The sequence below is a fragment of the Oreochromis niloticus genome, linkage group LG19, assembly GCF_001858045.2.
Source record: "Oreochromis niloticus isolate F11D_XX linkage group LG19, O_niloticus_UMD_NMBU, whole genome shotgun sequence".
Classification (NCBI taxonomy): domain Eukaryota; kingdom Metazoa; phylum Chordata; class Actinopteri; order Cichliformes; family Cichlidae; genus Oreochromis; species Oreochromis niloticus.
Window position 1 is genome coordinate 3,221,094 of NC_031983.2, and position 72,029 is coordinate 3,293,122.

The 72,029-nt window shown below is 41.6% G+C and overlaps 3 protein-coding genes across 5 annotated transcripts in view; 1 reads left to right on the forward strand and 2 right to left on the reverse strand.

The window, feature by feature from the left end:
- osr1 (odd-skipped related transcription factor 1) overlaps positions 1-4,115 on the reverse strand; it is a 6,152-nt gene extending 2,037 nt beyond the window's left edge. The window contains exons 1-2 of the mRNA XM_003458163.3: positions 3,920-4,115; positions 1-563 (exon numbers count right to left, since the gene is read on the reverse strand). The exon at positions 1-563 is cut by the window's left edge and continues 142 nt beyond it. Coding sequence (XP_003458211.1) covers positions 1-535 — 535 coding nt within the window. The 5' untranslated portion in view covers positions 536-563; positions 3,920-4,115. The remainder of the gene's footprint in view (positions 564-3,919) is intronic.
- Positions 4,116-21,905: 17,790 nt separating this feature from the next.
- Positions 21,906-36,391, reverse strand: hhipl1 (HHIP-like 1). Of its 2 annotated transcripts, XM_005477706.4 has the most exons (9): positions 36,035-36,390; positions 34,414-35,060; positions 34,072-34,215; positions 33,317-33,645; positions 32,165-32,291; positions 30,104-30,249; positions 29,907-29,988; positions 23,071-23,153; positions 21,906-22,965 (listed from the first exon to the last, which is right to left on the reverse strand). In XM_005477706.4, exons 1-9 carry the CDS (start codon positions 36,320-36,322, stop codon positions 22,397-22,399), a joined length of 2,415 nt encoding a protein of 804 aa, XP_005477763.1. In that variant the 5' UTR covers positions 36,323-36,390; the 3' UTR covers positions 21,906-22,396. The 2 variants fall into 2 exon arrangements, with proteins under 2 accessions (XP_005477763.1, XP_005477764.1); XM_005477707.4 differs by lacking the exons at positions 21,906-22,965; positions 23,071-23,153 and adding an exon at positions 23,414-24,379 and having other exon boundaries at positions 36,035-36,391.
- Positions 36,392-45,976: 9,585 nt separating this feature from the next.
- On the forward strand, positions 45,977-58,793 carry gpr135 (G protein-coupled receptor 135). Of its 2 annotated transcripts, none has more exons than XR_001223280.3 (2): positions 45,977-46,766; positions 56,761-56,895. XR_001223280.3 is itself a non-coding variant. In XM_005477708.3 (2 exons), exons 1-2 carry the CDS (start codon positions 46,508-46,510, stop codon positions 58,103-58,105), a joined length of 1,458 nt encoding a protein of 485 aa, XP_005477765.1. In that variant the 5' UTR covers positions 46,001-46,507; the 3' UTR covers positions 58,106-58,793. The 2 variants fall into 2 exon arrangements, 1 of the variants encoding a protein (XP_005477765.1); XM_005477708.3 differs by having other exon boundaries at positions 46,001-46,620; positions 56,761-58,793.
- Positions 58,794-72,029: the final 13,236 nt, after the last annotated feature.

Below are 72,029 nucleotides of genomic sequence, written 5' to 3' on the forward strand. Positions count from 1 at the left end.
ATTCTTTCTTGGTCTTTGAAGGCAGTCGGCCTCGACTAGACTTGCGCTCTGGTGAAGTAAGTTTGTTAACATCAAGCATGCATCCCAGGCTGGCTGCGGTCAGGTGTGGAGATGATGCCTGCGCTGCAGAAGCACTAGCACTCACTGTCATGCTCAGGTCCTCCACCTCTAACTGATCCTCTTTGGTTGCTGCTGCTGCCAGGTTGGCAAAGTCAAAGCGAGGCTTGTTTTTGAAGGTCTGTAGCAACCCTGCTGAGTCTTGCTTAGGTGGCAGAAGGTGAGGGAAAATGGGGATGGATGCCATACAGGAAATCTGGGAAGGCAGCTTAGAGATGGTGCAGCGGGGCAGGGCAAAAGCGGGGTACCCCAGGGTCCACTGGTGAAGGTGGACGGCATGCAGGGCGCTAAAGCTGTAGATGCTGTGAAAATGATCTGCAGGCAGCTGAAGACCTGTTGAACTCTGGATGAAGGAACAGTTGGCCAACTGAAGTGATGGGTGGAGAGGAACTGGTGCTGGCAGAGTCTTGCTCCCCATGTCTGCTAAATCAAATCCAGCAGGCTTTCTAATTGAGACAAAAAATATTAGCTGATGAAAATATCAAACTTCAACTGAGCTACAATTGTTTCTTTATAAACATTTATTTATTAAATTCATTTAAAAAATCTATTAATAATAAGAAATGATTAAAACAAATATTGTACTTGAATGTAATGCAAAGAGCATAAATTACTGGCCCAAATGTTGTTGGCTGAAGTACATCATAGTTTCCAAAATACATTTAACCAAAAACATCACAGAAAAAAAGTAAAATAATAACAAAAGTTGATTATAAAACCACAGACACACACACACACACACACACACACACACACACACACACACACACACACACACACACAAGCTCTGTGCACATGTGGTTGGGTGTTTCTTGTTACCTTCCCAGGTACATGCCCGGGGCTGTTGAGGGCAAGGAAACAGAATGACAGCATTCAACCAGAGAAATACCTGTGAGCTATTAAATCAGGTTTGATCAGCTGGAATAACAATAGACAATAATGCATCTTTGTCTGAGGCAGACGCTGATGGACACAAGCCATTGGAACTTCACGTCCCATTGTCTGAATGAACAAAGCCCACAAACTACTCCTCACCTCTTTGTCTCAAACTGCTTGTTTAAATAAGGCTCTTTTACTCAAGTGCCTTTCACTTAGATTTGAATTTTTACAAATATGTATAGTTTGTATATTTTTTCCTTTACTATAAGTTTTGTCTAGCTACAGTAACTGTAGTAGTTACAATTACAGTTACTACCATAAATATACAATGTTTCAAACAAAATATTTAATTCCGAAAATGAAACATGCCAAAACATATTATTTTGATACATACAAAGTTAATCAGCTGTTATTAGTGGTTAAAAATCATTAACACATTGGTCAACAACATCAAAATGCTGCTTACTTCATTTGTAACAATACCCATGAACATTTTTGATGTTTAACCATTCAGGCTTTTCATTCAACAACAACATTTACATTGTACAATATACTATATCATCCAAAATTAATGTTTAAAATCTTGAAAATTTTAAAGTCAAGAGATTTAAAGTTAATATTTCTATTTTCCTTGTGTTGTCGTCTCGACTGTGTGCATCACAATTGAGTCATTTCTCACTTGTTGCTTGACAAAAGCAGGTTAAGGAATAAGAAAACTTAAATCTGAATGAACTCAAGAAACTTTTCAGTCCACATCCCTAATATATTTTATGAATCAGAGGTCTACACTGATGTACTTTTTGTTTGTTTGTTATTTTTCCCAGGAAGCATATAATAGGCAGTATTTTATTATTATTATTATTATTATTATTATTCGTATTAGTTTTATTCAGTTCAACATTAACAGTTATCATTATGTTCTTTGAATGCTTATTTCTCACATATTAATGCTAGAGCAATGTATCACAAATGAGGACAATCAAGGGTTTGTGGGAAATATATTTGATCTCTTGTTATTTGGAGAAAAATAGAATCTGACTGTAATAAGGACAACACATTTGTTTTAGAAATATGCATGAAGGATCATTTGTAAGAAGCCAAACAACTTTCTCATTTCATTATATATCTAGAATGAACTTTTTGAATCTGCATAGTTAGTTTTATAGTTTAGAATTACAGGCCCTTCAGTTCAGTTGTTGGAAATAGCAGTTGTGCAAATTATATTAAAGAAGCTAAATGCAAACTTGACAGATAAATATGTTTAAATAAAAATATAGAAACCCTTACTGCAAACCTGAAGCTACTCATCCAGGTAGTTGCAGTGAGGACCAGTGAAGCTCAAACAGCCCCCTGGGGTCTGCTCCTTTCTGATCATGTAGCAGAAGTAATTGATTTTTACATAGGAGGTAATTAGAGAAGATACATGCTATGCTGCTAAGCCTTTCCACACCTTTAACCCTTGCTGTCTGCATATCACAAGATTCCAATCTAAACACCCGCAAGCCTGATTCAGCTCCTCAGGGGTCTCTGTTGTGAACATTGGATTTTCACATTTACCTTCTTTAAGAAGAATAACTAGTTAGTAGTATTACACACGTCAAAGAAAAGAGACAGAATAACTAATAGAATAAAGAAACATACATATATTGTGAAAAACTTACAAAAAATGATGATTATTTCACAAACTAATACTAATACTAACTGCTGTGAAACTTCCTCGTTGTTTTACTAATAGTAATGTTATGAAGCTCATTGATTTTAAATCCGGCAGCGTAAAATGTATAAAGTATATTTCTTACAAACTATGCAAAATATTAAACTTTCTATTCCAAATGTGAGTGACATCGTCCAAAACTGAAGCACTGAAGCTATAAAAACGTGTTAATTTAAGTAAAGAAACTGGTTTATTTTTACAATGCAGTGTAGACTACAAACCCAATATTTTTACTTTTACCTCAGTGAAATATCTGAGACCTGTTATCCTTGGTCTGGAAACTAATATGTAACCTAGATTTTCAGGCCCTCTCTGCTTGTACTGTGTTTGCACAGCGTATGTAGACCTCAGAACAGTCATTTCTCACAGTGATGCTGTATTTGCTCCATTATTTAGACAATGTTTAGGCTCTAAAGTCAATTTGTGGATAATCTTCAGGACCAAAACTGTCGATGAAAAAAACCCATACTGTTTTGGCTATCACTCTTTGCACAGACCAATTATGCAACGCATATACTGTACATTTCCTGACCCAGGTGAGCAGTATCACTTATTAGTTAGTTGCCATCATAGCCCTGAGAATGTACCCATTTCAGGTTCAGTTTGTTTCCTTTTTCTTTGTGTAATTCTGTGCTAATGTTTACTGAAATTTTATCTGTGCACTTCCTTCATTACTTCTTTATCTACAGGCAAAGATAATCAATAAAAACAAACTGCACTAATTACAGAATTAAAAATAAACTTGGGAGTCTCAATGTATATATGTACATATTTTATTCAAATTAAGATTTATTTAATTGGGCTAGGCAAAGGTATAACAAATTGCATGACTGAAGTTTCACGCAAGGGGAAACAACTGTTTTTAGGGCACCACAACAACTGTAAGTTTTTAAGAGCAAACTGTCTCTTTATCTATTTCGTATTAATTTAAAATATTTAAATATTTGTTATAAATTAGGCTATATTTAATGCAAAAATAAGTTTTTTTTTAAATGGGGAATAATGACAATGGCAACTTAGATGACTCGAAATAATTATTGAAAAACAAAATTTTAACTTTTAAATTTTAAACAATGTTTGCAATAACTGTAGCCTAATTTAATCTTTAATTTAAAAAACTGAATTTAAAACTTTTTTTCCATTCATTATCTGGATCGGCATTACCGTTTTTATGTTTAATTAAAACAACAACATGAAACAAAGACTTACCAATAAAATAAAAAGTTGTAAAAAGCTGTCCTTGCGTCACAACCTTATGCAGCCTTCTTTTATCGGTGTGGATGCGTCACTGGTATGGTCGCATGTGCCTCCGTGCTCCTGTTTTCCTCCAGTGTGACTTCAGTGACGAGGCTGAGCTGAACAGGGGGCGCGCTGTGGTGGTGTAGTTGTTATGTTGAGACGCTTATTCCAACTGCCTCTTTATTGCAGCGCAGCCTCCGACACCTAGGCACGTCACACAAGCATGCCCATATACAACACAGCAGGTAAAGAACATTGATAGTATATATCGATCATTGAACAGTTCCTGTAAGTGTGTTTTACGTTAGTATCTGGGTGCACCATCGGCACAACTATGTGGAGTGTGCATAACACATTTCATAGATAATTAAATTAAAAGTATAGTCAAACTTCCAGTGAACAAAATCTGCCACCTGGTGGCAAATGCTTTTACAAAAGAAACCATAAATGTGGATTTATGACAAAGGAAAAACTGAAATTTGCATGAAGGTGAATATCTTGGCATAGTATTTTATAAGAAATGGTTATATGTCATGAAATAACAAACTTCCTATTTTCAGAAATAAAGTAGATTAACCACTGTATGAGTATGTAAAACCAATCTGCGGTGTCCTTTTAGAGCTGGAAAGACTTTGTTTTTGAAAAGAGATTTTCAAAAATTTAGCTGGCTTAATGAAGCCATTGGCATCAATAACGTTTTATTAATTCAGGCTTTTGTGTTGTTTGGGGTCCTAGTTGGTGTTGGGCTCAAACAAAAGGAGATGGTTGGAGAAAAGTAGAAAGACACAACACAATGAAATTAGAGCTATCTTTCTCTTGTTGTCATGGTCTGTCATCTTGATCGTTCCTTTTATTTTTTAAATGGATGTAATGGTCTTATGGCACTATATTTCATGTATTTTAACACTTGTGTTGAGTCATAGCCAGGGGGTCTATACAAATGTGTAATTTCATGATTATATGAAACAATACAGGGAGGTTGTTTACGGGGACCAAAACACTGTTGACTCATTGTGGAAGTATTTGTGGTTAAAGCTGCTTTTGATTTGTGGAGAATTACCACTGCATGCAGGTGCCCTGGTGTGCATTCCCAAACACATGTACATTTTCAGGCTGGCTGTAGCTCAAGAGGTAGAGCTACAGCCACTAATTGGAAGGCTGCTGGCTGCTCTAATCTGCAAAGTATCGGGCAACTACCATAAGTTGCTCACCGATGTAATATGAATGTGTGTGAATGATAGAAAAAGGCTGTTTGTATGAGTGGGTGAATGAGATATATGAAGTGCTTTGAGTGCTGCAGTAGGGTAGAAAAGTCCTATTAATGTCAGCATTAACTGTGGGGTTTTTCACTGTTAAAGTAACTTGCTCCAGAGCAAGTTAAGTTCTAGATTAGAAATGAATAGCTATGAAGTCGGCACCTATTGACCAATCAGTTCCCAGGCTCACAGTTCCTGGAAGATCCCTCAGACCTCAGTGCACACATATCAAAAGGGTTTGTCAGTGATTTCTAATGCTTTTGTGTTTCTGTGATAACCATCACTAACAAATATAAAATATTTTCCTTGATTTTTTTCCTTTTCAGGTGCACACAATGTTATTTTTCTATAAGCATGGTGACTTTACATCAGCTTTGCACACAGTCTAAGCCTAGATTTAAATTCTGTTTTTACACTTATTCTTTTCTTGCTTTGAGACCGTTAGACACTGATTGCAGATGGGTTAGAGTTTATTAATCTTTTCAAGAAAACAAAGATATCCATCTTATTTTGAACTCACTTTGTAGCATATGGACAAGGTGTAATGGAGAACAACAGTAAGACAACCTCAAAAAGAGCATAGATTTGTACATGGAGGCCACAGACCACAGACTCTTTCCTTATTGCTTCTGATCTGACTTGATTTTTCTCTAGTTTTACTTTTTGCTAGCGCCTTTGTCCCTAGCGTGTGTGGTATGTTCTCCCTATTCAGGTTGCACAAATAGTCTATTTCTGTGGTTGCAAGAAAATTTGCTATCTCTCCCAGCACAGATTTGAGTGTAAAGACGATTCCAGGAAATAGGCAGTTATGTGAGGAGAGTTAGACAGAGCTCCACAGCAGGACCAGTATCTGCTCCTTTGTGTGAGAAGGAACAGGAGGAACAATACAAGAGCCCTACAAAATGACTTCAACCAGTCTACTCACGTGCCTGCGTCAGACCAAACTGCCAGAAACAGATTTCATGACAGTTGCATTAGGACTTGACATCCTGTAGTGGTACATTTGCACATTTGTCATTCTTTGTTTAATTAGTTTATTTGTTGAATAGGGACAATGTACATGAAAAAACATTGCTGTAAATGCACCAGAGAGTGCAACAGGAAATTTAGTCCCTTATTAGATCTTAAAAGAAACCTAAAAACAATATACAATATCAACATTTTAAAAACAAAGGTAGAAAGAAGAGAAAAGGAAAAACAGACATCAGTAAACCCATTCCAAAGGAAAACAGTATGGTACTAAGAGAATAAAACCAAATCAGTGCTGACAAAATTATCATACAAACATCTTTTTAACAAACATTTGAAAATATTATATACAGTGGTGTTCCGTCAGGACAAGCAAGGCTCTGTCAAATCTAGAAATAGACATAAGTTAAAATGTACCAAAGAAAGGTCATCTCCTTTCATCTCAGACAGCGCTGTCAAAAAGCTCCTCACCTGTCAATTAATATGTACATTAAGTCTTTACATTACTGCCATCTTGTGGCCACTGTCGCTGAAAGCGGTGCTTCATAGAAAATTGTAGTCGTCTCTGTCTCTGATGGGGTGTCCATCTCCCGTCTATCCCGAGAGGGCCCAGCGGCTTGCTTCTGTTGGTTTGCGCATGCACGATTGTTAACCCGCTGGTCTGTAACTGGAAACATATGCTTTATAGCATTAGCTTCAGTTAATGTATAACTTTTCGACATAGATTCTTTGTTTTAAATAAAACAAAATAATTGCAATGGCACATATTGCTCCAATAAGCTGAGAGGCTAAAAAGTAGAACTGAAGATTTAAACAAGTATTATCATGTATTATCTGTAAACAGTCCAGTTGTGACACTTAAGTTTAAGTAAGTTGTCAAAAGTAATCTGGTAATCTGTCAGAGATCATAAATCAGCAGTGCGCTGCAAGAAGAAAACGGACAAATTATACAGATGTGCAGTACTGCTTCAGTTCGGTTGATTTTAGTTTTATTTATACAATTCCAAATCACAACAACAGTCAAAGAAACAGAAAAACTCCCTTTTAACAAGAAGAAACCTCCAGCAGAACCTCAGGGAGGGGCGGCTATCTGGTTGGGGTGAGAGAAGGAAGACAGGATAAAGACATGCTGTGGAAGAGAGCCAGAGATTAATAACAGGTATGATTCAATGCAGAGAGGTCTATTAACACATAGTGAGTGAGAAAGGTGACTGAAGAAGAAATACTCAGTGCATCATGGGAATCCCCGGCAGCCTACGTCTATTGCAGCATAACTAAAATGGTAAATGGCCTGTATTTGTATAGCGCTTTACTAGTCCCTAAGGACCCCAAAGCGCTTTACATATCCAGTCATTCACCCATTCACACACAGGTGATGGCAAGCTACGTTGTAGCCACAGCCACCCTGGGGCGCACTGACAGAGGCGAGGCTGCCGGACACTGGCGCCACCGGGCCCTCTGACCACCACCAGTAGGCAACGGGTGAAGTGTCTTGCCCAAGGACACAACGACCGAGACTGTCCGAGCCGGGGCTCGAACCGGTAACCTTCCGATTACAAGGTGAACTCCCAACTATTGGGCCACGATCGCCCCAACTAAGGGAGGATTCAGGGTCACATGGTCCAGCCCTAACTATATGCTTTAGCAAAAAGGAAAGTTTGAAGCCTAATCTTGAAAGTAGAGATAGTGTCTGTCTCCTGAATCCAAACTGGAAGCTGGTTCCACAGAAGAGGGGCCTGAAAACTGAAGGCTCTGCCTCCCATTCTACTTTTAAATACTCTAGGAACAGCAAGTAGGCCTGCAGTGCGAGAGCGAAGTGCTCTAATAGGGTGATATGGTACTACAAGGTCATTAAGATAAGATGGGGCCTGATTATTTAAGACCTTGTATGTGAGGAGCAGGATTTTGAATTCTGGATTTAACAGGAAGCCAATGAAGGGAAGCCAAAACAGGAGAAATCTGCTCTCTCTTTCTAGTCCCTGTCAGGACTCTTGCTGCAGCATTTTGGATTAACTGAAGGCTTTTCAAGCAATTTTTAGGACATCCTGATAATAATGAATTACAGTAGTCCAGCCTGGAAGTAATAAATGCATGAACTAGTTTTTCAGCATCACTCTGAGGCAGGATATTTCTGCACAAATGGAAGAAAGCAGTCCTACATATTTATTTAATATGTGCATTGAAGGACATGTCCTGGTCAAAAATGACTCCAAGGTTCCTCACAGCGTTACTGGAGGCCAAGGTAATGCCATCCAGAGTAAGAATCTGGTTAGATACCATATTTCTAAGATTTTCAGGGCCGAGTACAATAACCTCAGTTTGATCTGAATTAAGAAGCAGAAAGTTAGCGGCCATCCAGGTCTTTATGTCTTTAAGACATTCCTGCAGTTTAACTAATTGGTGTGTGTTACCTGGCTTCATGGATAGATAGAGCTGCATGTCATCTGCATAGCAGTGAAAATTTATGCTATGTCTTCTAATGATGCTGCCTAGGGGAAGCATGTATAATGTAAACAGAATTGGTCCTAGCACCGAACCCTGTGGAACTCCATAATTAATGTCAGCGTGTGAAGAGGACTCTCCATTTACATGAACAAATTGGAGTGGATAGATATGATACAAACCACTGCAGCGCAGTACCTGTAATACCTACAGCGTACTCTAATCACGCTAATAGTAAATATTAAAAAATAAATATTATGGTCAACAGTGGCAGCACGGTGGCACGGTGGTTAGCACTGTTGCCGCACAGCAAGAAGGTCCTGAGTTCAATTCCACCATCAGGCCGGGGTCTTTCTGTGTGGAGTTTGCATGTTCTCCCCGTGTTTGCGTGGGTTCCCTCCGGGTACTCCGGCTTCCTCCCACCGTCCAAAGACATGCAGCTTGTGGGGATAGGTTAATTGGATAATCGAAATTGTCACTAGGTGTGAATGTGAGTGTGAATGGTTGTCTGTCCCTGTGTGTTGGCCCTGCGACAGACTGGCGACCTGTCCAGGGTGTACCCCGCCTCTTGCCCTATGACAGCTGGGATAGGCTCCAGCGACCCTGAAAAGGATAAGCGGAAGCGAATGGATGGATGGTCAACAGTATCGAACGCTGCACTGAGGTCTAGCAGGACAAGCACAGAGATGAGTCCACTGTCAGAGGCCATAAGAAGATCATTTGTAACCTTCACTAAAGCTGTGTCTGTGCTGTGATGAGCTCTGAAACCTGACTGAAACTCTTCAAATAAGCCATTCCTCTGCAGATGATCTGTTAGCTGTTTGACAACTACTCTTTCAAGGATTTTTGATATGAAAGGAAGGTTGGAGATTGGCCTATAATTAGCTAAGACAGCTGGGTCGAGAGATGGGTTTTAAGTAAAGGTTTAACTACCAGCTTGAAGGCCTGTGGTACATAGCCAATTATTAGAGATAGGTTGATCATATTTAAGATTGAAGAATTAATTAATGGCAGGACTTGCTTATTATTGACATCATTTTAGCATAAGACTGCAACTGATCGTCCAGTTATATACATTAGCCAGATACATAGGCTGAGCTGGATGGCTCCCTGGCCTAAGCTGGGTGATGGGTGTAGGTGGTGCGGTGTGGTGAGTGGCTTGGCTGCAGGGTGGTTTGTGCAGTGAGTTCAGGGGGCAGTTCCAGGGGAGGTTGCTTAATGTGGCTGGTGGTTGTTGTCTAATCATGCCATTCCTTATTTCAGTAGTGCGCCAGGACCTCGAGGTGTGTGGAGTTGGTCAGACAACGGCAAGCTGGCTGGACATAGAGGAGTCAGCCTGAGGGATCTTGACAATGTAAATAAAGCAAATTCCCATCATGAACACAAACTGTGTGTGGCGTGTGGGGTCCCCAAGAGCACTTGGGATGCCTGTAGCTCAGTGATTAGAGCATTGCATCCACAGTTCAGAAGGTTGGTGGTTTGAATGCTGGCTGCTCCCAGTCTGCATGCCAAATATCCTTGGGCAACCCAAAGTTGCTTTCTGATGCATTTATCCAACTACAGTGGTGTGTGACTGGTAGACAGAAAACACTTAAGCATAGAAGAAACAGGTTTTGTGAATCAGGCATGTTGTACTTTGAGTCCTCCATGAGAGTAGAAAAGTGTTAAGACTCAGTCCATTTTCCATTACTCATCGTGTTACATGACTATTTAGTTTTGTACAGTTTTCTCTTGTGGTTTTACTGAGCTAAGGAGTTAGTGATAGCACTCGTCTGTAATCTCAAAGTTGGTGGTTCGATCCCTGGCTGCTCTCTGATACATCCATCGGAGTGTGAGTGTGAGAATGTTAGAAAGCACTTAGTTAGAGCATGGGAAAAAAGCACTTGTGTGAATGAGGTACACTGTGATTTGAGTGCTTAAGTAGAGTAAAAAAGTGCATTACAAAAACACCTAACCCAGCTTTTCCAAAAACTGCAGATCTTTTGTTGTTCAGTTTGAACATTCCTCCTTATTATTTGTTGTATGAGGTCACCAGACATTAGTTTTTAGTAGCCATAGACACCTATTGCTACCCCATGAATTAACTTAAAAAAAATTAAAGTGAAGTAATGTTTGATGAAAAATGCTTCTGGTTTTCAAGTATACGAAGAAAAACACCAGTTTACTGCATTTTATTCCACTGTTTACTCCTCGTGATGAGAGTGGGAACAATGTGGAGAAACATGGTAGGGGGCTGAAACCAGATCCCCTTTTACAACCACTTGCAAAACAACTTCTCTCTATAATGTAGTGTTGATCAGAGCCCTGCTGAGCCAGCAAGCTGCAGAGGCATCTTTAATTGTTGCAGGTGGTCTGGTTCAGGGAACACAGCTGTGACGCTTAGGGATCTTCAAATAAAACTCCAAAGCATGCATATGTGAATGGGTACATAAACAACAGAACTGGGTCCAACACAGCTGTGTGTGAGATTGCTGTGCCAGGGTTCACAGTCTGAGTTAACAGCATGGCTTCCTTTTGCCTTGTGTCAGTGATTATGAGTGTGGCAAAAGCCACCGCGGATTCAAAAGCACACTTATCAGTTCTCTGCAAGTGTTTTTTATTTAAAACAACTCAGAATCTGGACTGGAATTGCTAGTTGAAAAAAGTCCTACAAAACCACAAAGTAAGAAGATTACAATTGAAATATTGATATGTGGATTGGAAGTGCTTTCAGTGGTAACTAAGGCAGTCCTAAGAACACTGCAAATCACAGCCTTTGTATGTAAGAACGAGTGAATCAGCTGCAGGTGTAGGTTGATAGGCTGGGAAATAGGGAACTTCATGCTGGAAGCCTTGAGAGTAGCAGCGTTCCTGGCCAGAAGGAACAGAAAGAAAGTGCTTTCTGAGATACTCGACTTTTACTGTAATTAACTGGATAAAAACTAATTATCAGATATTCTTTATAAATGAGCTTCAGATTTTATTCTAAAGGTAAATAGATTATCAAATCCCAATGAACTAGGTTTCATTAAATATGTCCATTAATGTATACACTACAGGTCAAAAGTTTGGGCAGACTTCTCATTTAATGGTTTTCCTTAATTTTACTGCTTTCTATATTGTAGGTACATACTGAAGATATTAAATATATGATGCAAAATATATGGAATTATGTAACATAGAAAAACTGATAAATATGTTTTATATTTGAGATTCCTGTAAGTAGCCACCCTTTGCTTTGTTGACAGAGCTGCAACCCTCGGCCTTCTCCAGTGAGCTTCATGATGTAGTCACCTGACATGGTTTCTACTCCACAGGTGTGCCTGTCAGGGTTCATTTGTTGCCTTCTTAATGGGGTTGGGACCATCAGTTGTGTTGTGCAGGTTGGTACACATCTGACAGTCCTATGTCACAACTGTTAGAATTTATATTATGGTAAGAACCAATCAGCTAAGTAAAGAGAGACAACAGTCCATCATTACTTTAAAAACTGAAGGTCAGTCAGTCTGAAAATTGCTAAAACTCTGAATGTGTCCCCCAAGTGCAGTCGCAAAAACCATCAAGAGCTACAACAAAACTGGCTCACATGAGGACGCCCCAGGAAAGGAAGACCAAGAGTCACCTCTGCTGCTGAGGATAAATTCATCCGAGTCACCAGCCTCAGAAATCACAAGTTAACAGCAGCTCAGATTGGAGCCCACACAGAGTTCTAGTAGCAGACACATCTCTACATCATTAGAGGAGACTGTGTGAATCAGGTCTTTATGGTTAAATACCTGCTACGACTAAGGGAAATCAACAAGCAGAAGAGATTTGTTTGGGCCAAGAAACCCAAGGAGTGGACATTAGACCAGAGGAAATCTGTGCTTTGAGATCTTTGATTTCACCTGCCGTGTCTTTGTGCGACACAGAAAAGGTATCTACATGAATGGTTCCCACCATGAAGTATGAAGGAGGAGGTGTGATGGTGCTTTGCCGGTGACACTATTGGGGATTTTGAAAAATTGAAGGCACACTCAACCAGCATGGCATGCCACGGCAGCCTGCAGCAGCATGCCATCCAATCCAGTTTGTGTTTAGTTGGACCATCATTTATTTTTCAACAGGACAATGACCCCAAACACACCCCTAGGCTGTGTAAAGGCTATTTTACCACGAAGGAGAGTGATGGAGTGCTGCACCAGATGTCCTGGCCTCCACAGTCACCTGACTTAAACCCAATGGAGATGGTTTTGGATGAGATGGACCACAGAGTGAAGTAAGTAAGTAAGTAAGTAAGTAAAGTTTATTTATATAGCACCTTTCACAGACATATGTCACAAAGTGCTTTACAAGGTAAAAACATAATACAGTCATAAAATACATCATAAAAACCCTGGCCTAATTAAAAGCTTTTTGAAATAAAAATGTCTTTAGCTGCTTTTTGAAGGTCTCCACTGAGTCCAAACCCTGTAGAAATAGGGGAAGTGCATTCCACAGTCTGGGTGCAACAGCTTGGAAAGATCGGTCCCCTCGGGTTTTAAAACGAGTGTGGGGGACCACTAAAAGGTTTTGGTTTGATGACCTCAGGTTACGAGTGGAGGTATGTGTACAAATCAAATCGCCAATGTAAAGGGTGCCTGTCTCTGTAATGCTCTAAAAGTTAAAACTAGAATTTTAAAATGGAACCTGAATCTGATTGGTAGCCAGTGCAGCTACTTTAAAACAGGGGTCATATGAGCACCCTTGTTCGAGCGGGTCAGTAGCCTCGCTGCAGAGTTTTGAACAACCTGTAGGCGGGCTAGCCCTTTCATGTTTAGACAAGTAAACAGGCTGTTACAGTAGTCAAGTCTTGTAGAGATAAAAGCATGAATTATCATCTCGAGTTCACTTGTTGACACGATGGATCTAAGTTTAGAAATGTTCCTCAAGTGAAAAAAGCAGGTTCTTACTATCTGATTTAAATGTCCCTCCAAAGAAAAAGCTTCATCAAAAATAACACCCAGGTTTCTAAGGTTATGTTTCTGTGAGGAACCTAAGTCACCCAGTCGCCGTTTAATATCAGGTATTGCACTGCCTGGTGCAATAATCAAAGTTTCTGTTTTGGCCGGGTTTAGCTGTAAGCAATTATTGTTCAACCATTGTTTAATGTTGATTAAACAGTCAATCAGATTGGAGAGCTTATGAGCTTCAGCAGGCTTAAAAGAATAATATAGCTGAATATCGTCAGCAAAAAGATGATAAGATACTTCAGGAAACTGCTGTATTATCTGGCTTAAAGGAAGAATGTATATTAAAATCAGAATAGGTCCCAGCACAGAGCCCTGAGGAACTCCACACAACAACTCTGTAGATTCCGACATGAGCTGGTTTGCAGACACACTAAAACTCCTTTCAGATATATAAGATGAAAACCAGTCTAGAACAGAGCCAGACATCCCAACCAGGTCTCTCAGACATCATAATATCATTAGTAACTTTCAGTAGTGCTGTCTCAGTGGAATGCAATTTGCGGAACCCAGATTGAAAACGGTCATAGATGTTATATTTCTCCAAGTATGCCGTAAGGTGGACAGGCACATGGGCCAACAAGTGCTTAGCATCTCTGGGCTTTACAAGAGATACTGAGCATCTCTTGTAAAGCCCCAACAGCAGTAATCAAAGCAAAGGGGGGATATTAAGAAGAATCTAAAAAACAAAACATGTTTGGAGTTATTTCACACTTTTTTGTTTACAACATAATTCCATATGTCATCATTCATAGTTTTGATGCCTTCAGTGAGAATCTACACTGTAAATAATCATGAAAATAAAGAACAACCATTAAATGAGAAGGTGTGTCCAAACTTTGGACTGGTAGTGTACGTCTTGTGGTAGCAGGTAAAGTCAGTAAGAAGTATTTGCCATATTTTTCAGTCACTGTTCAAGACAGCAATGACTGTCATAACAATCATAATAACAAACATAGATATTTAAATCCACAAAAGCATTTGAATAGATGATAGTTTGCATTTCATAAGTTTAAATGAATGAAACAGTTCTACAGTTCTGATTTACAGACAAAAATTTTTTTTTTTCAGATTCTTATGTCAAAAAACAAATAGTCTAAACTAGTTAATTTATAAGGTAAAATTAATTAACTAATTTGAGTATTTTACTGTTTTTTGGGATTTTTTTGATGAGTGACTTGTACTTAACTAGCACTCTATTTTTAAACATTTAGTTTATTGCTATCCAGTGTGTAAAGCAATTTTTTAGTTTATTTGCAATGCTTTGACAGGTACAATGTCAGACCTGTAATTAGCTATTAAGGAGCTGAACATTCAAATTTTCAAGTCAAGTCAAGTCAAGTCAAGTTGGTTTTATTGTCACTTCAACCATATACAGTTAGTACACAGTGAAACGAAACAACGTTCCTCCAGGGCCAAGGTGCTACATGCAACATAAATTTAAAACATAACATAAATTTACAACATAAATTAACAGAAAACACTAAACTAGCTAACTAAGAGGCCAGCCTGACCTAACATAAATTACAACATAAATTAACAAAAACTAACTATCTAACTATCTAAGGAAAACTTGGTAGGTAGGTAGTGCAGGAACAGTAAACATTCCTTAATGTAGCAGCAAAAATTAGGAAGTAAAGAAGTTAGTGCAAAAAAGTCCAGTTATCATATTGTGCAAAAGAGCATTTACAGGTTGGTGTGTACGGTAGTTAGTCTCAATGCTTTGAGGTAGTTGAGTTAAGCTGAGTGATAGTGTTTGTGTGTGTGTGTTTGTGTATGTATGTGTGTGTGTGTGTGCGCGCGCGCACGCGTGGGTGTGTGTGTGCGTGTGTGTGTTTATCAGTCCAGTCCCTTTTTGCTGAGGAGACGGATGGCTTGTGGAAAAAAGCTGTTGCACAGTCTGGATGTGTGTGCCCGAATGCTTCGGTACCTTTTTCCAGATGGCAGGAGTGTGAAGAGTGTGCAAGAGGGGTGTGTCCGATCAGCCACAATGCTGGTGGCTTTGCGAATGCAGCGTGTGGTGTAGATGTCCTCAATAGAGGGGAGAGAGACCCTCTCTAAAAGCAATTCAGAAAACGATGAGTGCGATGAGAAAGACTTTGTGTGTTTTAAATAACATTACTAACACAAAACAATATATTCACTTAAACAGTTCTATGTGTACATGGTGTAACTTAATTACTTAGCTTAGGTATTTCATATCTTTTTCTGAACTATATTTTGAGCTCTAGTTTCAGAGTGTATCTGGATAAAAGGACCCACCAAAGTCCAGGAATCCGCTATGTAATAAGCTACTGTACTAATAAATGGAACAAACAAACATACTTGCTGATGTAAATACAATGAAAAGAACAACTAACAGATGCTATGGTGCTGCAGAGGTCACCACAGTTCACAGCAAGAAGCTTCCTGTTTCAAACCCAGAGTCCTCTCTGTGAGGGGTTTGCATGTTCTTCTTGTGCCTGTGCAGCGTTTCATGTGACAAAAAGTGAATTATAGTTATTAATGTGAATTGTGGTTCACAAGTGCTTTGTGGGGAGTGATACTAGAAATGTGTTATAAAATGCCTAGTTCCTATTTTTTGTGTATACTATCTTAGCAAATTTAAGACCGTCCCTACCATACTACTATATATGATGATAGTATTATAACCCTGGATAGGAAAAGCCTGTAGTTGAAAAAAATAAATATCTTGCATACAACACTGTGCTCTTGTGCAGATTTATAAGTGAGGTACCAATGTGTTTACTGTGCTTGGCTTGCTTGTTGCCATATTTAGTAAAGCCATTTATAAATGAACAAAAAAACAGCTTAAGATCAGAGATGACAAGATTGGTATTCCATAGTGTATCTTTAAAACACACACACACACACACACACACACACACAAATTAGAACAAGATGGTCAACTATAATGGTACAACACAGAGGAAAATGAGTCATAGCCTAAATAAACAAACAGGTGTGCTATCAACCACCCCCCACATCTGAATACAAGCAGCAGCTTTATCCCACGCCAAGTCCTTCAGTGAAGTTAAATGATGACCTCAGAGAAGTGTCACATACTGACTCACTTAACAGCAAGGTTGCTGCTATAAACACAAGCAGTGGGTATGGACAATTTACATGTGCCCATCATTAGCTATCATTACTGACTAACAAATTAGCCATCCCAGCAGTAAGAGCAGTGATCATGATGTCACCGAAAGGGTTGTTTTTGCAGTAAGAATAGACATTTTTTCATTGCAAAACTGAATGATTAATTGAAGGATTGTCAACCTGCATGGTCAGGAGAAGAGCACTGATCAGTATAGCCAAAATTAGATACCTTTGAGGAAGCCTCTTTATAACTCAAGGCTTATGTAAAAAGTCTGCAATGTGGAATTCAGCAGTGCTCTGGAAAAAAAGAATGAACCATTTTGAATTGACATAATTTCCACTGAAATTAAGTATTCTGATCCTGATTTGGAACACCATTCTCAGCCTGTAGGGGAAAGTAAGGGGGTGAATAAATTGTCCTATCTGCCCAGCCATAGCTGGACTGGCCATCGGGCATACCGGGCATTTGCCCGGTGGGCCGATGGTGATTTTTCGTTTTTATGGGCCGATGGGTTTTTTTTTTTTTTCGTTTTTTCCCGTAACGGTATAGACACTGAAAGGTGGTGGATTGGCCAGATGCTGGGAGATGTGTAAAAATAACTCAATTGTTTGGTGGTGGCTATGGCGGAGCTTCCACAGATTCAGTAACATTAGCAAGTGGTGGAGGCCAGCAGATGCAACACGCTGGCAGGTGGATGACAGAAAGGCAGGAGGAGCAGAGACCCGAGGCGGTGAACTGAACTTCAGGTAAGAAGTTATGACCTGCAGTCTATCTGGGTCAGATATAAACCAAGTTTAGGTGGAGTTTATTTTCGTTATGCTGACTTTTTACAGTCAGTTACAATAACTCGTACTGCGTGCTAGGTAGCATGACGGAGTTTATATACTGCTGGGCGGGTGCTGTGATATTATTGATGTTGAACTTGTTTTATCTTATTTATAAGGTTAGTTGTTAGAGTTTCCAACCGTCCAGTAAAAAACGGAATCGTCTCGTATTCAGAGAAAATATTGCGCGTTTCGTATTGAGGTGAAAAGGAACAGTTTGTCCTGGACTTCAGCTACAATGAAAAAAACACAAAGCTGGAGTTACTCTGTGTCTTTGCTGCACAGCTGCTGCTTCTTCTTTCATTCTCTCCCCCTCCCTCTCCTGTTTCTACTTCAATCATGAAACTGATCAATGATCAGCTGATCAGCTTTCCTCTCTTGTTTATTTATCGCCCACTTTGCGCCAGTAAGAGGAAACCAGCGGATGTCGCGCTAAACAACAGCAGCACGTTTAAGCTTGATCAGCTGTTGTTAAAATTTATTTAATATTAATTTCTAGTATCAGCTGATGTTTGCTGGAGCCACAGCTGTAAAAGCTGCTGGTCATGATGTCGGTTTGTATATCTGGTGAGAGTGAAACATGAAGATGAAACCAGGAGATGTCCTTACTGAATCATCAGAGCTGAACAGGTGATGGAGAAACAGGTTTTCCTTTTAGGTGACATGGATGAGTTGAAGGGAAGTTATGAACTGTTTCTGAGAGACAAATAACACCAGGATCCTTTTCTACGTAGCTGACAGCTGGTAACTGTGCAGGGGCGGGTCTAGCAAAGTTTTGCCAGGGGGCCAGGTAGGGCATTAACAGGGAGAGGGGGGCACAGAGAAATACTTTTCTTTCTTATTCGTAGGGATGGGTATTGATAAGATTTTAACGATTCCGATTCCATTTTCGATTCTGTTTAACGATTCGATTCTTTATCGATTCTCTTATCGATTCTTATTTTTAAAAAAGGAGAACACTAAGGTCGATTAGCTTAGAATTTTGTTTTATATCTTCTCTTTGAACAAGATAGAAATTTAGGAGTAACATGGCCTTATAAACCCAACAGTGAGATCTTAAGAGATCCACAGCCTATGGCTCTTCAATGGGGTGTCACAGGGTCCCCAGGGGAAATTGTAAATGTAAAATAATAAAATAAATATTCTTCTGTAGCAATAACAAAGTATAACATAAATTATTCTGTAGCAATTACACAAGAATATTCAGTAATGTCCCTGCCTACAATTAAACACATTCACTTACCATCTGCTGTGGCAAATGGCTGCAAGGTTTTTACCACAAACTTAATCACTGCTCGGTGACATTCGGGCCTGAAAAGAGACGCTACCGGTAGACTGCAGCGACAACTGCCAGCGAGCGCCAGCCAGACTCTGTCTGTCTCTCTCATCACGGTCACCTAAATGCACAGTAATGGCAGGTTTTGTAATAAAGCAGATCGCGCTAACATAATATGCACTGTTAGTTGATTAGTTACCTGCCGCATTAACGGGAGAGGACATGCAAACCGCTGCTGCTGGGTTGAGATTCACGAGTCCGGAGCGGAATTAAAAACACGACATTCATTTAAGTTCATCGCGTGTTTTGTGAGCAAATGCTTTTGCATATTCGTAGTGTTTCCTCCCTTAAATGAAATATCTACTTTGCAAGTATTGCAAGTTGCCCTGTTGTCATCCGTTCTGGTAAAGTATAACCAAACTTTTGAGCGTTTGAGCTGCTTAGGCGCCGTGTTTCCTGCCAGGTACGCTCCGACGCTCCGCAACGTGGTGACGTCATTCGGGGCGACTGGAATCGATAAGGGAATCGTTTGCAAAAATGGCAAACGATTCCAAGGAATTGAAACAGTGGGAACCGGTTCTCAAGAAGAACCGGTTTTCGATACCCATCCCTACTTATTCGCATTTAAAATGTCTAGCTTTTAACAAAAAATTATCTGAATCTTACAACAAATATTTTCATCTGATGTAAAATGTATAGAAATCCATTATTGTACATAGTAATTTTTTTTAGGGTCCCATCATAATTTCTTCAGAAGTAGCTAAATACTGTTTATGATGCCAGCATTTTCCCACATTTTCTAGATACTGTACCAGTACTGTGTGTAAAATGCCATCAAAAAGTCATTTAAGCTTTCTTTCTCATCTGTCTTTCTATTTCCTTTCACTTTTTAAAGGTTACCATGTTAGAAAAAATATTTTGCCCTGCCATGCTGTTTATTGATGTGGCAAATGAATGGTTTATGCCTTCTCTGTCTTAATCTTGTAGCAGGTAGTGAGATATAGAAACCTTTTAAAATAGTAGTGTTATTCTGCCATCTGCTGGAGAAAATATGACATCAAACCTGCATAATGGGTTATATACCCCCCCCCCTTATAAGTTCTTAACTATTCTTTGCATTTTTCATATTTATATGACATTAACATTTAAATCTATAACTAACTTTATAACTATATATAACTGTCATCTGTGAAACTGAATATTGCAAGCAGGTTATTTAATATTCTCCAAAAAACACACAATTTCAGTATTTTAATAACCACCACAAACAAAAATCTTATGTTTAAGATAGTCAGAGTTCTGTGTTATTTTAGAATAAGCATAATGAATGTGAATACAATAATGCACAAGTTTGGAATTACTTATGTCTACTCAGTGCGTGGCTGAAACCTTTAAATAAACCATCCCTTCAATAAATAACCTCATATTAAAAGGTAAAACACTTTGACTTGTGACACATGCATTCAACCACAATTAAAAACACAAAGTCAGTGTCTTTAGTTGACAGGTGAATCCTCAGACAGCGCTAAAATCATTACATTTCTCTGTGTCTTGGTGTTTTTATCTCTATAGCACCAATTCACAACTTCACTATATATAGAGAGAGAATAGAATAGAACACACACATATATATATATACATATACACACATATGTATATATATATATATATATATATATATATATATATATACAGTGGCTTGCAAAAGTATTCGGCCCCCTTGAACTTTCCCACATTTTGTCACATTACAGCCACAAACATGAATCAAAAAAGAAGTGGAACGAAAATCATACATGATTCTATAGGCAACTGACTGCACTCAGACCAAAGGGGTCTGAATAATTACGCACACCCCACTTTGCAGTTATTTATTTGTAAAAAATGTTTGAAATCATGTATGATTTTCGTTCCACTTCTCACGTGTACACCACTTTGTATTGGTCTTTCACCTGGAATTCCAATAAAATTGATTCATGTTTGTGGCTGTAATGTGACAAAATGTGGAAAAGTTCAAGGGGGCCGAATACTTTTGCAAGCCTATGTGTGTGTGTGTGTGTGTGTATGTGTGTGTGTGTGTGTATATGTGTGTGTGTGTGTGTGTGTGTGTGTGTGTGTGTGTGTGTGTATGTGTGTATATATGTGTGTGTATGTGTATATATGTGTGTGTATGTGTATATATGTGTATGTGTGTGTGTGTGTGTGTGTGTGTGTGTGTGTGTATGTATGTGTGTGTGTGTGTGTGTGTGTGTATGTGTGTGTGTGTGTGTGTGTGTGTATATGTATGTGTGTGTGTATATGTGTATATATAGTGAGAGACAGAGAGCTGCCATGTCTTCCATCTTCAAAATGTATTACCGCTCCAGGACCTTAAGCTCAGCAAAGCGCCAAATCCATCTATTCTCTGATTGGATTGTTAAATTTGTGATTGACATGACATTGACCAATAAGCTGAAAGGAAGAAAAGTCTGGTCAAAATTCGTACTTGTAAATTGAAATTTCACACACAAGCGAGGGACCTTCAACGCAGAGTTTTATATGTGATGTTGGATCCGCAGATTCGTCATTTTCACCGAGTGGTCGTCTCTGTTATCCACTTTGGCAAGATTAAAGACCTCAAAAAAGGTCTCCATCTCCAGCTCATGCAATTGCATACACGTATCAATATTATCTTCATAATAGTCACAGTTTAACATGGGCAGCTGCTGCTTAATGTAAGGTAAAGTTATCAAGATATTCTGCACAAAATAAGCAGATGTAGCCTGTTTCTTCAGCACAGGGCTTCTGGAGCTCAAATACGTTAAATATAGAAACACATTAAATGTCTTTTCATGAGGCTCCCATTACTGGAAAAATCTATGCCATCTCTGAGAATGACTTTGTGGAGTTCCAGAATGGAAGAAAAGCTAAAGCGAGGTAATTTATGTAAAGAACAGTGATTATGTCAGGCTTTTATCTTTGATAGTCTTTGAGATAATCATCTTCAAATATTGCATCAGATTTCACATGTAAAAGGTTTCTGGTATGCCTCTTTGCTCTAAGGCTTTTATTCAGTTCACCTTTATATTACATTAAGTGGGGACTCATTGTTTATTCCTCCCCCCAAAAAATTGAGACACAAAATATACATTCAAATTTTAATATTACACTGTAAAGTCAAACTTTTATAACCCAATAATAAAATCCAATGTATTCACTTATCAATGAAAAGTACTGAAGGAAAAACCTTATGTGTAATTAAATTGTTATACTATATCTTAATGCACTCTGACTGATACTATAAGATCCATTATTTTGAACAAAGGACTGTCTTTATTATCTTATTAAATTATAACTGTTCATTTGTCTCAGTATACACACTATCCTGCTTTAGATTATTGAAATGTATGCATTTGCTTGTGAGCTTTACTTAAAAATACTCTTAAGTAGTTATCATGTTCATTGTATTGTACTACATATAACAAAACTGTAGTTTTAGATTACATTACTGTTTATTTCTTGTTGCTGTGGGAAATAGAATAGCTGTCTGCATTGTGTTGTGATTTTTTTTAAATGGTTTTTTAAACAGGAGATTAACTCTTTCATAATTGCACTTGACTTAATACTAGTTAAACTTTTAAACTTCTGCAACATCTGCAACATATGATGAGTTGCCACAGATCACACCAGCATCTTCATAGTGGGCACAGTTATGTGTCCCCACACCAGCATGTCTGCAATCTAAAAGGCTGGATTCAGTGCCTACACACTGAACATCATCTAGAAGAATCCGCAAATCCTTTCCCTCACCAAACTCAGAGTTCTTAGCTGCTTTCAGAGCATGTTGGAAACCAAGCTGCCGGCAAACCACTCCAGCATTGACAAGGGTCCACAGGTCATCACACACGGTGCCCCATTCCCCATTAATGTAGATCTCTACACGTCCACGGTCATTCCTTGCATCCCCAGCCAGTCTCACTGCTCCCTTCTGGATGTGAGGTACACTTTCCAATTTGGATTTGTTCTTCCTACGCCGGTCTTTACGCCTTGAATTTTTGGTTGGTTTGGAAGTACCTCTGGCTGGTACAGGAGTAGTCAGGCTTGCTTCTAGTTTGCCTAGATGATCGCTTAGCTCTTGGCGCCACTGATAGGATTCAGTGGATTGTTGGTCAAAGTTTTCATTCGCCAGGTCAATGCCAACCAGAGCTAATGGAAGATGATGAAACAATATCGACCAAATGATATTATAAAAACGGAGACAGCTGGTTGATCATTTTAGTTTGTGTGAAGAAAATTTGTATGTGAACTCACTTTCTTGAGGAACAAACTTGATGAGATTACTTTTTACTCTCACTGGAAGAGGGTCGTAGTGGCACTGTCTTGGTGGAGCACGTCTAAAACACAATGAAAAATAACCGTTTGTTGATAGATTCTCTGTTTATTTTTATTTAACCATTGACAGTCTGTTTTTAACAGTCAAGATCCATATAATAGAACAGACACGGTGATAAAGGAGGAGTTAGGTTCCTTTTATTGCTTCTCTTTGCTGTCCTTTAACATTTATTGTCCTTTTGGAAATTGACCATACCAAGGAATCATTGTCATCTGTGCAGACCAGCATTGCATTGACTGTTGCGGTTTAAGAGGGGTCAGCTTTAAGGGAGTCGTGAAATTTCCTCCCCATATGAACACAGCAACAATTACTAAAAACTACTCTTCCATCTATTTACTGACTTCGTTATTAATTAAGAACCTGACATTAATAACCTGAATTACTCTCCCAAATTAATAAATTTTTCTCAGTGATTCCATTCAAACTTACACCTAAATTGATTCATTTGTTAGACTTCAACATCATAAGGTTCAACTGGAAAAACAAAAAAGCCAAATTCTCTCCACTCACCAGAAAAATGTAATGGGGGTCTTGAGGCACCTAATTTTTTACTATCTAGCTAATCATATTACAATATATTATGAAGCCCACAACTCATGAAGAGAATTGGAACAAATACATTGCAATCACACCAAACTTCCAGACCTCGTCTTTATTACTGTTTCTATTAAATGCCACAACTGTTTCACAAACCTGTTGATCTCTTCCACTCTGACAGATTACAAATGTAGTCTCCCTGTAGTCTCTCTCTAGTTTGGCACAATCCACACTTTCAGATTAACAACTCTTCACATTAGCAATGGGAGCAGAAAGGAATCACACATCTCCATCAAATCTTTCAATTTAATATTCTCATGTTAGCCTCTAATCTTTTTCAAAGATTCTGATTAGACAACAAAAATGTTCTTTGTTCAAAACACAGTTAAGAAGAGAATTCCTATACTTCACAACCCCACATTTGTAAAAGAGATCTCAACTCTTTCCCCCTCTTACAACTGAACTGACAGATGTTGAGACCTGCAGCTGAAGATGAGGCACTGAAACGGTTTATATGAGAAACAGAAAAGTCCCAGGGCTGCTCAGTCACTAACTAATGTTACCGTTAGTTAATGTTAGGGTGGAGAAGCTGGACTCTTCTTCAGATCTTGTGCAGACCTGATTATGGTATGTGTGCAAAGAGCACATATTCAGCTCTGCCAAGAGCAGAGTTTCTGTCTCTCTCCACATCTGTAAGAAGAGTAACACCAAATAAAAAAAACAAAAGTGCACTTCAGCAATCCCTCATTCATTTCAGATTTAATGCAGGAAGATGCATTATTGAGATTAGTGAAAATGTTCTCACTGTATTTTTACCTTTCCATCCTCTGATACAAATGACTAGAACGTATTTTGGAGACTTGATCACAGGTCTTGATTGATAGTATGCACATGTGGGCTGTCGAGTAGCTAGGAATGCTTCAGTGACTGAATCTTACTGAATATACAGTGGCTTGCAAAAGTATTCGGCCCCCTTGAACTTTTCCACATTTTGCCACATTACAGCCACAAACATGAATCAATTTTATTGGAATTCCACGTGAAAGACCAATACAAAGTGGTGCACACGTGAGAAGTGGAAGAAAAATCATACGTGATTCCAAACATTTTTTACAAATAAATAACTGAAAAGTGGGGTGTGCATAATTATTCAGCCCTCTGAGTCAATACTTTGTAGAACAAGGGCGTAGATTTGGTTTTGGCATTGGTGGGGATGGATGATTCAACCACCAAACCCTGCCCTGTTTCTTTTTTTTCCCCTTTTTGTCTTTGCTTCTTGATAAAAAAGGAGAAATATACTTGCCTACATGTGCTATTCTACAGGGTGGGCCATTTATATGGATACACCGTAATAAAATGGGAATGGTTGGTGATATTAAAGTCCTGTTTGTGGCACATTAGTATATGTGAGGCGGAAAACTCCTCAAGATGGGTGGTGACCATGGTGGCCATTTAGAAGTTGGCCATCTTGGATACAACTTTTGTTTTTTCAATAGGAAGAGGGCCATGTGACACATCAAACTTATTGGTAATGTCACAAGAAAAACAATGGTGTGCTTGGTTTCAACGTAACTTTATTCTTTCATGAGTTATTTACAAGTTTCTTTGTTCACAGCCATTGACATGTCGAAGAGGTTAACACGTGAGGAGCGGATCGAAATTGTGTTGATATCTGGTGAAAGCAGTAACCGGGTCATTGCAGCAGATTTCAATGCAAGACACCCTACGAGACCACCCATCTCCCATGCTACAGTCAGCAAACTGCTTGCTAAGTTTCGTGAAACTGGTTCAGTGTTGGATTTGCCAAAATGTGGACGCAAGAAAACTGTCACCAATGAAGAAACATCAGTGGCTGTCCTAGCTTCATTCAGCAAGAGCCCACAGCGTAGCACTCGTCGCATGTCACTGGAGAGTGGCATTAGTCGAACATCCCTTCGGCGGATATTAGCTACTCACAAATGGCAACCTTACAAACTCCAGCTACTGCAGCATCTCAACGAGGGTGACCCAGATTGGCGCACAGAATTTGCAGAATGGGCAAAACAAAAACTGGAACAGGACCCTCAGTTCACGCAGAAGATTTTGTTCAGTGATGAGGCAAACTTTTATGTGAATGGTGAAGTTAACAAACAAAACCACCGCTATTGGTCTGACACTAACCCACATTGGATGGATCCCTCCAAGACTGTTGGAACAACAAAAGTGATGGTTTGGTGTGGTATATGGGGTACAGCTATCAGTGTGTGAAGAGTGGGAGAAGAGGGTTGCATTGACAATCCAACACAATGGGCAGCACATTGAATACATTTTATAAGTGGTCAGAAACTTGTAAATAACTCATGAAAGAATAAAGTTACGTTGAAACCAAGCACACCATTGTTTTTCTTGTGACATTACCAATAAGTTTGATGTGTCACATGGCCCTCTTCCTATTGAAAAAACAAAAGTTGTATCCAAGATGGCCGACTTCTAAATGGCCACCATGGTCACCACCCATCTTGAGGAGTTTGCCCCCTCACATATACTAATGTGCCACAAACAGGACTTTAATATCACCAACCATTCCCATTTTATTACGGTGTATCCATATAAGTGGCCCACCCTGTACATGCTTTTAAACCATTTAAAATTACAATTCATAGTTTTATATGTGAATTATATAATGTTAAATTACTATTAAACAAATGACTAAGTATTTTAGGCTTTAGTTTACTTCAGCCATATTCCATTTAAATCAGGTATCATACAAAAAAAAAAAAAAAAAAACAGAGTCAAGACAATAAAAGAATATGACTTTAAGGACTTAACAACATTACTTCAGTTGTAGTACACCAACATCTCTTATACATTAGCACTAAGGGAACACTGATTGACCTGGTTGTTTTTTGTCCATAAAACTACTCATCTGAGATTACCAGAAAGTAAAAGATCTCTCAGCAAAATTATGCAACATTTTAGGCACACTATTGCCCCCATCAAATCAGTGAGCTGGGATTTTTTGTTCTAAACATGAACTACTGTTACAGCAACAGACATGGACTACTGGTGGCCCACACAACAACTCAATGTCCACTATGTGAAGGAGCCAAACACATGCCTTCTCCTCTGGTTAACTGAGATAAACTGCTGGCATATTGGTTTTACATGTATACTGTCCAGTCTCTCCTGGTGGACATGGCATACAGCAGCATTGTTTAATCTCATTGGAGTCATTGTTGACCTTAGCCATGTTTTTAGTCTTCTGAGAGCACTGAAGCTTCTTTCAGCCTCAGCACATGCGTTTTATCCTCAGATTAAAATTATTATTATTAAGTGCTTGATGTGCCTCACCTTTGGCCCTGGCTCTTCCCCTCTGACTGCACTAGGACATATTGCCACCTGATAAAATAACACATTGATTCGTGCCATATAAAAAGTGAGACTTGTCAATTCAGATTCTTTGTCAAATATACACTAATGAATCATTTTACATCAGCAGCCTAACAATTGTCATGATAATAAATACTAGTTAATCTACAGCACCAAATCATCAGTCAGTAACCTGTGACCTCGCCTCTTCACCTCTGTCCGAGCTACAACAAGGCAGAGCTGCCTTTGTCACCTGATAAATAACAGTGAGACATTCCAAATACATGCAGTCACACATGTGCTTCAAATACAGTAATGAACCAACAAGTCATCATCCAATTTCACCTGTGATCTTGTATCACCATTACTCTGAGCTTTGTGTTGGTTCTTCTGTCACCTGACAAATAGGACATACATGACAATAAGAATAAAATGTGTAGCTGCTTCAGTGTTTCTGTCAATTTGTGCAGATCTTGACTCATCACTAATGTTTGTAGGGTGAGTGCATTTTTAAAACAATTTGTGCAAACTGCACTACAAGGTGGAATATTTGCAAAATCATGACTACCTCATGATATATTGTCTCAAAAATGAACCCTATGAATATGTCATTACCATTAGGATGAAATTATTGTGTCACCAACATTTTATCGTTAGACATACAATTTTAACAGCCTCTGTAAACTAATATCCTAGCTTGCTCGAGGCTGACAGTTTCAATCAAAATTAGAAATGCTACTCTGGGAGACTGAGATAACTAATAGTGCTGCATGTTGTGCATTTAGTTTCCAAAACACGTTATTCATGGTTACATACAATTTTAGACTGATGTGGGCCAAAGCCTAGCATAGCCTGTAACGTTATTAAGACGGACACATTTTATGAGTTAACTTGGCTTTAGGTGACTTACAGGTTTCTTTGAAAAATACTTTCTTATATCCAGGTTCTTCCTTTGTGCTGCCATCCTCCTCTCCTCACAGCGCAGGCTTGCCGCTGCTAAAACTAAACAGAGCTCCCTGAAAGGCACAGCCAATCACATTGGCCATATTTGTCACATCAGGTAGGACTCCAGTAGAGAATGTAATTTAACTCTTTCTGCACCGCTGGGTGAATGAGCCGTTGACAGATCATTTTTTTCTTTCTATTAGGTTTTTTTTTTTTTTTTTTCCCTCGAAGAGATCAAATTATTGGTGGGGACAATTCAATAATCGCTGGATATGGGTGGGGACATGTCCCTTCCGTCCATGCCAAATCTACGCCCTTGTTGTAGAACCACCTTTTGCTGCAATTACAGCTGCCAGTCTTCTAGGGTATGTCTCTACCAGCGTTGCACATCTACAGACTGAAATCCTTGCCCATTCTTCTTTGCAAAACAGCTCCAGCTCAGTCAGATTAGATGGACAGCGTTTGTGAACAGCAGTTTTCAGATCTTGCCACAGATTCTCGATTGGATTTAGATCTGGACTTTGACTGGGCCATTCTAACACATGGATATGTTTTGTTTTAAACCATTCCATTGTTGCCCTGGCTTTATGTTTAGGGTCGTTGTCCTGCTGGGAGGTGAACCTCCACCCCAGTCTCAAGTCTTTTGCAGACTCCAAGAGGTTTTCTTCCAAGATTGCCCTGTATTTGGCTCCATCCATCTTCCCATCAACTCTGACCAGCTTCGCTGTCCCTGCTGAAGAGAAGCACCCCCAGAGCATGATGCTGCCACCACCATATTTGACAGTGGGGATGGTGTGTTCAGAGTGATGTGCAGTGTTAGTTTTCCGCCACACATAGCGTTTTGCATTTTGGCCAAAAAGTTCCATTTTGGTCTCATCTGACCAGAGCACCTTCTTCCACATGTTTGCTGTGTCCCCCACATGGCTTGTGGCAAACTGCAAACGGGACTTCTTATGGTTTTCTGTTAACAATGGCTTTCTTCTTGCCACTCTTCCATAAAGGCCAACTTTGTGCAGTGCATGACTAATAGTTGTCCTATGGACAGATTCCCCCACCTGAGCTGTAGATCTCTGCAGCTCGTCCAGAGTCACCATGGGCCTCTTGGCTGCATTTCTGATCAGCGCTCTCCTTGTTCGGCCTGTGAATTTAGGTGGACGGCCTTGTCTTGGTAGGTTTACAGTTGTGCCATACTCCTTCCATTTCTGAATGATGGCTTGAACAGTGCTCTGTGGGATGTTCAAGGCTTGGGAAATCTTTTTGTAGCCTAAGCCTGCTTTAAATTTCTCAGTAACTTTATCCCTGACCTGTCTGGTGTGTTCTTTGGACTTCATGGTGTTGTTGCTCCCAATATTCTCTTAGACAACCTCTGAGGCCGTCACAGAGCAGCTGTATTTGTACTGACATTAGATTACACACAGGTGCACTCTATTTAGTCATTAGCACTCATCAGGCAATGTCTATGGGCAACTGACTGCACTCAGACCAAAGGGGTCTGAATAATTACGCACACCCCACTTTTCAGTTATTTATTTGTAAAAAATGTTTGGAATCATGTATGATTTTCGTTCCACGTCTCACGTGTACATCACTTTGTATTGGTCTTTCACCTGGAATTCCAATAAAATTGATTCATGTTTGTGGCTGTAATATGACAAAATGTGGGAAAGTTCAAGGGGGCCGAATACTTTTGCAAGCCACTGTATATCTATGTACAGATGTTTGCATGAACGCGGTTTCTCTGTACCTGACAAAGTTAACTGAACAAAAATAATTGAAAGGGAAACAGTGTGCAGTGTGGTTATACCTTCTCTACAAAGATGTTTCTCCCTTTAAACAACCTGTCATTGATTCAGGTGAGTTTGTCTAAATTAATATTGATTTCATTTAAAACAAACTGAAAATAATGAGTAATTCTATCACTCACCTTGAGGGATCGATCACTTTATAAACGACTCCTGAAGGTGATGTAGCACTTGGTATTGCAGTGGACATGAAGTATAGCTCACCTGAAAGGAATAACATATTTAAAGAATATTACACAAAACATTCATTTGAACTCCTAAAACAGCTAAAAACACTACAGAAAAACAATAACTGTGAGATTGTGAGATGATTCATTACCAGATTCATCCTCAGCAAAGGAGATGATGTATTGGTGATAGTTGTTGATAAGTCCAGGAAAGGCACAGGTTAGCCCCACCCCCATACATATCTCATTGTATTTCCAGTTTCCTGTTTTTTTGTCCTCCTGCAGGCTCATCAAACGCCTGGAACATATATAAAGTCCATGATTCCTAATGTGTAGGCACTTTATGCTTTTTTGTATTTTTAATTTCACACCCCTCAGTACCAGTTACTTCTGCATTTTTAGAGTACTTCTGAATTCCTTCATATGACTATAGTACATTTGGTACAATGCACATTGGAGTGTTGGATAAGACATGAAAGTTACAGAAGACCTGATGTTAACCTCTGATATTGAGAAGGTATGGTGGTGTCAGGGACTAGAAAGAGAGACTATATTTCTCCCATGTTGGCTTCTCTTCATTGGCTCCCTGTTAAATCCAGAATCAAATTTAAAACCATCTCCTCAAGGTCTCGAATAATCAGGTCCATCATATAGTACCATTGTGGCGGAGGTGTGGTCCCTGGCGTAGCTGCAGGGGAGGGGTGGAGCGGTGAGCTCAGGGGGGTGGTACCGGGAGGCAGGTGAGCCACAGGTGGTGGCCATTGTGTCATGAGTGTCTTCCTTCTGTGTGTCTATATAGTGACGGCAGAGTCGAGCGGGAGACTGGCTGGACCGGAACGAGCTGTCACGGTGCTTTATTATTATAAATAAACACTTGATCATGAGCCAAAACGGTGTGTGTGTGTCGCATACTTCACAACCATCACCCATCACCCCAATAGAGCATTTCGCTTTACTTGCAGTTCCTAGACCAGGGGTGTCCAAGTCCAGTCCTCGAGGGCCGGTGTCCTGCAGGTTTTAGATGTGTCCTTGATCCAACACAGCTGATTTAAATGGCTAAATGACCCCCTCAACATGTCTTGAATTTCTCCAGAGACCTGGTAATGTAGATTCAGGTGTGTTGACCCAGCAGACCTAAAACCTGCAGGACACCGACCCTCGAGGCCTGGACTTGGACACCCCTGTCCTAGACTATTTAAAAGTAAAATGGGAGCATAGCCTTCAGCTTTAAGCCTCGTCTTCTGTGGAACCAGCCCCCAGTTTGGATTCGGGAGACAGGCAACTTTTCTACTTTTAAAATTATACTCAAGACCTTTCTTTTTGATAAAGGATATAGTTAGGTGACCTTGTTTAGGCTTTAGTTTAGGCTGCTAGGATGATGCACCCATGGTGAGTTAAGTATTTTTTCTTCACTCACCTTTTCACTCACTACACCACTCTGCATTTAATCATTAGTTATTATGAATCTCTGGCTGTTTTCCACAACTTGTGTTTTATCCTGTCTTCTTCCCATCAGCCCCCTCCAGTTGCAGCAGATGGCTGCTCCTCCTTGACCCTGGTTCTGCCGGAGGTTTCTTCCTGTTAAAATTGAGTTTTTCCTTCCCACTGTCACCAAGTGCTTGCTTAGTTGGGCTTAGTATCTTGCCCAACAACTCTTCCACACATGGAGAGAAGCAGGGACTCAAACTGGCAGATGAGCCCCTCTATTTCAGTCACATCGCTGCCATCCTATTACAATATAAAAGTATTTTTATTCCCTAAAATAGGTGGACTTTCTGAAAGTCTACAGAAAAGGTTAAGATTAGGATCTTTGAGTAAGACTTGTGAAGTTGTTCTATTGTACTAGCAAGGCTACTATTCAGCTATGAAGACTATTCCAAAGAGGATTAGTCTTGATAAGTGAATCAATGTTGATTTTGATGGATGAACCAATACTGAAACAATGGTGACCTGAAGAAGAGAAGGCATTTCATTTTATTTGGTGAGGAACTTGGTTCAGCAGAGGATGATTTTTTCAAGTAGCTGTAGGAATGATATTGTGCCATTTCTGAAATCCTAGGATGCGAATGAAGTTGCATGAAACACAGCAATCGATTTTTTTGGGCAGACATAACACTGCATTAATTTCACAAATGATTGGTATTTCACTACTGTTATCAACATAAAAATAAATGTTTTAAACAATAAAATAATATCTTTCAAGTGAAGCCTACCCACTCATGAAGTCTCCAAATATATAAATGCCATTCAGGTTGGGGTATTCACAACCTCGATACACATAACCACCAGTGACTGACTTGCCCATCTTATGAGGATATGCATAAACAGGCAGGACATCATCTGTGAAAAAATGGAAAAAGGTAATTAACTGCATTATTATGGATCTCCATTATCAGAGCATCAGAACAGGATGTGCAATTTTAGCCATTTTAAATACATCTTAGTTCAACACAGGGTTGGGTTCATTCAAGTACCAACAAAAGATTTGCCATCTATATTTGACTGATAAGCTAAATTTAATTCTGAATTTTTAAGCAAATATTTATTTCATTCCTAATTAAGAGTGATTTTGAATACAAACTGCCATTATTTTGAAAAATGTATGACCTGATTCAGAAGAAGAAATGTGTGGGGAAACAGTGACAATGTAACGGTGACAGTGAAAGAGTAACTGTCTCTGTTGAACAAGACATTTATGTCAACTATTCAGCAACTGTATGATGTCTTTGTTCATACAAAAACTGCAAAATATACTCATCATCCATGCTTGTTAATGCAAATTTCTAATCAGCCAGTCATGACAGTAGCTTAATGGATTCGGCACGTAGACACAGTCAAAACAACCAGCTGAAATTCAAATCAAGCATCAGAATGAAGAAGTAATTACTTTGGATATGGCATAGTTATTGATGCCAGATAAGGCAGTTGGACTAGTTCAGAAACTATTGACAAATTCGGATTTTTCTACATAACATTGGCTAACCAAAATAAAAGAATGGAAAAAAAGTTGCCTGAAGTGACGAGTGATGATTTTGGATGGTAGGCTGGTGGCAGTGGTATAATGGTGTGGAGAATATTTCCTTGGTTCACCTTTTGCTCCTTCACACCAACTGAGCATTGTTTAACTGCCACAGGCTAATTTCTTGATGCATGCTCAATCTTCCAGGTAAGAAAACACAGAAAGTTGATTTCGCCATAAGAATTAACGCACTTCTGAGTGCAAAATGGTGACTGGTCTGAGACTAATGTAGACTGATTATGCACTTTTTAATGCAATGGATAAATTACACAGACAAATCTTTTAAAGTTCTGTTCTTCTCTATACTGTTTGCCATAACAATAATACATTGCTGTAGCATACCTACCTAATGAACTGTTGGCACAGAGTTTCTTATCGTAGCAAGAGAAGCCTTCTTTAGCTCTCCAGCCATAATTTCGACCTTTCTCGATTATATCGATTTCCTCGAACTTGTTCTGGCCTACATCCCCACAGAAGATACGCCCTTTGCCATCTTTGGTCCATGGATCACCCCGGTCCACCGAACACCTCCACATATTGCGAACACCGTAAGCATAAACCTCCGGACGTGCTCCCTGCTCATGTATAAACGGGTTATCTGGAGGAATTCTGTACAATGGACCTCTCTGGTTGTCATCCACATCAATTCGAAGTACTTTACCCAAGAGAGCTGACCTACAACATAAAAAATGTTAATCTTTCACTACATATTGATTGATAGGGTTTCAGCTCTCATTTTCCAGTTTTAAACAGCAATACCATCAGTACTTTCATCCTCTCTTCTGTTTAACAGACACACATAACAGTTCTCACTGTATATTTTTGTATAGTTGCCATGTTTATCTTTAAAACATGCAAAAAAAAAGATTTTTGCTGTTTTTGCAATTTCTTACTGGACATGAACTGAACATAATTTTCAACAGATTGTAATGAAGGTCATACTGTCATAACAACATGCCTATAAAGAAAGTACGTGGTAGATTTTTTTCATCTAAAATGTCAAGAAACATACAAGAACTGATTATACATTCAAATTAGCTATTGTACATTTTAATGTATACATTTTTTAAATTTTCATTTGTCTAATTATGAGCTCCTTACTTGTTCTGAGCATTCCCATATTTCCCAAATGGGTCTCCTGCCATACCACCATCACCTGTGAAAATATACAAGTACCCATCATCTGCAAATAGCAGCTGCCCGCCATTATGGTTGGATGCTGGTTCATCAATCTCCAGAATAACTCTAAAAGGAACATGTGGATACAAGAAATAAGGAATAGATTAAAACAAATTTACACAAAAAGCACAAAAGAATTGGTATAAACCACTTGTTTCTCTCTGATAATGGTCAGTATGACAAAAAGTATAAAACTGCAAAACAGTTCAGGTTTTAGAAGAAGGTGGTACTTTTTGCTATCCAAGTACAACAGTTCATACCTACCGCTCAGAGCTGTGGTCCACCTCATTCATGTCATTGGCTGATACATGGAACTCACTGATTCTGATTCTCTCATCAAAACCCACCTCCACTGAGTAATACACATACAGCTTCCCGTTGTACTTGTATTTGGGGTGAAAGGCGAGTCCAAGAAAGCCTCTCTCATCACCTTCCCATGATGACGTTAGCACAACCTGGGTAATGTTCAGAAATGGTCTCTCCAGCTTGGACCTATCTGGAAGATAGGTCCACACCAGGCCGACTTGTTCTGCCACAAAGAATCTATGTGTGCCATCATTGGCATGCACCATAGCTAATGGATTCTGGAGACCATTGGCCACTTCTTCCAGGCACAGCTGCAGACAGCCATTTGAGTTCACCTGAATGCCACCCAGGTTCTGAGTGAGTCGCTGGTTGTTAAGCAGATATGGATAACAGTAGTCCTTGTCTTGTAACTCCAGGTAATGGCAGAGACTGGTCTGATTTTCTCTGACGTTTGCTATATGTGGGTCACCAGACAAGAAAGGAATGGTGAAAGAACACTTATTCCAAAACTGAAAGCAGTATTCAGAACAGAGGCCTGGGATGGTCCTGAGCGGGGTGCTTGGATCCTCAGCATCAAAGAGGTGAGCTGCATAGGGAGAACACTCCTGAGATCAGACAGATGGAGGAAAAGAGGAGACAAGCAACACATGAAGAGACATGCAACAAGAAGGAACAGTTAGTGCCACTTGTACCGTGTAAAGTGGTCTTTAAACCTGCATTGGTCGTTTTTGTTACATTGATTACAACATGAACAAGTTAAAAATACAATTTGACATTATGTGTCCTTTATATAAATCTTGGTCCAATACTCTGTTCTCTTGGGGAACAGAGTACCTACTTGTTCTTCCATTGCCCATTCTTTCCTGCTGAGCAAAGTCTTATATAAAAGCTTCTCTTGTGAAATATTATTAGTGGTGTCAGTGAACTAAACCAGTAAAGTTGTGGGCCATAACACAAAATATTATTGAGCTTAAAAAACTAAAATGGTGACACCAGCAATTTCTTAATGTTAATAAAGTTCATTCAGTCCTAATGACTAAAGGAGATATATAGAAAAGATATATAACTTTAGTCTTGACCCATATTGATCTGCATACATAGAATGATATGTCATGGTCTGGGTAAATTTTGCAAAGAACCAGGGTTCTCCCTGTGCACTTTAACTACCTTGTATTTGGACAATTGAATACATAATGGTAAATGAATATTAATTTTAAGAATTAATAATAATATACTTCGTTAATACATACTTGCAAAGCAAGATTACTGCGGGTTATTATATTGAGATATGCCTGTAGATGATTCGCAGCATAATTCCATGTATTTTCTATAGACTGCATTACCAGTAATGACAGAACATAAATAAACTAGATTTTCAGAAAAATCTTTGATAGCCTTTACTGTACAGCTTTCAGTGTACAGCTTTCAAAGTCTTCATGACAATTTTGTTTTTAACTAAAGACACCATATTGCTTTGTTGTTTTTCTTCTTTTGCTCTTTTTACAGGAGTTGTTTTGTTTGGCCAGTGTAATGGTAGGTCCTGGACTCAGCCAACCGACCTTTGTCCATGTGTTCCTACCTGGCAGAGCAAGTCGAAGATGAACCCGGCACAGCTGGCATATCCACTGTAGTCAAAATTATCCATAATCTGGTAGTATTTAGACATCAGCTCCTGGTCTTTCTGATAATCACAGCAGCCAAATTCCTTGTACATTATACAAAATTCCAGCTCTCTCTGCGGTCGGAAGGGCGGTTTAAAATCCAAACATTGCGGGTGTAACATCACAGGTGCAAAACATAGTGTCAAAAACGACAGAGTAGACCAGAGCCACAGATGGCTGGTGATTTTTCCACAACACCGCTCCATTACGGCCCACGCTGCATGACATGGGAGGAAAGATTTTTCGAAAGAGGCTTCCCGTGTGGACTCTGATCATTCGCATTGCTCAACGCTCTGACGTGGTGAAGCGCAAGTCTGCGTTTATTTTTGCTCGACGAGTTTTAAGCAGTTTGAATTTACAAACAAAATGTCAAAATACAGTCATTGTAGTAAATACTGCATCAGTTATGCACAACATTTTTTTTTCAGTACTGACGAAGCAGTCAGTCCTCCGAATCCGACTTTGCGACTGACATTATTTCATTTTGTACATCGCGGTAATAACGCATATAGTTCCAGAGGGGGGCTGAGAACGTATGCTTCTGAACGTAGAAAACAGAAAAAGTATGATGCGCAAACATGTTTTAAGTAGTTTGAATGAAGAGCTTTAAATTACACTGAAAGTGTAAAAAATAAACTCCTGTTTGCGTGAGAAGAAGATTTAGTTAACCTTCTTGTTGCCTTTGGTTGAACAATAAAGCCAAGATGTTTAATAGCAGAGAAAACGCCTTAAATTTTACTTTATCACCTTGAAACCCTATGTTCGTTTCCTAAGTTAAAACCAACATTAGATAAATTGAAATATCGTCTCTCTCCATATTTCCATTTAAGCTGTAAAACTTTTGGGTACAGAGATTGTCGTAGGCTCACTCTGAGCTAAAATCACAGTCAGTGAGTCAGTCAGGCAGACTACACACATGCAAACAAAAACACATTGTTGATTAATTTTGTTTATTACATCATGTTCCACCAGTTTTTGTAATTTTGGCTACAACACTTTCTCAGGAATTTAACCATTTTGTATTTTAAGGCCAAACATATTTTCCTTTACAACTTTGTTCCAGTACTGCCAGATCATATTTTCAATCTTCAAACACACGTCAGGATGTTGGCAGATGCTGCTGCTAAGTTTCCAAAAAGCAGATTTAGGGCAACATGAAGAAGCAGCAAGAGGAATAAGGGTACAAATAGTTTCCTGATCACTTAGTGCAGTTACATTACTCAGATGTTTACAGACTGGTTTGATAGTGATTTTCTTCCGACCTGGGTGTGTGTCCCTCTTCAATTAAATCTGCTCATAAACAGTTCTAGATATAGACTCTAAGAATCAGAGTTTCTAAAAGATCACCTGTCAAGACAATTATTTAGTACAACATTAAAGTCCCCACCAAAAACAATGTCAGAATTGGGATATTTAGTTAACCAGTGAAGTACTCGCTCCCCTAACCTGTCAATGAAAACATTATTTTCAGGTTAGGAACTGAAACCATTGTGGTGGACCACTAGAGGGCTCCACTCACACCCAGTGTTAAGGAAGTGTGTTCTTGTGTTGTGTGGCGCGATGTGTGCAGTTGATGTTGGAGAGGAATAAAGAAGGAGTGAGAAGTGAGAGCTCTGTGCCGTTAATGCTTACCTCCACATTGGTGACCCCTGACTCGAGCATGCAACGGGCCGCAGATAACGCAGACTCCGCTGCGTCCACCATATGACGGGCCATACAGGGTTCTTAAACCAGGCAACAAACATTTCATTTTGGACTTTGGCGGTCGGCAGGAGGTTGTCTCTGTTGACAGACTTAAGCAGGAGTCTGCAATCTTTTACACCCAAAGAGCCATTTGGACCCGGTTTCCACGCAAAAGAAAACACTGGGAGCCGCAAATACTTTTTGACATCTAAAATGAAGATAACACTGTATATATTGTTTTTTATCTTTATGCTTTGTGTGAACAACTAAGGTGTGCTGCTTATGAAATCCATGAAGTGCTACAGAGAAAATTACATTTTATTTACGTAATTAACACATTTTGAACTCTTAAAGAAATATAACAAAAGGAAAGACACCCAGCTGAACTAAAATGATCCATGTAGCAAACAAAAACTGTTGTCAGCTGCCACCCTTATATCGCCTTTGGGCTGTTGGAGCCTTGACCTGACTCTTAAAAAATAACTGGAAAAAAGCTCTATGCTGCTGAAAAATGAAAAATAGATATTTGCAAAATTCTGCCTAAATATGTAATTTACCTGGTTAATGCGTGCGGCGGGGCGTGGTTTGCAGCGCCGCTGCAGGGGAGGCGGACGCACCTGAGCGACACCCGCAATCACGCCTCGCCGCCTTTACGTCTGCGCTATCTATGCTGTTGTGTTGTTGGTGGTGTATGTCGGGCTGTGAGCCAGGGCCGTGCAGAGACGTTTATAGGGGCGGGTGCTCAAAGCTAAAAAAGGGCACATTGAACCAGGCTGAATAACAACAACACACATTCATCAAGAATCTAATATGGGATCGCATCATACTATATCACTGTTGTGAGGCAAAGCAAACGTAGCCTATGTTTTACCTGATGGGTACAATGTTGCTGTTGAGGGGTTGCTGCTGCTCCTGCTGCTGATAGTGCTGGAGGGCAGGGCTGTGTTGATCTGAGACTGTAGACATTAAAAAGTCCATAGGAGAGATGGTAGCTGATTAAACAAGTGTCATGAGATAATAACAAAATGCAAAGATTGGTGACAGCACTTGGAACCATAAGGCAACAAAAAACTGAGAAATAAACTAGACCCTGCCTGTGAATCACTCTTTGCCTCTCTTCCTCCTTCCATCCCCTCATTTCATCTATCACTCTCCACTTGCTGTCCATCTGAGAACAAGGCACAACTTGCTATTGCAATACACTATTGCAATACACACCAGTGTGTGAATGTGAGAGTGAATGAATAGTGGCATTGTAAAGCGCTTTGGGTGCCTTAAAAAGCGCTATATGAAATCCAATCCATTATTATTATTATTATTGTTACTATTATTTAATTATCCACACTTAACAACTCTTACACTTAATCTATAATAAAATGATGACAGAAAAATGCTATAGAAGCAAAACATTTCAGTTGTGCTTATTATTATTTTTATACTGGAATACCTCTCCAACAACTGGTACATGTGTTAATGTTACCTGTGCTCTTTGTAATCCAGCTGCTGAGGGATCCACTGCCTTTAGTAGCCTCACACAGCTCCTACTGTTTCCTCCTCATGTCCTTACCAGCCATGTCTGGACAATGTTATATTATGAGTAATAATTCAAAAAGCCATATACATAAAACACACACATGCATGCACACACAGTGACATTTTAGACCTTCTTCAGAATACTGTATATAATGTGGGCATCATGGTGCTGATCCAGAATCCTTCCCTTATTATTTATTACTAGAGCTACAATAATAAAGCAATGAGGGGAAAAAAGTAACAAATTTATAATAATGTATTTATGATGATTCCATTTGTTTCACTATCCACTCTGTGCAGGCAGAAAGCTTATTACATTTTTAAACTGTAGAGATACAATAATTTTGCTGCTGTAAAATCAGCATTTTGTCTTATTTAAAATATAAATCTAATATAATATGTTTCTTAATGTATGTTCTTTAAAATACAGCGTGTTTTTTAAAATATTATAATTATAATAATCCATTATTATGTGGACATGCATATTAGATCGTTTTAAGTGAAATATAATCCCTCCAGAAAGGCAGGAAAAGCCCTGTAACTTACTTTAAAACTAAATATGTTCCCTAAAACGGTGGACAGAGCTACAGACCCATGACAGCCTTACCCAGTGAGCCAGCAGCTATGACCAGCACTACTTGTGCAGTTAATAAAAGGACAGGTAAAGTTTGTCACGCTGTTGCACACACAGCACGCTCATTTGTTTCAGTTCGTCAGTTGCCACAAGACAGCTTACCAACGTGTACGTAATAAGCTAATACTCCTGTGTGCTTTAGACTACAGTGTGCGCTGTACACCTACTTACTGTTTTTGTCGCATCAGTCTGTGTCTCTGAGTTAATTTGTGTTTCTCCTACAGCTCCGGACCGCAAAAAATGCGCGTGCTCTTTGTGAGCTCGTTCCCGGCTCGTAACCAGCGCGTTCTGCCGTCAAGGGCGATCATTGGTTAATGGTGATCATGTGACTGATGCAAGCCAGATCCTTTTATTTAGCAAAAATGTGATTAATAGTTAAATATTATTGTTGAGGGGCACAGACAGGACTCCACACGCACACACACATTTAAAAAAAAAATAATTAAAAATTTTAAAAAAAATTGCCTCAACAAAAGGGCACTTTGGGCACCCATCAGGAAAGGGGCGGGTGCTCAAGCCCCTTCCGCCCCCCCTCTGCACGTGCCTGCTGTGAGCTGAAAAGCTACAGCCGGCTGTATGCGTACAGCAACCGTGTGTGAAAAGTGCTCAATAAAGAGATGCTCATGGAAACATCGTCGGGTCTGCCGTGATTTGTTTACAATGGGACTTCTGCTCCTGAACCTCTGTGCACAGAGTCCGCAAATCGGGGATATACGAAGTCAGTTTACTCACGGTGTTTGTCTTTATCATAGTTCACGGTGGAGAACAGCTGCTGACATAATGTGGATCCGAAGATCCGTAATTGGCCTACCTGGGGTTGAAAGTCTCGATAAATGCAGGCGTTTCGGCGGGTATACCGGCTTCCGCGAGTGTGACGCTTATTTTGAGCGATGAAAAAATAATAGAATATAATTTTATTTTTATATTTCAATATCACAATAATCTTCCAATTTAGAACTACGAGTTAAAAAGAACTAACATAAATAAAATACACTTCAGCTAAATACTTCTAATTTATTTTCCCAAACCACGCGGAGCCGCAGTATAAGGACTAAAGATCCGCATGCGGCTCCGGAGCCGCGGGTTGCCGACCCCTGGACTTAAGCCTGCACATGTTATGCAAGAGGATCAGGTGGTCCCGGCCCAGGCCCCTCGCCGCGGCCGCCCACCTGCCACCGGGCTGATGGATTCTGTTTTTTCCCCCAGGAGTGACCCACAATCAACGGAGTCCGAGTCGTCTGCAGCTTTTTCTGACCGCCAGTGCCAGCCTCGCTCCCGGGCTGGGTTGCCCTCTGTCAGTTTCCCACCCCCCAGTTCAGCCGTTCCGGCCGTTTGCTTAAGCCCCGGGTCCTGGACTAGTTCTGCTGGGTGTTCGGGGGGGGCATGTGGTGGACCACTAGAGGGCTCCACTCACACCCAGTGTTAAGGAAGTGTGTTCCTGTGTTGTGTGGCGCGATGTGTGCAGTTGATGTTGGAGAGGAATAAAGAAGGAGTGAGAACTGAGAGCTCTGTGCCGTTAATGCTTACCTCCACACCATAAACATTTACAACAATAAAAGTCACATTTGCAATGTCAAGCACTAATAGAAAATAATGACCAGTTTTGCCACATTCAGAGATCATGATTTTTCCATTAAAATGATTTTTGAGAATGAAAACAAGTGCTGAGCTTTCTGTTCCGTGAGAAATAACTCAGAGCCCCACAGCACCTTTGTCCTCTTTGGGCCTAGGCAATGCACAGTATCCACGACGTAGCTCATTTTTGGGCTCTGGCAGAACAGCTTGACATGTTTGAATGACTTCTGTCCTCTCTGTCCTTTTACTCTCAGCCATAAAAACCTTCCAGGTGAGAAAGACATTTTTCATGTGAATTGCTGGTTTCCTGATATTTTGCAAGTTGCGTGTCAAAATGGTCGACTCTCTCCTTCATGGTTTTAATGTCAGCTCAGATAAACTCAAAAAATGTTGTTGGTGTGTCCTCAACCTTTCTCCATTTGACTGTTGGGGATTCAGATGATGTAAGAGGAAGAAAGGGAAAATCCTTTTCTGTTAGTTTTGCATGTTTCCCTTGATGGTACTCGAGGGTACTCTTATCCGCAGTTCGCTTGCTAGTGGAATTATCAGTTATTAGCACCTTATGAGCTTCCATCTTTCTTTTCTCAGAGCTTTTCATTTTGTACTAGTGTTGCAAGTCCAAAAGAGTAGAAAAAAGGTAGCAATTAAGGCTCTAATGGCCCTATAACAAACAGAAATACCAGTGATTTTCATTTTCATATAGTATAATGATAGGTAAATCAGCATGAAAGCACTGAGGAAAACTCTAGTGGGATTTAAACTGTGATGTACTGATGTCCCTGACAGTGAAGTTGTGAGTGGAAAATGCAGAACGTGTGAATCTGTGGCTTGAGAGAGCGCAGCTGAGCACTAGTATTCACTAATTTGGGAGGCTGTTATCACAGAGTTGTGGTTGTATGTAGTAAAAACTAGACACATACAAAGAAAATTTGAATTACACATTTGCAACTCAGTATATTTATGTAATTATCAAATCTACAAATTTGTGAATATTTTTCCTGTAATTGTAAATTTCAAAATACAAGTCAAAATGTCACAGCCGAGGCTGGAATAGACAGACTCAGTAGCTGAACTCACACCGAGGTACAGGTTAGTGTGATTATTGTACAAAGCACAAAACTGTAAGGACAACTAGACCATGAACTATGAACAAAGATTTCCTAACTCTGTGAGTTTAACCTGAAGCTATGATTAGAAAAACATAATTAGACTGAAATAATTTACTAGAAAGGCTAAAGCTCAGGGGTATGAAGGAAAGGCATGGGCTTCAGGGAATGCAACCAGGAGTCTCAATACACTGCAAAGAGAGGAGAGTGGATTTAGTGGCTGAGTCCATACAATCCAGAGGAGCTTTAATCAATACAGGTTTGCTCTCAACAGGGGAGGTAGGAGGTGCGGGTGATGCAGCTGGGTTCTGAGAGCAGTGGAATCCATGGAATGCAATAACGGCGGCTGGAGGTCGGGCAGGTGAGGTGAGCTGACAGGACAGAGCTGCCAAGCATAAGCGAGTGACGGGAGAAAAGGTGAGTATTATCTGGGATGTAGCGTGAAAGTCGCCTGAGTGGCTGCAGAGAAAAACACAAAGTAAGTTCAGCCAGCACTAACTGTGGTTAGCAGAACACTTGGCGAAGAGCAGTGGTGAGTGCTGATCTAAAATGCCGGCATCTCAACTGCCTGCAGGTGTGAAGACACACCTATACCAACAAAACCATAACCATAATCATAATAAAATAACAAACTGAAAGTAAGTTACCATAAGTACCATTTAAAAAGTGAAGTAAAAAATATTCCTTCAACTTTAATTAGCTGAAGCTCTAACATTTAATTAAACCAAACATTTATAGCTCTAAAATGCTTTATATTTTACTAAAAAGTTAAGCCTGCCAGGTGAGCAGCCAGGCAGCATGGACACCCAAGTTTGTCAATGTAAAAGCCATATAATGAGGTCACGTAGGATTTTGAAATTCATACCAAAGTGAGACAGGTAAGTGAGGAGAGCTACGCTGTAGCAATGCCAGGACACAGCGTTGATACAGCATAGGGGTTTGTTGTGGCGGGTTGCTGGCCACCACTGTGTGGCGTTGCCCTGGGTGCAGTCGACACGGGTCCCAGGTCCCTGTGCCGGGAGTGGGAAGCGCACGCACACATGCAGCGTGCACACACTTGTGCATACACAGCAAAATTGTGTATTTGTTTGTGTACCTCTGTCCGTTTTGTCTTTTTGGTGCTGTATATCATTTGAATCTGCTTTGTTACAGAGGCAGGAGTTAGAGACCCAGTGTGTCCGTTTGACTTTTTACCCCGCCTTTTCTTTTATCTTTTGCCAATCTGGCTTGCTCCCCCTGTCCGCTCCAGCATAACAGCCACAAGACTCCACTATGGTGCTCCGCTTGGGAAAGCAAATATGTTTGGCACAACAAAGCATTCAGACCATAATTCTGATTGCTGGACAGGACAGGTTTAAAACAAACAAACAAACAAACAAATAATTCATACCATTTGGATTGATGAATTAATCCATTAAAAATGCATAGGAGCAGGCACCGATGTGTGGAAGCCACCATGTGGCTTGTGAATACAGTGGACATGATGGGCGCCGCTGTTTCAGCTAATCGCATTTTGTGTATGTGGCTCACCTGCATACATTTTATGCATTTTAGACCCTCCTGTTTCTGGACAGCTGACAATGACTCAGCTAAACAACTGCATGAATTGTTTTGCTGATTATTTTTACTGGTCCATTAGAGAAATTTACTGTTGCTCTTTTTTTTAGGTCCTAGCACACACGAGGAGATGTTGATGTTTGTTTGAAAAACATAAAAGAACGACAGCAAGGAATTGAAATATCACATTCAATCTAAAGAAAAACATGGGACAGTTTGTCAGTTGAGAGTGCCACTATTCACCTCACTGACATAAAACAATGAATAACTGAGGATGAATTCATTTATGGATACAGGTAAAACATATGGAATGCCCTAATGTTTACTTGGTTCATAGTTTGACTGACTTTGTAATCCGTCCCTCATACAAAAATAAATGTGGTATTTAAATTTAATCCATTAACCTATGGGCATTCCTTAGCTCCATGTTAACACAGTTCATTATTATACACAGCATGGTTATAATCAAAGAAACTATCAGTACACAGTGGCTGTACTGCCACTAGTATTCTTTGATTAAATAATTATTTATTACAGAAAGGACATCAGTCATCATAAAGAACAGTATAGGTGACCAGTTGCAATTAATAATCATGTTAAATGTGTATTTAGAGAGCCTATCTGAACTGTCATACAGTGAAAAGCAGGGGACATCCTGGACAGGTTACCACACAAGGTAACACAGAGACACACTGAGTTACACTTTATGGTTTTATCTAATAACATGCTTAGAGGCTGGCCTTGCATAGAGTAAATATAATTGAGCCTGTAATTTTTGTAAATTGTTTGGAGGGTGTTTGGAGGCGTGGTCCCGCTCCTGAAATTCCGATACATAATTTCCAATTAGTGGAATGCCACTTTAAATTCTGGGGGATACCACCACAACAGACACTTTAGATTCGCCCTTCCCGACTCAGCAGCAAGAGGAGATATAAAGCAAAATGCCTCTAAGTGGACAACCAAGTTAGATTAAGTAGATTAGATTAAGACTAAGCAACATACATACCATGTCAAGCAGCGCGCGACAACAGATGCCAGGAAATTTGACCGACAATGAGCACAGAGGGGGAGGTGACAGCGCCCCTGCTGGCACTAGGTCAGGATATTCAAAACGGCGTTACTCATTGAGAGCAGGCTTAACCATCCTGCTACACTATCATGTCAATGTGGTGAAAAAAATCTGAAGAGTTTTTCCAGCACCTTGTTGAATTTATGCAATAAATTTTTTTTAAAAAAAGGCAGTTCTGAAGGGGGAGGCGGGGGGGTCTACCCTGCTACTAATGAAGTGGCCAGTGAGTGTAGCAGTAATGCCTTGTTTATAAAAGCCAAAAATAAAATGCATGATTTCAGCATTGTATAATCTTATATAGCTTTGGGAAGGAAACAGCTTCGTCGTGCTATCGGCTTAGTTCGGATGACCGCGCAAAGGCCCGAGGAAGTTTTTGGACACTGGCCCACAATTAAAATACACAATTACCAATTGAAAAGAAAAGTCCTATACTGCATTATTGAAGCTCATATGATCGGGGTTAAGAAATTGTTTCATGTTCTTGATTTTAATAGATTAATGAAAACAACTCCTCTGGCAGTAAAGCCACGATGCGACGATTACGTGGCTCTGGGGCTGAGTCCCCTGCTATCCTCTCCTCACCGAACGCCCGTTCTTCCCTTTTATCACGATCTGCTGCGTGTTTAATATATATGTGTGTGTGTGTGTGTGTGTGTGTGTGTGTATAACATCCAGTAAGGGAACATTAGCGTGTATTTTGATGTTGATGATGCCATTATGCATGGACTGAGATGGTGCAAAATTGCTCACAGGTTACCATAGCAACTTTATGAGACGTCGGTCCAAGTTTTGAGCACGTTCAAACAAGGCGTGGCTTCTTCGAGTGAGTGAGCGAAAGATAGGTTATAGTAGAGAAGCTGAGAGAGAGACGCGATGGATGCTGGAGCCGTCCTGCTCTCGCTTGAAGCTTTGTTCGTTTACAGTCCGTTTATTGCGCCTTCTGTCTAAATCAACCAACAAGGTGGCTACCGTGGTCTTCCTCCGACGATTTTTTAATTTACTGTGTAAATTTTTTCATAGCGGCGCTGATCACAACGGCGATAGAAGAAGAGGATAGACTGAATTTGTTCTCCATACAAAGGCTTCGAAAGGCCCACATCTCAACATCATGATCATGCACATGATAGGTACTTTTAGACAAAGGTCCTTTTAGACGGACGTGTGAATATAAGGTGGTTTTCCCGGACATGGAGCCTGCTGTGTGCTGTAAGGATCAAAGCAAGAAAAAGGCTCGATGGACTCTGCTGAAAACAGCTCAGGACACATCAGTATAACAGGCGTTTGGAGCAAAATGACTAACACAAAGGCATCGCTTGTTTGTGTGGACAGTGTAAGAAAACGACTGAGGTAAAAGGAGGAAAAGACTGAACAAATAAAGACTTCATAAGCGAACAGTGAGCTTTAGACTATTGATATGGTTGCACCTCAAAGGTACAAGGCTAATGTGAACCAGCCTGCCTATTTAACAGATAAGAGGAAAACATAACAGTGAGGTGAGGACTAAACGTATTTAGCTGATATTCAGTTTAATGATGTTTAAGTAAAGATTTTGTTTCTAATAACACAAGGGCACACTTACAACTGCTAACTAGCTTAGTAGTATAGTAAACAGATTTCCTTTTATTTTCCAACACTACCTTAGAAGTTATGTCTTTTCCAAATCACTGTAGCCACGATATACTTCTAAAAAAAATACCAGTAGCAAAAAAGAAGCAAAAAATTGACAGAGCAAAGGACAAATTCATCGACAGATATGCATTTCAATTTTAAATGTGTATTGTGTGTATTCATCAATGCATTAAATAAAAACAGGCAACAGGTGGCTTCGAACTATCAGCTTACAGCTTTGACCAAAAAGTGAATCCCAGTTTGATTCTGTAGAAAGCTCTTTCTTACTTTATAAACTTTATAAATGGAAATGAAAACCATTTCAAACAAAATGATCTATGAAACCAAAACAAAAGGGAGCAGGAGGCTTATCCAGATAAGCTTGTTGACAATTTCTTAATCAAAATGGCAACTATATACAAATATACATATACACATGCATAGATGTGCATGCATATGTACAGATACATCTTTGAACCTACAGACAAATACTTCATATCACCAACATCATGAAATTCTTATTCTATACAACAGCACCTATATACTCATAATGTGAATATCTAATCTCTTTCATTTTTATACACATCAAATATGTACTGCTTATATTATCATAAAATGTGAAATATTTTTACTTTCTTTAATTTCTTTGTCTGGGCTGTTCCACAAAATCACTCCACAAACTGATATGCACGTGCTTTTAAGTGCATTGGCTGCACATGGGGTGACGGTAGCTCAGGAGGTAGAGTAGGTCATTTGCTGATAGGAAGGATGGTGGTTTGATTCCTGGCTCCCCCAGTCTGCATGCCAAATATCCTGGGGCAAGATACTAACCTCCACTTTCTCTCAGATGCATCCATCGGAGCGTGAATGTATGTTGGTTAGACACCGCTGACAAAGCATAGACAACTGTGCTTGTGTGTATGGGTGAATACGGCGTGTTGTATAGAGTGCTTTGAGTACTCCAGGAGAATATATAAGAATCAGACCATTTACGCGGCTGCTTTCAATTGCCCTTTCCGCTCACGTCGTACCTTCTATCTCTATTCTTAAATAAATTCTGAATATTACTTGGAAACATGGTATTTATTGCTTTGAACTTCACCTGTGTGGTTTTAAATTGTACTAAATTCATGAATTTCATAACTTGTGGTTTTAAAAAGAGTTTATTTGTGTGTTCACAATACCAAATATTGTGTATTATCCTTGTTTCTCTTTTTTGCATTGTGCATATTTTTTGTAGAGAAGTTGTTCTGTGTTGTGTAACAGCTAAAACAGATTCATGTGACAGGAAGGTTATATCTGCATGAATATGTACTGATGATGCTTTCCTTCCTTGAGTTAATCTAAGAATCACTCAGTGATGTCATAGTCCTTAAAGGTGGGCTTCATTCATTCAACTGTGGAGTGTTATTGAAATGGCATATAGGTAAAGACAGAAAGGCTCTATGATGCAGCAAGCATGGAGTGCTCACAGAGCTATTTACAAACAAAAAATGTCCAACAAAATGGATCCATTTAACAGTGGTCTACTTGTTTTCCTTTCCCATGTTGGAAACTGTCTCATTGTCTTGGAGACAATGAGAATAAAGACCATGATTAAACGAGTTATCACCAGATACTTAAGCAATCAGGGAACCAACTCTAATCTGAATGTGTGTCTGAAGCAAGGGATGTGGCTTTTTTTTCTTGCTTCATCAACAGAGTTGCATTTGAGGACGGGCCTGCGGCATAGTGTGCCTTTTCCATCTTTTATGCTTTCATAGAAATAAACAACTATGCAAATTTGCATGTGACTGTCACTAAAATTCAGCAGCCAACTGAATGAATCGAGAGGACTAAACATATTTAGTTGATATTCAGTTTAATGATGTTTAAGTTTCTAATAACACAAGGGTACACTTACAATTACTAACTGGCTTTGTAGTATAGTAAACAGATTTTCTTTTAATTTTCCAACACTAGCTTAAAAGTTGTGTCTTTTCCAAATCACTGTAGCTACGGTATGATTAAATGAGTTATCAGCAGATACTGATAGCACCAGATTGGTGCTATTCCTTGTATTTACACAAGGAATAGCACCAATAGTGCCCTTGCTTTCTGAGATCTCAGGGCCCTCTTAGTCTGACAACAGCATCGACAGAACTGATATGAATTCTTAGAGCTGACTGCTTAAAAAAGAACCCATGGATATTAGTGGTGGAGTCAAACATTCAGGCCTTTTACAACAGCTCACTCAGGGCATGAAACAAAAACACAATAACTCTTGTTAAAGGTGTATTTTTTTTTTTTATCAAATTAAACTATAGTGTTGCTAATTAGTTTTATTCACATTTCTTTAGATCCCCAAATTATTTTATTAAATGTAATGTCTGTAAAGTCTTATTTGTTATCATCTATCGTCCACCTGGGCCTTACACAGAGTTTCTGTTGGATTTCTCAGACTTTGTATCTGATTTAGTGCTCAGCTCAGATAAAATAATTATTGTGGGTGATTTTAACATCCATGTAGATGCTAAAAATGACAGCCTCAACATGGCATTTAATCTGTTATTAGACTCAATTGGCTTCTCTCAAAATGTAAAAGAACCCACCCACCACTTTAATCACACTCTAGATCTTGTTTTAACATATGGAATAGAAACTGAACATTTAACAGTGTTTCCTGAAAACCATCTCCTGTCTGATCATTTCCTGATAACATTTACATTTACAAGAAAATGGTGTGTAACAAATTTAGAAGATCATCATTTAGCCTGGAGAAATAGTTTGCTGCTTTATAAGAAAGCCCTCCGCAAAGCCAGAACATCTTACTATTCATCACTGATTGAAGAAAATAAGAACAACCCCAGGTTTCTCTTCAGCACTGTAGCCAGGCTGACAAACAGTCAGAGCACTGTTGAGCCAACCATCCCTTTAACCTTAACTAGTAATGACTTCTCGAACTTCTTCACAAATAACATTTTAACAATTAGAGAAGAAATTACTCATATTCATCTCACAGATGTAACATTATTTACAGCAGGGGTCTCGAACTCCAGGCCTCGAGGGCCGGTGTCCTGCAGGTTTTATATGTGTCCTTGATCCAACACAGCTGATTTAAATGGCTAAATTACCTCCTCAGTATGTCTTGAAGTTCTCCAGAGGCCTGGTAATGAACTAATCATTTGATTCAGGTGTGTTGACCCAAGGTGATATCTAAAACCTGCAGGACACCGGCCCTCGAAGCAAGACCCCTGATCTACAGCTACTTTCAGTACCATTGAATTGTAGTCTTTTTCTCCAATTGATCTTTCTGAGTTAACTTCAATAATTACTTCCTCCAAACCATCAACGTGTCTTTTAGACCCCATTCCTACAAAACTGCTCAAAGAAGTCCTGCCATTTCCAAAAGTTGATTCTGTTCATCTGGACGTAGCGTTTTGTGGGAGAAACGTTTCGTCACTCATCCAAGTGACTTCTTCAGTCTCAACTGACTGCAGGTTTCCCCAATCTTATAGACAGTACATTTGCATAATGACTGAAACCAGCCCACTGAAGGAACAATGGGCTGGGAGGCCAGTTTCTTAATCTTAATTATGCAAATTCTCATGACCATTGATCAACAACCACTTACCAAAACCCACTGATCAAAGACCACTGATCAATGGCCATGAGTACCATTCACTGTCTATAAGATTGGGGAGTCGAGACTGGGAGTCGAGACTGAAGAAGTCACTTGGATGAGTGACGAAACGTTTCTCCCACAAAACGCTACGTCCAGATGAACAGAATCAACTTTTGGAGATTTACTTTCGTGGATGATTGAGAATGCATCAAGAAGTCCTGCCATTAATTAATGCTTCAATCTTAAATATGATCAACCTATCTCTAATAATCGGCTATATACCACAGGCCTTCAAGCTGGCTGTAGTTAAACCTTTACTTTAAAAAGCCATCTCTAGACCCAGCTGTCTTAGCTAATTATAGGCCAATCTCCAACCTTCCTTTCATATCAAACATCCTTGAAAGAGTAGTTGTCAAACAGCTAACAGATCATCTGCAGAGGAATGGCTTATTTGAAGAGTTTCAGTCAGGTTTCAGAGCTCATCACAGCACAGAAACAGCTTTAGTGAAGGTTACAAATGATCTTCTTATGGCCTCTGACAGTGGACTCATCTCTGTGGTTGTCCTGCTAGACCTCAGTGCAGCGTTCGATACTGTTGACCATAATATCCTCTTAGCGCGGTTAGAGCACGCTGTAGGTATTACAGGTACAGCGCTGCAGTGGTTTGTATCATATCTATCTAATAGACTCCAATTTGTTCATGTAAATGGAGAGTCCTCTTCACACACTAAGGTTAATTATGGAGTTCCACAGGGTTCAGTGCTAGCACCAGTTCTGTTTACATTATACATTCTTCCCTTAGGCAGTATCATCAGAAGACATAGTATATATTTTCACTGCTATGCAGATGACACCCAGCTCTATCTATCCATGAAGCCAAATAACAAACCAATTAGTTAAACTGCAGGAATGTCTTAAAGAAGGCCGCTAACTTTCTGCTTCTTAATTCAGATCACACTGAGGTTATTGTGCTCGGCCCTGAAAATCTTAGAAATATGGTATCTAACCAGATTCTTACTCTGGATGGTATTACCTTGGCCTCCAGTAACGCTGTGAGGAACCTTGAAGTCATTTCTGACCAAGACATGTCCTTCAATGGACATATTAAACAAATATGTAGGACTGCTTTCTTCCATTTTCACAACATCTCGAAAATTAGAAATATCCTGTCTCAGAGTGACGCTGAAAAACTAGTTCATGCATTTATTACTTCCAGGCTGGACTACTGTAATTCATTATTATCAGGAAGTCCTAAAAACTCGCTGAAAAGCCTTCAGTTAATCCAAAATGCTGCAGCAAGAGTACTGACAGGGACTAGAAAGAGAGAGCGGATTTCTCCTGTATTGGCTTCCCTTCATTGGCTTCCTGTAAAATCCAGAATTGCATTCAAAATCCTGCTCCTCACATACAACGTCTTAAATAATCAGGCTCCATCTTATCTTAATGACCTTGTAGTACCATATCACCCCATTAGAGCACTTCGCTCTCACACTGCAGGCTTACTTGTTGTTCCTAGAGTATTTAAAAGTAGAATGGGAGGGAGAGCCTTCAGTTTTCAGGCCCCTCTTCTGTGGAACCAGCTTCCAGTTTGGATTCAGGAGACAGACACTATCTCTACTTTTAAGATTAGGCTTCAAAATTTCCTTTTTACTAAACCATATAGTTAGGGCTGGATCAGGTGACCCTGAATCCTCCCTTAGTTATGCTTCAATACGTGTAGGCTGCTGGGGAATGCACTGAGTGTTTCTTCTTTAGTCACCTTTCTCACTCCCTATGTGTTAATAGACCTCTCTGCTATAAAAGACACATCTCCTGGATGCACCGGTACGCATCTTCAGTGATGTATCCTGGGGTCATCAGGTGTTTCGGGTCTCACAACATCATACACCCTCGCCCAAGCGACCCAGCCGGGGGTGATCAGGCCCCGACTTGCGTACCAGTAGCTACCCACGGATCAGCCCTCTTGATCCACAGCCACCTTGTGGCTTTCTCTGCTGCTTCGCTCACAGCCTGGATGGCCCTGTTCTTGGCTGCCCCATCCACGCCCAGCCGGCCTAGGACTTTGCAGAGTGATCGTCCTGCAAAGCCCCCACAACCCACTTCTATGGGCTCATAGAAAGTCTTCCAGCCCCTTCCCCTGCACTCCTGCACTAGTTCCTGGTACTTTCCTTGTTTCCTTTCATTGGCCTCCTCGATCCGCCCTTCCCAGGGCACTGTGAGTTCCAGCATGATCAGCTGTTTTGAGGCCTCAGAAATAATTATCATGTCTGGCCGGAGGGATGTTTTTGCAATGTTCTGGGGGAACTTTAGCTGTTTACTCAGGTCAGCCTGTAGCTGCCAATCAGAGGCTGTGTTGAGGAGGCTGGTTGTTAAATGTTGTTAAACCTGGGGTTTCTCTCCAGCCTTAATGAAAGAGATTGCCTTCCTCGGAGCATGATGGTGCTTGCTGGTGCTGATTGCTGAGGCAATCTTTTCAGCAACTACTCTGAGCACCTGGTCGTGCCGCCAACAATACCGACCATCGGCCAGGGCCCTTGGGCAGCTGCTGAGGAGGTGTTCTAGGGTCCCTCTTCCAGAGCACAGGGGACAGACAGGTGTCTCGCTCTTCCCCCACAGATGGAGGTTTGCTGGGCTTGGCAGAGTGTCGTATACTGCCTGCACTAGGAATCGGATCCGGTGGAAGTCTGCCTGCATGATGTTTGCCCAGGTGACCTTGCGCTGCAAGGTGCTCTCCCACCGTGTCCATGCTCCCTGCCGCTTAAGGCCTACAGCTCTACTTACTTGCTCCTCCTCCACACCTGCTCGGACCTCTTCCTGGAGTAGCTGGTGTCTCTAATTTCCCTGTGCCCTGCTGACCTGGGCCTTTGAGAAGTACCCCACAGGATTCAGGGCAGGATGGAATGCTGGTAGATCCAGGCTTTAAATCTTCCAGGCAGGCCGGACTTATCCACCTTAATAAGCCACGCTCCCAGCTCCTCATTTGCCTTCTGAATGGCAATAGAGTCTTTCAGGCTGGAGTCAAAGAGTTTCCCCAAGCTCTTGACTGGTTGTTCCGTTATGGATGGAATAATGGTTCCTGAGATTGAGAACCGGAACTTGTCCGTCACCTTACCCTTCTTCAGTACCATAGATCTTGACTTGGAAGGTTTAAAACTCATCCTTGCCCATGAGATGAGTCTCTCAAGTCCTTGCAAGATCCACCTACACCCTGGGACTGATGATGTTGTGATGGTGAGGTCATCCATATAGGCTCTGATAGGGGGCTGACGAACACCTGACCTTGTTAGTGGCCCTCTGCACTCCACCTCAGCACCCTTTACCACCATGTTCATTTCAAGGGCAAAGAGTGTAACTGATATGGTACAGCCTGTTATTATACCTTTCCCGAGGCGGTGCCAGCCTGAAGTAACTGCCCCAGAAGTGACCCTAAGCCTGAAATTGGCGTAATAGTCCAGGATCAGGTCCTTGATCTTGCTGGGGACATGGTGGAGGTGTAAAGCATGCTCAACCAGTTTGTGTGGGATCGACCCATACGCATTAGTCAGGTCCAGCCACAATACAGCTAGGTCGCCTCTGTTCTCATGGGCTTCTCTTATTAGGTGTGTAACTACGCCAGTGTGCTCTAGGCAACCAGGAACTCCTGGGATCCCCCCCTTCTGAACTGATGGATCAATGTAATTGTTTCTGAGGAGAAACTCGGTCAATCTCCGGGAGACAACGCTAAAAAACACCTTCCCCTCCACGCTCAATAGAGAGATGCTCCGAAACTGGTTTATGTTTTTCGAGTCCTCCTCTTTGGGAATCCAGACTTCCTCTGTGCACCTCCACTGATCAGCAACTCTCCCTCTCCGCCATATCACCTTTAAGATCTTCCACAGGTGGCGAAGCAGCTCTGGGCAGCGCTTATAAACAAGGTAGGGTATGCCACTGGGACCTGGGGAGGATGCTGAGCAGGCTGCCTTGATGACCTCACACACCTCCTTCAAACTTGGCTCCGTCAACTTGAACTCTACTAATGGTGGGGCAGGGTTGATGAGAGCTTCGTTCGGTCCCAAGTCTTGTTCCCTCAGTGGGTGACTCGTGGTCTCATGAAGGAAGTTATTCACCTCCTCTGCTGAGCACTCCAACTGGCCGCTTCGCTTAACCCCAAGCAATTGTTTGGAAAAGCGAAAGGGATCAACAATAAAAGCTGCACGTTTCCTGGCTCTCTCTCTTCCCCGCTTCCTGTGCCATTCTGCTCTGCGGAGGGTAATCAGCTTCTTCCGCAAGATGTTATGCAGTTCCTCTAAAGCTTGCTTATCCTCCGCATCAGCGTTCTTGAACTGCTTCTTAAGGCTCCTAAGCTCCTGGCGCAGTCGATGAATCTTCATGGCCCTGCGGTTCATGGTGTAAGGGGTCTTGTTGTTACACTTCTTGGTCAGGCCGAACCTTTCTGAGGCGTAGCTGACTATGATGGTGGTCATTGTTTTAAGCCTGCTGTCAGCATCTCTTTTGGCCACAGCTTGTATGATGTTGGAGACATCCTCATCAAACTTCTGCCACTCGCTCCGGCTGCTGGCTGGGGGCCACTTAATCCGCTGTTGTGGAACTACACTGCTTGGATTGGAAGAGTCCGGTGCTTGGAGGGACTGGGCTCTGTGGGGTGGCTCCTGGCCGGGCTCCTCCTGCGTCTCACCATGTTCAGGATCTGTGCGTTGCACCTCACTCTCCTGCTCCAAACATTTCATTCTGGCCTGATGGACCTTTAGGCCACGCTGGTTCTTACACAACTTGCCACAGATACATGTCTTACTTGTAGTTCTTTCCATTGCGTTGGTCGTTAACCTTGAGTCCGTCCGATTGGAGACCTCATCCTCCCCCCCTCTCGGGATCTCCTGGGGGTATCTTTCTTTAGGGCTTTCCGTAGCTTTTTGGGGTGCTTTCTCACGAAAACTGCAGACCGGGATGCTAGCCCACCCTGCCCCTGGAGCCGTAGCTGTCATCTGTCTCTCCACTGGTCACCAAACTTTTCTTGGTTGTCACCTAGTCTCTTCCTAGGCGTCACTGGCTCAACCAGAGTTTAACTATAAAAGACACATCTCCTGGATCCACCGGTACGCATCTTCAGTGATGTATCTGCTGAATCATACTTGTTATTAATCTCTGTCTCTCGTCCACAGCATGTCTTTGTCCTGTCTTCCTTCTCTCACCCCAAACCTGTCGCGGCACATGGCCCCGCCCCTCCCTGAGCCTGGTTCTGTCAGAGGTTTCTTCCTGTTAAAAGGGAGTTTTTCCTTCCCACTGTCGCCAAAGTGCTTGCTCATAGGGGGTCATATGATTGTTGGGTTTTCCTCTGTATGTATTATTGTAGGCTCTACTTTACAATATAAAGTACCTTGAGGCAACTGTTGTTGTTATTTGGTGCTGTATAAATAAAACAATTGAATTGAATAGTATAGTTCAACATACTAAAGTTATATAAGTATATGTTGACAGAAAAAGAGAAAATAATGAAACATAGCTTTATGATTAAGATTACTCACAGAACCAAGTGCCTTTATATTAACATATTCTTAACCAAGAGGTTAAATGTTAACTTAGTAGTGCAATGATTAACACTGCTGTTTCATAACAGGAAGAATCTGTGTTTTTTTCTATTTTACCTGTGGGGCTTCTTTTTGACTTACTCCAGTGTTGTACAAGAATTTCTTTGTTGTTGGTACTAATGTTTGTCTCTCTGTGCCTGCCCTGAAATAGGCCGGTGACCTCTTCAGGATATATCCAGCCTCTTACCGAATAAAGCTAGGACAGGCTCCACCTTCATCCTTACTTAGATAGGCAATTAAGCAAGCGTTAATTGCTCTTAGCAGCTAGTACTACAACTGTCAAGTTGATGAAAAAAAAATATTACTGCCAAACTATATCTAAAACCTTAACAAAAGTATTACAAAGAGTACAACAGTTCCAGAGTATCACAGTTTCACAGTACTGCTCTCAGAATTCAAAGTTTAATGCAAATCATAATGTGGCCTAATTGATGAGAATTAGCTAAGTTCCTTTACTGCACTTTATTTCACAGAATTCATTATTAGAGAAGTGAAAGCATGAGTACACAGACAGTAAAAACTGTTTTTTACATTTTTATTGAAATTCGGGTATAGTATAAACCTGGTATCAGACGAAACAACACCCTGCCTTCTGAAATGCTTTTTTATGAACATTATTAGCTGTAAGAAGCAATGAAAACATTGTGTCCACAGTTTTTTGAACAATAATTTCTCCATCTTCTTCTTTAGGGTTATTTCCATGGTGACCAACCTCATGGCTACCACTACAGAGACTATAGTGCAAACCCCAGGAAACCTGTCAGACCATAAAGACCAAAGAGGAAGTGAATTTGGTCATACCCATCAGGAACTAAACCCGTCTGTGCTGAGTGCTGATGAGAGTAACTCTGTTCTCCAGGGAATCATAGTCGCAGCTCAGGCACTGATACTGCTGTCTGTATTCCTTCTCTCCAGTCTTGGTAATTCAGCAGTTGTCATCATTATCATCAAGCACAGGCAACTTCGAACAGTGACTAATGCTTTTATCATGTCGCTGTCGCTATCGGACTTCCTCACGGCTGTCTTGTGTCTGCCATTCTCCTTTGTTATGCTTTTCACTAAGGATGGAGTCTGGATGTTTGGGGATCGTTTCTGTGTTGCCAATGGGTGTTTGAACACCTGCTTTGGTATTATCTCCACCCTGACTATGACTTTGATCTCCTTTGATAGGTACTATTCCATTGTCAGACAACCACAGGCTAAAATAGGCAGACAGAAAGCAGCCCAGTTATTGATTGCAGTGTGGTTAACTGCTGTAATTTTCTCTCTGCCTTGGTATCTGGTAGTCCGAACACCTAAAGAAATCCATAAGCAAGGTTTTTACCACTGCATGTATGTGTTCCACTCTGGTACCTCACTCATGGGAACAGCTTATAGCATCTGTCTGATCATTGTATGTTATTTACTGCCTTTTTGCCTGATGTGCTTTTGTCATTACAACATTTGTAAGACTGTTCGGCTCTCAGAAATACGAGTCAGGCCTGTGACCACATATGCATACTTACTTCGATTTTACAGTGAAATGCGAACAGCCACCACAGTTCTGATAATGATTGTTTTCATTATTTTTTGCCGGGGGCCATATTGTCTAATGGGGCTAGTTACTGCTATAGGGGACTACACATTTAATCCTGCAATGGACACAGTGGCCATCTGGCTAGCTTGGGCAAACGGAGCCATTAACCCTCTGATCTATGCTCTGAGGAACCCAAATATAGCCATGTTACTGGGACGCAGTAGAGAGGAGGGCTATCGGACCAGAAATATTGCTGCATACCTCTCCAGCCAAACTCAGAACCACGAGGCCCGGTTTAACAATGCAGAGAGGATAAAAGACCGCTACCTGAGTCGTGCAGGGCTTAACAGCCAGCTGTTGACTTCGAGTCCTGGAAAAGCAGGAGGGGGAGGAGAAGTGACAATGTGGGCTTGTAAAAACCCTGCTGTGTACTTCTGTAAGGACACTCAGCAAAATACTGCATCACTACCAAACTCAGTCGGCGCTCAAAAGACAAAGAGACCTGACACGAGCCTTTGAGATTGTAGAGCTTCCATTACCTAAAGTGATGGTTTCATCAAAAGTGTTATTGCTATGAATCAAGATTTTTTTAAAGACTTAATACTGTGTATGACTCCTGAGACCAAAACTCTTATGTTTATGATAACATTGTGCTCCAGGTATGAACAATACAAAGGATTATTTGAGTTGTTCGTATGAAAATGATCATATTTACAATGTGCAAGTATGTTGTGACAAAAGTTTAAGATAAAACTCAATTTGAGCAGCTTTTGTGCATCCTCATCTTGGAGGATACCATTAGGTCCTCTCAAACATACTCATTTGAACTAATTGAAATGAGTATGCTTTAAGAATCTCTACAATCTGTTCTGTGACAAAAAGGGGGTGCAAAATAGTTAATGTCTGATTTTCAACATCTTTATATCTGTCCTTAATCTTAAATGTGCCACAAAGTATATGTACTGTTCATGTCATTGTCCCTGTCCTCACCAGCAAATTAACATTGTCTATTGTTTGTTTAACATATTTAAGCAACATAATTAGATACCCCTCTCCTAACATGACTTTAGTTGAAACCCCTGATAGGTCAGTCAGACCAGGATGTAGCATAGTGGCATTTTTCCACAAATGCTTCAAAAATATATTCATTACACAGCTGGCTATCAAACTGCTACCCTTAGAAAGCCTGTTAATGCACTCATGTACCAGCATAGCATAGATAGCTAAAACAATTGAAGCAGATTGAACAAATATTCAGTAAATAATTCTACGGCTTGTTTCTCCTCTAAGCCGCTCTTGGGATGAATTTCATGCTCTGGTAGTGTTATAATAAAAGTGATAGTTGAGTATAGGTAGTAGGCATTAGCCTCCTGTTGTGTGGCCTGTCAGCTCTTCAGTGTCAAGGCTATAGCCGGTGTAACACTGACCACAAAAGTGAAATATGTGAAGTTCTGAATAATGCACATTTGTAAATTTAAACAGCATGTGGCAACGTTTGTCTACAATGATGGTACAGTTTCTGAAATACTGATGTTTGAAAGTTCATAAAATAAAAATAAAAAATACTAAAGAAAAGGTTGAAAAAGTTTTTTTTTTATATATATATATGTATGTTTTATATATATGTATACATATATATATTAAAAAAAAACACCCATCTCGCCCCTGCGGGCGGTTTATCCTTCAAGCTCGGGTCCTCTACCAGAGGCCTGGGAGCTTGAGGGTCCTGCGCAGTATCTTAGCTGTTCCCAGGACTGCGCTCTTCTGGACATAGATCTCCGATGTTGTTCCCGGGATCTGCTGGAGCCACTCGCCTATCTTGGGAGTCACCGCACCTAGTGCTCCGATTACCACGGGGACCACCGTTACCTTCACCCTCCACATCCTCTCGAGCTCTTCTCTGAGCCCTTGGTATTTCTCCAGCTTCTCGTGTTCCTTCTTCCTGATATTGCTGTCATTCGGAACCGCTACATCGATCACTACAGCCGTCTTCTTCTGTTTGTCTACCACCACTATGTCCGGTTGGTTAGCCACCACCATTTTGTCCGTCTGTATCTGGAAGTCCCACAGGATCTTAGCTCGGTCTTTCTCCATCACCCTTGGGGGCATCTCCCATTTTGACCTCGGGACTTCCAGGTTATACTCGGCACAGATGTTCCTGTACACTATGCCGGCCACTTGGTTATGGCGTTCCATGTATGCCTTGCCTGCTAGCATCTTGCACCCTGCTGTTATGTGCTGGATTGTCTCTGGGGCATCTTTACACAGCCTGCACCTGGGGTCTTGCCTGGTGTGATAGACCCCAGCCTCTATGGATCTTATATTCAGAGCTTGTTCTTGTGCTGCCATGATTAGTGCCTCTGTGCTGTCTTTCAGTCCAGCTTTGTCCAGCCACTGGTAGGATTTCTGGATATCAGCCACCTCCTCTATCTGCTGGTGGTACATACCGTGCAGGGGCCTGTCCTTCCATGATGGTTCCTCGTCTTCCTCCTCTTTCTTGGGTTTCTGCTGCCTGAGGTATTCACTGAGCACTCGGTCAGTTGGGGCCATCTTCCCAATGTATTCTTGGATGTTCGTTGTCTCATCCTGGACTGTGGTGCTGACACTCACCAGTCCCCGGCCCCCTTCCTTCCGCTTAGCGTACAGCCTCGGGGTGAAACCCTCCACACATGGTAAGGAGCTTTCTTGTCTTTATGTCAGTGGCTTCTATCTCCTCCTTTGGCCAGCCTATTACCCCAGCAGGGTACCTGATCACGGGCAGGGCGTAGGTGTTGATGGCCCGGATCTTGTTCTTACTGTTCAGCTGACTCCTCAGGACTTGCCTGACCCTCTGCAGGTACTTGGTGGTTGCAGCTTTTCTAGAGGCCTCTTCATGGTTCCAATTCGCCTGTGGGATCCCCAGGTACTTGTAACTGTCCTCTATGTCTGCAATGTTGCCTTCTGGTAGTTCAGTCCCCTCAGTTCTGACTACCTTCCTTCTCTTTGTTACCATTCGACTACACTTCTCCAGTCCAAACGACATTCCAATGTCATTGCTGTATAGCCTGGTAGTGTGGATCAGTGAATCGATGTCTCGTTCACTCTTGGCATACAGCTTGATGTCATCCATGTACAGGAGGTGGCTGACAACTGCTCCATTCCGTAGTCGGTATCCGTAGCCAGTCTTGTTAATGATCTCACTGAGGGGGTTCAGGCCTATGCAGAACAGCAGTGGGGACAGAGCATCTCCTTGGTAGATCCCGCACTTGATGGTGACTTGTGCTATGGGCTTGGAGTTGGCCTCTGGTGTTGTACGCCGCATCCCCATTGAGTTCCTGATGAAGGCTCTTAGGGTCCTGTTGATCTTGTAGTCCTGTTGGCCTGGTGAGTCCTGGCCTGGTGAGTGTCAGCACCACAGTCCAGGATGAGACAACAAACATCCAAGAATACATTGGGAAGATGGCCCCAACTGACCGAGTGCTCAGTGAATACCTCAGGCAGCAGAAACCCAAGAAAGAGGAGGGAGACGAGGAACCATCATGGAAGGACAGGCCCCTGCACGGTATGTACCACCGCCAGATAGAGGAGGTGGCTGATATCCAGAAATCAAAGAGAAGGAAGGTAGTCAGAACTGAGGGGACTGAACTACCAGAAGGCAACATTGCAGACATAGAGGACAGTTACAAGTACCTGGGGATCCCACAGGCGAATTGGAACCATGAAGAGGCCTCTAGAAAAGCTGCAACCACCAAGTACCTGCAGAGGGTCAGGCAAGTCCTGAGGAGTCAGCTGAACAGTAAGAACAAGATCCGGGCCATCAACACCTACGCCCTGCCCGTGATCAGGTACCCTGCTGGGGTAATAGGCTGGCCAAAGGAGGAGATAGAAGCCACTGACATAAAGACAAGAAAGCTCCTTACCATGTGTGGAGGGTTTCACCCCGAGGCTGTACGCTAAGCGGAAGGAAGGGGGCCGGGGACTGGTGAGTGTCAGCACCACAGTCCAGGATGAGACAACGAACATCCAAGAATACATTGGGAAGATGGCCCCAACTGACCGAGTGCTCAGTGAATACCTCAGGCAGCAGAAACCCAAGAAAGAGGAGGAAGACGAGGAACCATCATGGAAGGACAGGCCCCTGCACGGTATGTACCACCAGCAGATAGAGGAGGTGGCTGATATCCAGAAATCCTACCAGTGGCTGGACAAAGCTGGACTGAAAGACAGCACAGAGGCACTAATCATGGCAGCACAAGAACAAGCTCTGAATATAAGATCCATAGAGGCTGGGGTCTATCACACCAGGCAAGACCCCAGGTGCAGGCTGTGTAAAGATGCCCCAGAGACAATCCAGCACATAACAGCAGGGTGCAAGATGCTAGCAGAGGCATGCTGAAGAGGCATACAGTTCATCACCTCTCCCTCCCCTGGGCAGATCTGATCACAACCTGGTGCACCTTGTCCCTGTGTATGAGCCCTTAGTGCGCAGGGAGCCACCAGCCACCCACACAGTGCAGAGATGGTCGGAGGAGAGCGAGGAGGCTCTTAAGGATTGTTTTGAGTCCACTGTGTGGGAGGTGATCTGTGACGACCACGGAGAGGACATCGACAGCCTTACTACATGCATTACTGACTATATTAATTTCTGTGTGGATAACACCGTACCTACCAGGACTGTACGGTGTTTCTCCAACAACAAACCTTGGATTACCCCAGAAATTAAAGCTGTCCTCAGGCAGAAGAGGAGGGCCTTCAAAACCAGAGACAAGGAGGAGTTGAAAAGGGTGCAGAGAGAGCTGAGGGGACTGATAAGGAATGGGAAGGACAGCTACAGGCAGAAGATGGAGAACCAGCTTCAGCAAAACAACGTTGGTGAAGTCTGGAGAGGCCTCAGAACCATCTCAGGCCACAAACATCAGAACTCTCTGCCTGGGAGGGATGTGAGGTGGGCAAATGAACTGAATCATTTCTTCAACAGATTTGATTCAGCCATGAGGCAGTCTCCAACATCGGCTGCAGACTCACCCACCCCCACTGCTGCTGTTCCACCTCTGACACCTCAGACACTTCACACCTCCTCTATTCACCCTGCTCACTCCTCCCCACCCCCAACAACAGCATCCAATACACAATCAACACAAGGCTCCAGCCTGTCTCTCTCAACCACCCAGGTTAGGAGGGAACTGAGGAGGATTAAAGCCAAGAAGGCAGCGGGTCCAGATGGCATCAGCTCGAGGGTCGTCAGGTCCTGCGCGGACCAACTGTGTGGTGTGATGGAGCACCTCTTCAACCTGAGCCTGAGGCTGGGAAGAGTCCCACAGCTCTGGAAAACCTCCTGTGTTGTACCAGTGCCAAAGACTTCACGCCCCAAGGACCTCAACAGCTACAGGCCGGTGGCTCTGACATCCCACCTGATGAAGACCCTGGAGCGGCTGGTCCTGGCTCAGCTTCGGCACCTGGTGAGCTCATCACTGGACCCACTTCAGTTTGCCTACCAGCCTGGCATTGGAGCGGATGATGCCATCATTCACCTCCTACATCGTTCCCTCGCTCACCTGGAGACCGCTGGGAGCACTGTGAGAATCATGTTCTTTGATTTCTCCAGTGCCTTCAACACTATTCTTCCCTCGGTTCTGAAGGACAAGCTGGAGAACTCTGGAGTGGACCACCATCTCACAGCATGGATACTGGACTACCTCACCGACCGACCACAGTATGTGAGGACTCAGGGCTGTGTGTCAGACAGGGTTGTCTGCAGTACGGGGGCCCCACAGGGAACGGTTCTGGCTCCGTTCCTCTTCACCATCTACACTGCAGACTTCTCCCACAACTCCACCCAGTGCTTCCTGCAGAAGTTCTCTGATGACTGCAATAGTCGGCCTCATCACTGATGGGGACGACAAGGAGTACAGAGGACTGACTCAGGACTTTGTGGACTGGTGCCAGCTGAACTACCTCCAGATCAATGCCAGTAAAACCAAGGAGCTGGTGGTAGACTTCTGCAGGCACAAACATCCTCCACTGCAACCACTGAACATCCAAGGTATGGACATCGAGGCTGTGGACAGCTACAGGTACCTTGGTGTTCATCTGAACAGCAAACTGGACTGGACTCATAACTCAGATGCCCTCTACAGGAAAGGGCAGAGCAGACTGTACCTGCTGCGGAGACTCAGGTCGTTTGGAGAGGAGGGCCCACTCTGTGGTGGCCTCAGCCATCTTTTATGGTGTGGTCTGCTGGGGCGGCAACATCTCTGCCGGGGACAGGAAGAGACTGAACAGGCTGATCCGAAGGGCCAGCTCTGTTCTAGGATGCCCTCTGGACCCAGTGGAGGTGGTGAGTGACAGGAGAATGGCGGCTAAGCTGTCATCCCTGTTGGACAACATCTCCCACCCCATGCATGAGACTGTGACAGCACTGAGCAGCTCCTTCAGTGGGAGACTGCGGCACCCACGGTGTGGGACGGAGAGATTTCGCAGGTCTTTCCTCCCCACTGCTGTCAGACTCCACAACAAAGACTTTAACTGATCAAACACACACATCCACACATGTGCAATAACACTAATGTGCAATAATCTTTCTGGCATCGTTGTATTTTTACTCAGTTGTATATAGCATTTGTATTCTATTTTTATCTTATTGTATATTTTATTCTATTTTATTCTACTGTATATAGTATTTTATTTTATTCTATTCTGTACAGTTGTGTACTGTATTTATTCTTATTTTATTTTATTCTAATTTTTGCTTCATAACTTTTGCACTGTCCACTTCCTGCTGTGACAAAACAAATTTCCCACGTGTGGGACTAATAAAGGTTATCTTATCTTATCTTATCTTAGCAGGCAAGGCATACATGGAACGCCATAACCAAGTGGCCAGCATAGTGTACAGGAACATCTGTGCCGAGTATAACCTGGAAGTCCCGAGGTCAAAATGGGAGATGCCCCCAAGGGTGATGGAGAATGACCGAGCTAAGATCCTGTGGGACTTCCAGATACAGACGGACAAAATGGTGGTGGCTAACCAACCGGACATAGTGGTGGTAGACAAACAGAAGAAGACGGCTGTAGTGATCGATGTAGCGGTTCCGAATGACAGCAATATCAGGAAGAAGGAACACGAGAAGCTGGAGATATACCAAGGGCTCAGAGAAGAGCTCGAGAGGATGTGGAGGGTGAAGGTAACGGTGGTCCCCGTGGTAATCGGAGTACTAGGTGCGGTGACTCCCAAGATAGGCGAGTGGCTCCAGCAGATCCCGGGAACAACATCGGAGATCTATGTCCAGAAGAGCGCAGTCCTGGGAACAGCTAAGATACTGCGCAGGACCCTCAAGCTCCCAGGCCTAGAGGACCCGAGCTTGAAGGATAAACCGCCCGCAGGGGCGAGATGGGTGTTTTATATATATATATATATATATATATATATAGATATATATGTGCTGCATTGTTAGTAGCCTTTGTGTATTTTTTAGAGGTGGCATTTCTGAATTATTTCCTGATTCAAATATTTTAGTTCCCAGCATTACAAAGCAGTAACACATGATACAACAAATTTATTTAGATCCTTACCTTGTAAAAGACCAGCATTTCAATACAATATACTTACATCTATCTAATCATGGTGATGCCACTTGCATATACACCAAAACAAATTCAATACATTCAATATTTATATTTTATACTTGCCAGAGGACAGTGTGATAATCAGTTCATGTGAGGGGTCATCACCATCGTCTTAGTAGAGATGATGACATGCTGCATTCTGCTTTTGTTTCTTCCTCTCAAACAGGAAGTCAGAGATCCACCTAAAATTGGAACTAAAGTCCTCAAAAAGTAGCCTGGCATAAGTTCCCGCAGAGTCCAGATTCTCTGTCGAAAAAGAGCTCATTCAAATCTTTGGAAAGTTATCAACTGACACTAACTAACCTGCTGAGTGTGTGTGTGTGTGTGTGTGTGTGTGTGTCTTTCTGTCTGCGTATCTCTGTGAATGTGTGTGTGTGTCTTTGCATGTAAAATAGTTTTTAATCTTTAACTGTTTCGTGGGTTTTATTTTCAGACTAACTCTGTGTTAGTGGGGAGATAAACTATAAACACTAAAGACAGAGATGTGACAAAGTGGGTTATATAAAAAAAAAAATCATGACAACATCACCTAGGGGAATTTCACCCCCAGGAAATATAGAGTCTTTTTAGAAACTGGAAAAGATTACATTGGCTCAAAGATGCACAACTAAGGCATATTGGGTCCAATATTAATATGTTTTTAATTATATTTGTAAAAATAAAAACAAAGAATAAAACAATAAAGGCTGACTGTGGCACAGCCTATTCTGTAACAGTGTCCTAAATTAAATAAAACCATACATTGAACTGGACTTACCAGTACCTGGGGACCAAAAGAAAATCACACACCCCAGGTGCTGTACAATAAAGGAAGTGTGGAAAACGACGCACCACCGAAGGCCCCACAGCTACTAGTGTGTCCTCAGTTTACTGCAATAAAAACAAAAACAAACACATTAGGAGTCACAAAAAGCTAAAAGGACAACAAACACCAGGTTCATTGCGCACAGTCAAGGGACAATACACATTTCAATATTTAATCTAAAAAAAAAACAAAAAAACACACACACATACTCACACACACACACACACACTTATTTAAAACATAATACAGAATACACAGGCCGAGTAACTTGCACCACACGAGTGAACTATGGCCTTTACCAGTTCTGATTGTTGAGATATTGATCATAGCGCGCCCCAAAAAGAGGAATCCTGTATTGCTCTCTGTGGTGACTAGAGCAAGTCAGCTGGGCAGGTACGAATATCACTATAAACAACCAGCACAATGCACAGGCAAAGGATCACTCCAGCCCAGCTACGTGGGCACGAGCATAAACAATATTACAAAATAAAACTCTAGGTAAAACAAGGCAAGCTGAGAGAAAACCAAGACCAGAGAAGACAAGACAGCAGTTCCTTCAAGGATGAGCCCAAAGCAGCGGCTGCTACAGGCGTTTCCTTCAACTCAACTGGGCCGAAACACAGACCGCTGAGCAGAGGCTATGGCAGGCAGCAAGCAAATCCTGGAAATCACAATTCATTTAGCACTTAGCTTTCTCTTATTTGGAGTCATAACAAATTTACATCATTTCCCTAGGGATTAATAAAGTATGCTGATTCTGATTCTTATTTTGAAATAATGCTAAATGGTGCTTACCCCAGGATTGAGGACGTCATACTGAACTACCAGTAGTAGTGCTCCTACCTCTCTCCACAACAGCTGGAATCAAAATAAATCGGCCATGCTACAGACTGGACTGCGAATGAGCCACTATACTGCTTAACTGCAGACAATGACATACGGCCTACCTGTGACTGTGTGCAGCCTGATCAAAACTGCCTGGTTTATCCTGAAGATAATATGTTAGCGCACAATACTGCACTTGAGGAAGGTAAAGGAGGAATGAATGGGAGGAAAGCCTGCATGGCCTTATACTAGCAGACACCACTCTACAATTTAAGTGCAGGTGTAAATGGTAAATGGACTGATTCTTATATAGCACTTTTCTACTCTCCCGGAGTACTCAAAGTGCTCTATACAACATGCCACATTCACAAAAACAGTTTTTTTCTATACTTAGTGCTTCCTACTATATTCAGACACATCAGAGAGCAACTTGGGGTTAGTATCTTGCCCAAGGATACTTGACATACAGACTGGAGGAGCCAGGAATCAAACCACTAACCTAGGGGACCTGCTCTACCTCCTGACCTACAGGCAGCCCATTGGTGTCTGTGGGTGTGGGTGTGTTCCCACTCAAAATAACTTAGCTAGCGACACTACAGACAGAGAGCAAGAGCAGGGGAGCGAGAGAGAGAGAGAGGCAAAAGAATGAGTGAGAGAGAGCAAGAGAGCAGTGGGGCCCTAGAACAAGGTGCGGGAGGCCCTGGGTTGACCTGTGCCCTCAACATGTCACGATGGACATGTCTGACTTATCCAAGTTTCCTACAGGGGCAATGGTATAAACAGCCCCCTCGCCTTGAGGTGCCCTCAGCACCTCAAGGGGAGAGGGCTGAGTACACAACTGAGCCCCACAAGTCCTGGAACTTATGCCAGCCTCTGACACTGTGGTCCCGAAGATACACCCGCTGGCCAAACCTATAGAGCTGCAGGATGAACCCATTGATCATGGGGCTCCTTTCGATGGCCAGCAGCCAAAGACAACTGCGCATGAACCACGGTTAACCTGGCTTGGTGCTCAAAGACTTAAAGAACCATTCTGTCAAAAGGACCTGGGCTACAGTAGAAGCCTGGTGATCCCGGGTAAGGACTGCAACAGTGTATTTGCTAAAAACATCAGTCATAACCAGGACATTCTCAAGCCCACTACGGGAGGGTTCCAACACCTTGAAGTCTATGACCAGGATTTCATTTGGCCTAGATGCCAACAAGTGGCCCATATAGCTATGCAATACTAACCCTGAATCTTTTGCAATTTGACAGCGCTCACAACTATGGACCTACTGCTTGATGTCAGAGGACATAGCTGGCCAGTAACAGCGCTGTCTGACCAATTTGGTGGTACGCCCAATACCCTGGTGTCCATGGTCCTGATGCAGCTGTCTCAAAATCTCAGACTTCATAGCCTCTGGGAGGACAAGTTGGAGCACTTCCTCACAACCTCAGGACTTGAAGTCCGGCGATAGAGTATGCCATCCTTCTCTACCAAATGGTCCCGCTGACGTAGCAGAACCATAACTGGCTTGGGAACCTGGCTGCTCTCCCATGGCAGATGGCAGAGACTCCCTTCTCCATAACACCAAGAACAGGAGTGGATCAGCCTCTTCTTGTAGGGTACAAATATCCCCAAGAGAATGAGACAGGAAAACACAGATTTCTGACTGTGTGACAGGAGGCAGCACTGCTGGACACGGCCTGCTGTAGTGGGATTGGAACAGAAATCCCAGGCAAAACACATTCAGCCAAGCTGGAGCCAGAGTCATGCTATTGAGAAGTTGGGCATTTGAAGTTGGCATACGCCAACACAGGGGTGAAAACCAACTTCACTTTTAGGGCCTCAAAACTGTCCTCACACTGGGGTGTCCATGCAGGGCTCAAAGCCTGTCCTGATCCCCTCTTTAACTTTGTGGCAGCCAAATTGGCCACCAATTTATGTAGGGAAGCAGCCAACTTGGCAAACCCCTCCACAAAGCACTGATAATAAATACCAAAGGACTCAAGACGAGGGCGTTGCCACTTAGCCACTGTGTCAACTTTTGCAGGGTCTGTAGAGACACCCTCATGAGAAATGGTGTGGCCCAGAAAGTCAGCATGCCTTTGCAAGTGCATCCATGCTTTCCTGAATGTGAGGTATGCATCCTTCCTTGTCTTGCTATTTAGCAACCTATTTAGCAACCGATAGTCCACACACAAAAACAGGCTCCCATCCTTCTTCCGGACCAGTACAATGAAAGAATCATAGAGACTGCTGCTCTCCCTTATTACCTGAGCCTCTAATAGCTGGTTAATCTGGGCCCTCACAGCTTCATTCCTCTGACGGAGGAATGCGCCTATACCTCTGCCTGACTGGTGTATCATCAAGGGTATATCATGAGATATTAGGTTTGTACAGCCCAGATCGCCATCATGAGTAGAGAAGACGGAACTATATTTCTGCAAAAGTGATCTCACCTCACACTGCTCTCACTCAGCAAGTACAGACAGGTCAGTCGCTTCTACCCTATCCTGAATAGGGCCAGTGGCCATATGAGAGGAGACTGTGACAGGGGAAAAGCTCTCCTCACTGACGCCTGCAGGGAGACTAACAACCGTTGCTTGACTTAATATCCCCAGGCGGGTCCGCAGGTGGAGAACAGCTTCTGTTGTCCCCACATTAGTAACTGGGATGAAAGCGGTGCCCTTAACAACCTTTACTAGACACGGAGAGGCCAATAACCCAACTGGTAAACCCAACTCTGGAGGCTCAAAAAGCACAGCCTGGCATGAAAATTGCTAGGAACATGTAGTGGCCACCAGCTGCATAACACCACCAGATATCCGTACAGCTTGTGGGCCCCACACCTTGAGGATACCGACAGGGTCCTTTGGAGATTGAGCTGCAGACTAGTGACACTGATGTAGGGCCTCCAAAACTGGCCCTGGCGCCTGGGACATGGAAGGTGAACAAAGGTTGAACAAAGATCCACCATAAGCCCCACACAGCTCTTGATAACAGCAGCAACACCAACATTGATTCCTAGAATGCCAGGAACAGAGGGCATGGCACCAGGTGGCCCCTTACTACAAGGATCCGACAAGAGGGCATTTCCTTAACACATAGGAGTACTCTGAGCTCTAAATAACCAATGTAAGGAATGGCAAGCCCACTGGCAGCCTGAAGCTGCAACCAGTGGCATGACTGAAGGCGTTCTTGTCCCCAAGGTGCAAAATGTCTCAAAAAGAAACTCTCTGTGATGGTGGAAACCATGGACCCAGTATCTGTAAATGCCGGCAAGGCCACTTTACTTTGTACTTTTATTTTGAAGAGTATCTTAGCACTTCCTCTTTTATTGTGTCACACTTCCTGTATGGTTCTCAGTGAAACAACACAAACACATTGCTTCAGAGTGAGTAAAAAACCTTTATTTTTGGAAATATTCATGTAAAACCATGTACTTTATTTACCTGTCACATGCTATAACTTGGGAAAGTTTATACAATGTGGTTGAATTCGTTTTTTGGTTGGGTTTTTTTTTGTATATGCATGCCATTTCTTTGTGGTGTGGAAAGACTGGCTAAGAGATGCGCATAGAGGAGGTTGCTAGCAGGTTCAGCATGATTAGCACCCTTGGGAGCAGAAAGAGGTTGGTTTAATGATTGCAAATGATTGTTTATGTATTTAAGAGACCGAAAGGTTATCTTTAATTCATTTTATTAAATGCTCTGACATAAATTGTTTAAAAGCTGTTGATTTATGTCAATGTCACTATTTGAGTTCATCAAAATAATTTTCTATATAGTAAAATGTGAACATTTCCGCACTTTCTACTAAAATGTTATAATGACATTTGTTTGTGCATCTTTATAGTTTTCACGGTGCCATATTGTCGGTGGTTTAAAAGAGGAGAGAATAAAATTGCATCAGTCGAAGCTCTTTGCGTCACGAGTGGTAATTCCAAGTGGGAAGCTACAGTATCCTCCAAGCACGGGGCAGTCACCCCACTTATCAAAACATCAGTCTCTGGACAAGATGATATTAACCAACCAATCCTATCTTCCTATCTTCTGGTGAGCTAGTGAACTCCCCACCTGAGCTGTGACTCTGCAGTTTAGAGGGTTTCAGTTTCCTGACTCGGTAGTGGGGACGTGATAGCCAACCACCGTACGAGTGGGGCCTGTATGGGAATTTATTCTGGTGTGGCGTAAAACCCACCCCCCAGTGCACTCCCTAGCAAAGTGCCCTTTCTGCTGGCACCTTCAGCAGATCATCAGGCCACCCCATGATGGCAGATTGCCCTTCTGAGGGTTCTCTGTGAGCTGATTTAGCTGTTCCTGCTGACGTTTTAAAAGTTCTATTAGCTCACGCCACTCAGACTCCGATGCATTAGCAGGAGTAGGGCTAGAGCTAGTATGTACCCCACACTGTAAACCACATATCAATGGGTGAGAATAGCGATGGTCCTGGACACCACCTGGAAACCTTTCTCTTTCCCATCTAATAGCTTCCCCACGTACCTCTAACAACTTGGCAGTGGGCACATGGTGAACATATTGAGTTCTCTGTGAAGTGCACTATTAACAACATGTTCCACAAATTGGTCTTGAAGCAACACTTCTGCATTATGCATGCCATTAGGTCCACTTTGTTTTACTTGTTCCATCAAGGCCATTAGAGCTAAGGAAAACTCCTGCAAAGTCTCTCCCTCCCATTGTCTCCTAGAGAAAAAGGCCTGCTGCAAGGTGACATATGACTGAACATTACCATATAGCTCTTTTAAAATGGTCAACGCTCAAGCAGGGTCCCCTCGCTCTATACGCAAACGAAATTTTATTTCCTCCTTTGCCTCCGCCTCTAAATGGTCAAAAATGAAGAAAACTTGATCACCAACAGACAGATGGCGGGCACACATACATGCCTGTACCTCCTCAATCCATTCAGCTTTATTGATGCCTGTCCTACCATTAAACATGGGACATTTACGGTCCCTAGGCACCACCACCAATTGCTTTGAAATGGCAGCCGAACTACCAACAAATGGTAAACAACCAGCCGGTGCGGAGGAGGCCAAAGCAGGCCTACCAGAATCCAGAACAGCGCCCCTATCCCAAAGCAGCGGTTCATTATCTACCCTTAACTGCGCTACCAAGTCCCTAAGTTGCTGCAGTTCTTCCTCCATAGCAATGAATTTAGACCAGAAGAAAAGAGAAATTCAATTAAATACAATTCAATTTTAA

Excerpts from the sequence above, each read along its gene's own strand:
- gpr135 (XM_005477708.3), top strand. The coding sequence starts at position 46,508 with ATGGACTCTGCTGAAAACAGCTCAGGACACATCAGTATAACAGGCGTT. Across the intron at positions 46,621-56,760 it reads AGTGTAAGAAAACGACTGAG|GGTTATTTCCATGGTGACCA; the intron begins GTAAAAGGAGGA and ends CTTCTTCTTTAG.
- hhipl1 (XM_005477706.4), bottom strand. The coding sequence starts at position 36,322 with ATGGAGCGGTGTTGTGGAAAAATCACCAGCCATCTGTGGCTCTGGTCT. Across the intron at positions 33,646-34,071 it reads TATGGGAATGCTCAGAACAA|GTCAGCTCTCTTGGGTAAAG; the intron begins GTAAGGAGCTCA and ends TTTATGTTGTAG. Across the intron at positions 22,966-23,070 it reads CAAGTTTGTTCCTCAAGAAA|CTCTGGTTGGCATTGACCTG; the intron begins GTGAGTTCACAT and ends ATCTTCCATTAG.